The sequence below is a fragment of the Pithys albifrons genome, chromosome 3, assembly GCF_047495875.1.
Source record: "Pithys albifrons albifrons isolate INPA30051 chromosome 3, PitAlb_v1, whole genome shotgun sequence".
In the NCBI taxonomy this organism is placed as follows: Eukaryota; Metazoa; Chordata; class Aves; order Passeriformes; family Thamnophilidae; genus Pithys; species Pithys albifrons.
The window spans coordinates 66,567,558-66,628,505 of record NC_092460.1 but is presented as its reverse complement, the minus strand read 5'-3'; the positions used below and the strand labels follow the sequence as shown (position 1 = coordinate 66,628,505).

General features: G+C 42.9%; 1 long non-coding RNA gene across 1 annotated transcript; it reads right to left on the bottom strand.

Annotated features, from left to right (window-relative positions):
- Window positions 1-15,610: 15,610 nt before the first annotated feature.
- LOC139669479 (uncharacterized) lies at window positions 15,611-31,431 on the bottom strand. Its single transcript, XR_011697267.1, has 3 exons — window positions 31,379-31,431; window positions 18,458-18,668; window positions 15,611-15,716 (listed from the first exon to the last, which is right to left on the bottom strand). It is a non-coding gene; the product is annotated as an uncharacterized lncRNA (long non-coding RNA).
- Window positions 31,432-60,948: the final 29,517 nt, after the last annotated feature.

Genomic DNA, 60,948 nt, shown 5'->3' with positions numbered 1-60,948 from the left:
AGGAGTGTTGGTTAGGGTCTTTTAATGAAAAAACACAAACCAACAGAATGACAAATATTGGACCCAGGTGTCATGGAAAACAATGCAGACACGGCTGTGAAGTGACTCCTCCTCACTGCCTGCTCCTAGCCATGGTACAGAGCAGGTTTTGCTACTTCCCATACAGTTTTATTATTAGCTTCCCAGTTCTTGAAGGAGCTTATTCCTCCTCAGTCAGGGATATCTTGAAAAAGAAGGTCTCCTCCCAAAAAGGACTAGTTTGGTGAGTTGAAGTATATTGTGGTTTTCTAACAGCCAGCTCTTCTTGCACTTTTGCACTGTTTCTGTAAGCTCAACAAGCCTGTGCTCCTCAGCAGCTTCATCCATGATGCCCAGAGCAGCCAGTATGCCCATCAGCCTCCTGTTTTTCTTTGCAGCCTCCTATTTAGTTCAGCACTGTTCGTTCATACACAGCCAGCATTGCACTGCCCCTGCAGAGAGATGCCTTCTCTCGGTAGGATCTGAATTCATCATTCTTGTACTGACTCAGCCTCTTTGAGCCCAGAACCCTGTTGCTAAACCCTGGTATTACTTTGCAATGTTGCCAGCAAAAGTACATGGCATCTTGGCTTTTGTGGCAAATCAACAGTTTTCTTACCTGACAGGATGTGCCTCTGATCCACCTTGTTTTTCTGAGTTTCACCTAAATCAAGTGTTTCATTCCCTCAGTGGTTTCTCCTGCCATGTACAACGCAGGGAGCAATCTGTCTCTTTGAAAAACAGCTTCAGAATGAAACTGAAACAAAATCAGCTGAAATAGGTTTTGAAGATGATGCAGTTTAAGAATTATTTTATTCTCGTGCTTATGGAAGCATCTTTGTGTGGTTGCTGGTGGTCTAAATGTAATAAAACTCAGTGCTAATCTGTCTAAATATTATAGCTGAAAAACCACTGAAGGAAACTGCAGCTTGGGTACAAGTTTTATAGTTAGGTGTGTACCTAAGGAAAAAAGCAAAGGAAAAATAGCTCTTGTGTATACATTTCAGAACCAAAGTTACAAATACAGTCTTAAGCTGTCCTACTACCTGGATCAGCTAATGCTCCATTTGTTTAAGATGTCAAGTTGTGCTTTGCAGAAACAGCCTGGGTTTAAGACATCAAAATTATAATGACTTTACTAAGATGGTGACAGGTTTTTTGTATGAACAGCTTGTCAAGGATGACTCTTACAGTGCTGAGTAAAATACCAACTGAAACTTTATCTTAGTTAAAATAAAAATAAAGGCAGTTTAACAAAACTGTGTTTATCTCATTCATAGAGTGATACTCTAAATATCATCCCTTTGTCAGAAGTTGATGAAGGTAAGGGATACCCCCACTGTGTCCCAACATGCCTTAACTGGAAAGGACCAGCTGGAACATCTTGAAACTTGAAGAATTTCAAAAAGGAAAAGATATCTCTTTTTAAATATGTACTAGTTAATGGCTCAGTACTTATCTTGGACCAATTCTGTGTTTATTACCTTATGTGTGCTGTTCTAGAACCAAAGCACATATGACATTCTCAGCAGAGAATGTCATAAAACTGATGTCCTTGAGTGCTCTCAGCTATCAAGAAGTGAATCAGTAATTTTTTTTTCATGCAAGCAGGCAATGACAATCTTTTTTGAGGCTTCAAATGTATTCTCTCTTTGTAAAGGTCCAGTATGTTATGACAAATACTGGAATATGGCCAAATTGTCAATGTAAAAAAAAGCTCTGTCTAGCTGACAAAGCAAAAGCTCTCTCACTAAGTTCATATAATGTTAGAAGTCAATTGGAAGAAAATCTTTGAGGTTTAATTTTTTTTTTCTCATGACTGAAATTCATTTTGAAATAATTCAATGCTACAGGTTAAACTGGTACAGTAGAATGCATTTCAGCTAGGAGCTGAATGGGACAAACACAAGGGCTGATTTGGTTACATATTTACAGGCTCTCAGCTTCTTTCCATCAGGAACATCACTGTTGTTCTAATGGATGGGAAAAGTGGCTGTTTCATGGTTATCCTTGCTGGCAGGGTCTGCATCTCCAGCTGCAGAAATAAGTTTACTTCATTAACAGCAAAGAGGTTAGAGTGCATCATTCTGGACAAAATGAACCTTTATTTGCAGTTTTTACAGTACTGCTGCCTGAACTGTAGTTTCCTGGGGGTTAACACTAACCTTGAAATTTCAGATCCAGTTCCTTGCTGATATCTATTATTGTGAGCAACCAAGAGCATAAGTCTGCTCTGAGCTGCCTTGTGCATAATGCTATTGATTTCTCTAGGTAGGAAAAAAATCATCAGGTTTTTTATAATTTTCTAGTTCAATAATTAGTATGTCTATTTTGTTTTAACTGTGATGTATCTTAAACAAGTTACATCTCAGTGTGGCTACAGAGGCCATGAATACTAAAGATGTGTATTAATGGGTAACAAAAGGAGGTAGCACCCTCCATAATTGTCATGTCAGTTACTTTTGAGAATAATATCTTCATATTTTCTCATACTTTCTAAATCATTAGCTTTAGCCTTAGGGGACTTATAGGAACTGCACAAGTTAAAGAGATAAGTATTGTTCTCTTTTCTGTCCCTGCAGAGGTTATCTGGCTCAGCTCTTACGATCTGGGCAGCTTTATCAACTGTACAACCGACTTGCCTATAGAGATTATCTTTCCAGAGCAAGGAAGCATCCTGAATTTGGGAACGAGTTACTGTCAGAAGAGAGGCAGCTGAAGGAGAAACAATGAGATTGTGTGAAGTTGCTGTGGAGCCTCACATAATTGCTTTTAAGGCCTTTAATAAATATGTGTGTATGGTTGTGGTTAATAAATTTATATGAATGTCTGGCGGGGAGCTGTGAGGCAGGACATTCCCTGACCCATCCACATTACAGGCTAGCCATGAAACACCAGCAAAGAAATTACCCCTTACCGGAGTATAAAATCCTTTGGGAATGGAACATCAAAAATGACTCTTTGCGGAGGCCCAAAAAAGGGCTCTACAAGCTGATCTTGGGCATAGCAGATTATTGTCTTTAGAGCATTTCCTAACAAGTTCCTTAATCTGTCAGGTGGTCTGGCCCCAGCTTTGGAGGTCTGTGTAATCTGTGATGTTAATGAAAACTCTGTTAGTGTAAGCCATTTCAGAAATGCTGATCATTAATAAGGAAAGCTTGTTTTGTCTTTGTTTGTTTTTTCCTATTTTACCTTTTTCTTTCTGTATTGTTGCAAGTTTTCTGATGCAAAGCAAGGATTATTGAAGGAAACCCTCTGCCCAAAGCAGAGTCAGCTAGAGCAGGTTGCTTATGGCTGTATCCAGTAGAGTTCTCGAAGACACCAAAGGTAGGACCTCACAACATCTCTGGGCAATTTGTTCCAGTGCTTGACCACCCTCATTAAAAAAGCAAAAAAGCCTAAACCTTTTTATTTCAGCTATACTTCAACTTATATCTATTGTCCCTTGTCACTGTATATCACTGAGAAGAGCCTGACCTTGTCGTCTTTATTCACCCCATCCTCCATTTTAGTATCTATGCACCGGGATGAGATCCCTCATAGAGCTTCCTTTTCTCCATGTGGAACATCTGCAGCTCTCTTACCTTCAGCTTCCATATGTCAGGTGCTCCAAGGCCATAATCATTGTCATGGCTCTTCACTGGACCTGCTCCATTATGTCTGCGTGTCTGTTGCACTGGGGAGCCCAGGACTGGCCCAGCACTCCAGGTGTGTCTCACCAGGCTGAGCAGAGAGCAAAGATCATCTCCCTGACCAGCTGGTGGGGATCTATCTAATGCAGCTCAGGAAGGGCTGCAAGGGCACAGTGCTGCCTCCTGGTTATCTTGGTGTCCACCGGTACCATCAGGCACATTTCTGACAATGTTTCTCTTTATGTGATAAGGAGCAAAAATTGGCTTCCCTGTCCAGAATTAAATTCAGATGCAAGTAATGGAAAAACAAAAAAAATCATTTTCTATGAAAAAAATCAAAGATTATATTTTTTCTTTAGTGTAATGGCAATACTGATTAGTAGAGCAACTGCTGGAATTTTCTGGCTAAGTTTCTCTCTGCTATTGCAAAATCACTTCAGAGTCCTATTGTTTTAAAATCCAGAGAGCTGCTTGATAGGAATTTATCAAAGTGCACACGTAAGTGAATAATGAATGCTGGACTCAGTCTCTTACTCAGATGTCACTGACAAGAGGTATCATAAAATCTGCCATTTTGGGGTCCTCCTGCTGATATAAGGTCAGCTTTTAAAGAAAAAAGTACTGAGTTTTAGTTCCTTGTCAAAAAAACCCCATCCATAAGGAGATAAAAAATTATTTTAAAATAATTAATGTTGAGTGGTACAAGAGGAAATATGAGAACTGTAGCCCTTTTCTACCTATGCCCAAGTGAGCAAGGAGAATGTTTACTACCCAGGTGTGGCCACTAGTAAAAGAAAGGCCAAGTATTTTTCCCAGTATTGCCAATGACTGACATATCATTGTCATGAGGTCACTTACCACATTTAATTATGTGACTCTTATTTTTTTATTGATGCTGTCTAGCACAGATAGCATCAGGTTAGCAGTAAGGCAACAAGAATTGCCCTGTGACGTTTTTTAATTGTGAGAGGGATGAGGGACCAGCAAATGCTTATTATTAATTTTCTTGGGGGGTTTCAAATGAACAGAAAGGCCATCTCTGTCACCTTCACAGAAATGCTTTTCTTTCTGCCAAGCTGATGGCTGTTTGCTGTGGGAGCAAGTGGTCTCTGATCCTTCTGCAAATGTTCCTGTGGCTCTCCGGGTTAACAGGATGCTGAGCTTTGGCGGCAGTAGAGCTATTTGACAGTCACTGATTTGGGGTGTAGGCAACCATTACATTTTTCTTGCATCAGGGAGGAAGAGCAGCACTGAGGCTGTGGCTTAGAAGGGGTACAGGAAGGCATCAGTGGAGACTTTATCTTAAATTTCTGTTCCCATGAGTGTTTTGGTGCTGTGTAGTGTGTGAGTTTCTCTGATGTCTCTTTAAAGCACACAGTTTTAAGCCAGTTCTTTGACCTGGGACTTTACAGGACATGCAACAAATTTTGCAATTACTTTATTTTACAATAATTTTGAAGAAGTATGAAGAAATTTTGTGTGCTTAAGCCAGCACATGTCCTCCAGCTGCTCTGGAGAACAACTTTGTCACCTGAACCCGTGAATGTTTCTGTGCACTCATTCTGAGCTCACTTGCAGTACATGACTACTAGTTATCATCTCCTTTTGGCCTTTTTGAAGAAAAACTGGACAAGAAATTCTCTTAGAATTGACTTAGAATTTAGTGCTGTAGTGTTTGTTCTTTCACCTTCATTGCATGGCTGGGGATAAGTCTCCTACAGGCCTGTGCTTCCTGCTGAACTGCTATTATCCTAATGCTTTCTCATTTATGGGCATTTCCAGAAAGTTCAGTGGTTCAATAGGGATATTCACCAGAGAAGCAGCAAGTAACACAGTCTGTGTGCTTTCAGACACTTGGGCATGGAGGTGTTCCAAAGCGCTTCCTGAACAGTGGGCACCTGCCTCTAATATGGCAGTTTCAGAGAGGAGCAGTAATGCCAACATCACCTTTCCTTGGCCTGGGAGCTGCAGTGGTAAGTAATGCATTACAAGCAGCCTCAGACCCTGCTCTCACACTGGGCACTGTTTCATTTCCCATGTTCATGCATGGAGCAAACTGAGAACCTGTTTGTCAGTCTCCTATGGGCTTGGTCATCACTGCGACACTCTTAACATGTAGCAGACAAGTGGAAGAGAAGTGTTTTAAAGCAGCAAAAACACAAAATAGTTCTCAAGGCTTGGACACAGAGATCTGAAACTCATCATTTTGATGTTTTCAGAATAAACACATGGACAGAAACCTGTTTGCCCATAACCCCTGGTGCTTCCACCCATCCCTAGCATTAAAAAGTCCAATCTTTTTTCCATTTTCCATGAAAAAGGGAGTGTACTTTCCATTTTGATACAGGCATTTTTCTTCAGTGACTACCCAAAATGTTTCTCCCTTCTAAACAACATGTAGTCATTAACAGTTCATATTTTAACATGCTATCTGAGTGCAAATATGCAAAGTTTCCTTAAAAGCTGACTCGCAAATGTTAACACAAGGATGAATGAACAGTTGATGAATAAGTCCTTCAAAAGCAAGCTGTTTTAGAAACACTCCATGAATTTTTCCCATTACCACATTTAAAAAAGATATAAAATAATTATTGGAAGTCACTGAGTGCTCATAACTCTGCTTTCTGAATGTGGACTAATGGAGTAAAGTGATAATTATTTAGCTGCTATTGCATTTTAACTGAATCATGCCATGAGTATTGTATGGCCTTTGAATTAATATTTTCTGCAGGCAGATAAAATCTGCCTGGTGGTCTCAGGTAACAGCCCTATCAGTAAACCAGAGCACTGGGGAAAGGAAGGAAGAAAGAAACAGTGCTGAAGATAACAGATGTTTCTGTGCTATTGGAACATCCCTCAATGCACTTCAGAGGAGTCTGGTTTCAGGTCCTGTCATAGTCAGAGAGACCAAAGAGTGACTGTCCCCAGGGACACTCATACAGAGCTGGTGAATATGTTGCTGGACCTAAAGGAGTAGGAAAGGATGGCTTGCCTTTCACCATCTCAGAGCCTCTCAGGCCTCCTGCCGCCCCCATGGCATGTCTACCAGACCACTGGTGTGAGCTGGGACACCTCAGGGCATTCCCAGCACCCCTTCCTGGTCATACATGGGCAACTGCTATGGAACTTCTCCTACAAAGCTGAGGTCATGGTTGCTTCACCTCACAGTCTTTGCCAAAGAACTTTCTTTTTAGGTGGTGACATACTTGTAAGGACAATTTTAATGAATTTCAATTTGCTTTTGAATTCTATTTCTTTACTTTTAAAAAATTGAGCTAGTGTTAGTGTAGCAGCATATCCCACTCAGAAGATGGATAAAGGCAATTGTGCCTACCTCAGAGGTGCCAGAGAGCAAAGGTAAGATTGGTGCAGCCAAAACCATCCTCCCAAACCTGCTTTCTGCAAGGCATGTCTCCAGTGACAGGTAAGAGGGACCAAAAAAAACCCCAAACAACAAAAACCCAACAAACTCCACACACAAAAAAATGAAATGATAGATGATTGACTGCAGCCACATTAAACTTCATTTCAGTGATATGGTGAGAACTCAATCTTTGGGTTATTTAGTACGTATTGAACCTAACAGCATCTCTGTGGCATATTCTTGATCACTTGCTGAAGTGCTGAAATATCACCAAGCAGAGTTACACTGATGTGCCAGCTGCCTTCCCCACCCAGGGACAGCAGAAATCTTCATGGAAATTCCCAGTTCCAAAACTGCTTTGCTCAGAGATGCTTTAACCTCTAAGCCCATCTCACCACTCAGGTAATTTTCTCACTTCCATGAGTTGAACTCAGATCTGGACCAGACACAGAATCACTGAGACTCTACATGAATTATACCACAGAGTATACTGTAAGGAGATGTTCATATATTCCAGCTGTATAGTCTTTGAATATAAAATAATGCTTATCTGTTTAAAAATGTTGAAATAATTCTATTTATCCATATGAGCTCTGGAGTGATAATGAGAAGTATTAAAATGTCATTAAAGTGCTAAAATCACAGCAGTCAAATGGAGCCTTCATTGAAAGGTGTGTCATAGCATCTTACCCCATGTAGCAACTTTAGAAGTAACTGAAGAGTCATCCAGAGTTCCTCCAAACCCAAAGAAAGATATGACTGAAAACACAGGAGCTTGTAAATGGGCTGAATGCACAGCTGAGTTCATGCCATTGTGGCTCCAATGACTCAATGCACTTTATAAAGTCAGTCTGTTAGAGCAGTCCCTACATTTAGAAGAACAATTGTAAAGACCATAATACTCCAATGAAATCACTGCAGTACTTGACTAATTCTAATTAACAGTAGTTCTTAGCATTACTGTAGTGATGTAAAGCATAATTTTCAGCATTTCCATTTGTAGAGTTTTACATACCTCATGCCACATACTGCTGTGATCTCTGCTATACCTTGGTTAGGAGAATCAGAGAATTAGATGATCATAGAATCGTTTAGGCTGGAAAAGGCCTCTAAGACCTCCATTCCAACTGTTAATCTACCACTTCTCTGGGCAGCCTGTCCCAGTGCTTGATCACCCTTTCAGTGAAGAAATTTTTCCTAATATCCAATTAAACCTGTCCTGGTGCAATGGGAGGCTATTTCCCCTTAAAGAATTTGCAAACGTGATAACAAACCAGGTCTGAAAACAGGATGTTTGAAAAGTTGTAAATCTTTTTATTTGTTTGTTCTTTTTGTAGCTGTAACTGAAAGAATTTTTAATCTGGTTTCATTAAAGATTTTATAGCAAGCCAAGTGTATTGGAAGGCCCATGTCCTGCAGTGGTAAACTGGTTAGCTTACTGTGCATTTGCCCAGAGCAGCTGCAACCCTGTACAGCTGATTCCTTCAGAAGCACTGATGCACCGGGAACATGTGCATTTCAAGAGCTGAGATCTGTTGCCTCAGCTTGTCAATGGAAAGAGTTTTATGAATCAATATCATTCTGAATTTTAAGAGCACTTTGATGGAGCACCTAGTTTTTTATTGTTGTAAAAAAAATTGATTTCTACAATTATAATGCTACTTTTTTCCAGCATTAGGTGGAAAAATTTAAGGGGAGAAAGGAGAATTTTGCAAAGGAAGGTTGGTAACATTTGAAAAGAAAGGTCACTGAGAATTAAAGGTCAGGAAACCCATGATATCTTCTAACAAAGACTCTGAATGGTCATTTTGTGGTCATGTTTTGCTGCTGTACAACAACACAGCTGAAGTATCTTGGCAAAGGTTTTCTCAGCTCTATCCTCAGCACTGTGTGAGGCTACTGCCTACTGACAATTTTATAGAGGCTTTACTCAGGCAGTGGCCCAACCTGCTGAGGAGCACTGCCTTGGGCCATGTATAAGAAACATAGCTTGCCACTGGTGATTTAAAGAGCCCAGTGGGGCCATCCTCACGGCTTGTTTGTGTGTGGGCCACTTGTGTGGCCTGAGCACTTGGAAAGTTTCACAAGCACTAATTGCTGAATCCACTTGCCTGAAGCTCCCCACACAAGCCAGAGGCTCTTATATGGCTGCTTTGCTGCCAACTGGACTGTTCTGAGCTCTTTTCCACCTGTCATCAAGTCTAAACTGGCACAGGACTGGTCTTGGAGTGACTGTGGACCTGACCATTCTTCCTTTGAAGTAATGATGCTTTTTACTACTGACTTCAGACAGCTGGGAGTGAAGCCCTGTTCTGATTTGCATTTAATCAAGTGTATTTTTCTCCTTTCCTTTTTCAGACTTGCTTTGCAGCTTGTTTTTCCTTTTTTTTTTTTTGTGGATATTAAAAATATGCAATAAAAGGGAACTGTTAGTGTTCAGCTCTCTAAAAATCAGAGCTTTGTTGTTCCCTTGAAGCCATTTCTGAACTTTCTCTTCCTGACAGTGCCAGTAGATTTTCCAGAGCAAATAATCACAAAATGTCAGCATTGCTAAATGGGGATAATAAATTTTCAAATAGTTCCATAACATGATTTTATCAGACACTAAAAAGGTCAAGCATGAACTGTAAATAAATTCCCATCTCCCAGCTATATGCCTCTTTAGCTAGAGAATAAATTATCATTAAGATAAGCAGTCAAACTGTTATTATCCTGTTTTATAATGGCCCTATATTTTGTTAGTTAGATAGTTGGGCTCTCCCACAAAAATTAGATGGCCCAATTAGACTGAAAACTCCTCTTTTGTGGAAAGGAGTGTGAAGAAAACAAATTTTAGAAAGAATTTTGGATCAAATGTAGACTATGTAGTTAGTTATCCCCTTGCTGTGATTTTCTGGAGCTCTCTGGAACCAGATGAAGAAAAAGCCTAAGCAAATGGGTGAAAAGCAAGGCAGACTCTTCTGCTTTCTCGTTGGTGTCATGATGAACATGCACTTTGGTTTCTTCTTTGGAAGACTTCTGGATTTGTACATATGGCCCTGTCAGTGTCAGTACAGGAACTAGAGGGAGGATGCATGATTTGTCTTTTATGCCCAGGAAGAGGCATGGCAGAGAGATGCCCACATTCCACCTCCTTCCTGACACTGAAGGGTCCCACCATGTCTGCAGGTCAATTCCAGTACAGAATTTGCTTTGGGTACAGACATGACCCGGCTTTCAGTTAAACTTCCTGTGTCCTCTCAGCACTTGCAAGAGCAAATCACCTAGAAGATCACAGAGATGAGCAGACCAACACATATTCAAAAGCTGTATTGAAACTGAGTAGGATTTCCCCTGTGTAGCAGCAATTTAAACAGCTCTGCACTTCACCATCTCAGAACTGGGACCAGTGAGAGCACTTTTCCAAAGGCAGAATTCTTGTGAAATGGAAAAAAAAATAAAAAAAAATAAAAAAATAAAAAAAGAGATGAAGGCTGCAAACTTAAGAGGCAGCTGGTCTTTGATGTAAATATATTTGCTTTGGTGGAGTAGAAAGCTGAGATACAGGAATGAAAGCTTTCTGAAACATTCATGTGGGACACAGAAAGAAGACAAGAAAACTGATAGAGCAGAGTTTCTCATAACTGTTGACTTAATGAGAAGAAAAAATAGTTTGTCAACATTTTTATTGGCCAGAATAACTCATTATTTGATTAATCAATTAATCACCATGTTAACATGGGATGAAGTACCCTATGCTGATCCAAGATAGGAAGGTGATGGTTTGATGCTGCTGGAGCTGATTTTGTCCAGAAGCGCTGGGTGATATTCGCACAAGAGACATCTCAATGGATCAGCCAATGTGTCTCCATGTAAGGGCCAAGGCTTGGCTGCACAGGGGCACTCTGCCTTTGCTAATTTGTTTGACCTGGGCTTTGTGCCAAGCTATGCCCCAGAGCCAGAGTTGTTCCTCTCCCAGAGTGCCTGGTTCAGTCACATGAGCTCCTGCTTGGCTGGTGACCACCAGGTCTGGGGAGTGGACCAGTAAGTCTAAGCGCCTGCCCAGCCCTGCTGAGCCAGCGGCAACATAGAAGCCCATCTAAGGTGGTTTTCCTACCGCTTGTTTGGAAACTAGCTGTAATTTTAATAGCTTATTCCTCTGAGCCAGGCCAGACTGCCTCTGACACCTTGCAGAAACCTGTCTTGGAATAATTATGCAGTGTCCTGTTGACTCAGCCTTTCCATCAGGTGTGTTTGGATGTGAACACCAGCCCTGCTGTTTGGCAGGAATGGGAGCTTGGCTCACACCCTACCCAAATGCTGCAGCTGGCAAATCACTGCTCATAAATTGTTTTTCCCAAGACAACCACCTCCCTCTGTAAGGAAGATTTATTTGTGGAAAATGTTTCAAAGTGATTATATAGCATCTGATATAAATTGCCCACACAGATTAACTGGACAGTTGGATGATCACTTAATGCTGGCTGCTTTCCATCCTATTGTTTTGGAGGTATCAGGTAATGGATGGCTCATATGCTCTACTACTTATATAAATAATTTAGTTTACATCCAAGAAAATATGACTTGTCCATGAAGCACTGAATTACTGTGCTGTGTGGCTCAGAGATTCCTCTAAACCATTTCAGTCAAGTGTAATAAATTAGGACACAGTGAAGAAATTTATTTTCTTTACCATTGCTGTTATTTGGTTCAGCTACTGCAAATATCTGTGTGAAATTCTATTGCCTGTACAAATATCACAATACAAATTTTAGAGTAAGATCAGAAACAATAGAGGTACTGCTGTAGGAAGGCTCCATGGGATATTTGCTTAAATAATTTCAATAAACAGAAATTTCATACTGTTTTTGTTCAGTTCATCAAAATTTGATGGTTTTAAGCTATGAGTAAAATCAAAATGCCCTAAAGAGAGACTTTTCCCTAAAAGAGAGTACTGAAAACACCTCCCAAAGCCTGATGACATTTAAAGTCAATGTTGAAATTCTGCTGAGTTACAAAACAGCATGATTTTTTGCCCAGATGTTTCTGTTCTTTGCTGGAGCATGTGGTTACACTTCTGAAAGCAGTTGAATTACTATTGCAAAGAAGTTGCCGCCCATTGGGATGCTTAGTTTGCCTTAACTGTGGGTTTTTTGGATGTATTTGATGATGTGACTGTAACTGGAGAGTCTTTATGTTAACAACTTGTCAAGAAAAGTTGACTTCCCTCAGCGTTTTCTACTGTTCACTTTTCCTTTCATTAAGAACCCTTTTTGTATGGGTCCAGCAATTAAGAAAACTCTTCATTATAATTAATGGATCAAATTATCCATGTTTCTATTCCAGACTGTTTTGTTAAAATGCATAACCTTTATTTTTATGAGCAGTACATCAACAAGTCATAGCCATTCCTTATTCTAAAACACCTTAACCACCCCCAGAGCTATGCTATTTAATTCCTCTGTGTACCTACAGCATATAGTAGAGGGGCTGTTGTACCCATAAATGAATTGCATTATCCATGGGAGATGTTAAAAAGGTAATGAAAAGTTAATGTGGTATTTGCTTCTTTTTCATATACTCATTAAAATGATTTGTAACTGTGATGTTTATCTAAACCCACAATTAGAATATTAGATTAAGTGTTTACTTTTGATGTGGTACATGTAATTTTGTAGGAAGCCAGAATACCATTTCATCCCGGTGCATAGGGAATTGAGAGAACAACTTAAGTTGTTTCTCAGTTAATTACTGTTCTCATTTGCTTCACCTCCTCTCTGAAAATGTCTCGTGATTAGAAGGGCCTGCTATGGTATTGCACTGGTATCTACCATTTTACAAAGTTGAGTTGGTGGTGTTTCCATAGGAAATGAAATCTACTGATTGGTTCAAGTGCAGACCAGGTCAAATGATGGCAGGTCTCTGCTCCCATGGGGACTGGTTGTGGCTGGTGTGAAATGAGCCGATGGATGCAGCTCATGCCCTCAACAGGGAGGTGTCTGCCCCATAGAGGGCAAGCCAGTACAGACTGGGAACCTACTAATACCCCACAGACCTCCTGCTCACAGGACAGCTGGACACATGGGCACTGCTGAGCAGTGGTGTTTCCAGTGGAAGAAAATTGCCTGTTTTCCAAGTCTGAAAGCTTCTTTCCAAGTTTGGGACCCCATGTGCCTGTTCAGCAAGCTGGTGAGTCACGGGTAAGACTGGGCAGTGGTGCATGGGACGTTGGGTCATAGGTCTTAGGGGACACTGTGGCACTGCTATCACACATGTGAGACAAGCAGATGTGCAGTGAGACATACATCTCATGCGTGAGACTTGCATGTGGAGGAAGGCCATGGACCTGGCAGCAGTCCTGGCATTTGAGGGAGAGTGGATGCCTCTCTCCTCTTCCATGTCATCCTTGAGGCTCTGGAGGCAGGGCCTCACCCTCTTGCCAGGCACAGCTGTGGACACACAGGGACTTTAAGGGAACTAATAGCATGGAAGATCCTAGTTTTGGGATCTGGCCCAAGCTGCCTCCTCAGCTTTGCAGTAGGTCATGGTGTGGATAAAAAAATCACCCTCTCTGCAGGGTGTGTGGCCATGTGTCTGAGTGGTAGAAGGTAGAGGTGTGTCCTGGCTGCAGGACATGTTCCTCCCTAGAGTGGGAGATGAACATTGCCCCACTTCAGATGCCCTGCAGGGATTCTCCTGGGTTGCTTTGGGTTGCCTTGCACAAGGTCAAGGTACATGGAGCTCAGTGAGTCTGCCCGTGACCTGCTGTACTGGTACTGCTGTGGCCCATAAGAGATTGGGCATGTTCCTCTCAAATGACACTGTAGCCCAAATGTGGGAGACCCAGAGGACAGGCAAAGTCCCTATCTCCATCTCTAGCCATGAGAGAGCTTTTGCAGCAGGGAAAACACATCATGGAGATATTTCTCCCTTACTTTGAAAGGATGTTCAACATGCAGATGATACTTGTCATGTTTAATGATGAGGGAGAGCTCAGACCCAGGCCTCTCCCTCGTGTTTTGGCTGCTTTGGCTTGATTAAAGGGAAAGAGCCTGGTCTTCAGTGGGGCAACCTCTTCTTCCCCTTGTAGAAATCAAAAAGTGCTGGGAGCTCTTCCTTGTCGAAAGTTCATTGGAAAGCTGCAAAGAGAAGGGTATGGGGAGATCTCTGTCTCTTTGCTCTGTTGTCCTGCATCACTGAGGGATTTGCCAGTTTGGCCATGTGGGTGGTGGCAGGTGAGAGTGCCTGCCCAATGTGTTGGGGCAGACAGGATGAGAAGCAGCCACAGGCAACTCACTGAGGATCTGGGGGCCAGCAAATGGTGTAAACCAAGCACTGGACCTTATGATCTTGTAGCTGAAACATCTCCTGAGAGGGACACCCTGCCACACTGCCCTGTGGTCCATGACCTCTTGCAGCTTTTTGTTATGACTCATATCAAAGCATTCACGAGGCCAGGGGCAGCTCTCTGCATCTCTACAGCACTCCCCCACCATCCTTGTGGTAAGCAAAGCTCCTGGGACATGTTGCTGGTCTCTGCTGTGCCAGGCAATTCCCAGTGCTCACCAAGACATTGCTGCTGGAGTGGCACTAGGATGGGGCTGAGAGAGTACAAGGGAAAAAGAAGCAAAACCAACTCAAGGGTAGGAGAGTTTTAATTTTACAGTCCATGGGACATAGGCTATCAGCTGTTCTCCAAAGACCACTTTTCTCTTGAAACCCTGGGGTGACTCCAGCAGATTGTGGAAGGGGCTATTGTCTTCCTCTGTGGGATCCTTTCCCCCTCCTTGCTGTCTCTGTGCCTGCAGACTCCAGGGACCAAGGCAAAGTCTTACCCTGTACCGTTCCCTGGCATAGGTTCACAGTTCTCTGGCACAGAGCATAGAGGAAGACCCAACCCCCCTCCTTAGGATGTTTTAGGGAAGGCTGAAGATGTGTTTCTGAAGTGGGAAGCTTGCTCTGTTGGGCTAACCAAGGATGCATTCCATGTCTGTTGGGGATTGAGAGGTTTGGAGACATCTCTTTATCCTTCCTGCCAGCCCAGCTCTTTGGCACAGGACAAGCCACAGTTGTTCCTTCCATCAGCTTTAAGGAACTCTCACACACAGGGGAGTGTTTTACACAAATCTTGCATAATTTGGTGTTATCTGCTCCCATGTGCAGGAGGAAGAGAAAGTACTGTGTGGTTCCTTGGGAAAGCAAAAGCTGAATTCACAGAGAAAAAGAAACCCTAAAAAATAATAGACTAATATATAGAGGCCACAAGGATTTCTAACAGCCAGCAGGACCTGCAGGCAGCCCTTGCAACAGCTGCCCAGGGCTGCTGTCATGGGCCTCCACACCAGTGGAGCTCAGAATCCCCAGCATCTTCTTCAACTCTCCTGGCTCCCAGTCATGAGGACAAAGGTGATGGCGCGCACATGAGACCAAATCCCACTAAAGTCTTGGTACGTAGAAGTAGAAATAGCTCCTAATCAGGCAGCAGCTGTGCCCTGTTTCTGGGTGGGTTTCAGTCATCTCCTTGTACTGTCCTGCCCTCTGCATAGGTACAGAAATGGTCAAAACCTGTGGCTTCTTGCTCAGGGAAAACAAAAGAAGATGCAAAGAGGGTGTGTAATTTCCAGCACATCTTCCACCCACACAGCCCCAGAACCAGAGACTACCTTTGGTTGGTGTGGGAAGCCGTGCAACAAACAGGATCTTCCATGGGTGGGCTGGAATTCCTACAAACCGCAAGACAAAAATAAAAATAGCTGACTGTCCTGAATGGTGTTTCTCAAGCCAGTAATCCAGCCCCAATATTGGTAAAAAGCCTATTCTGTGTATGACAATAGGAGCAGCTGGGCATGCACCCGTTGTCAAAGCAGAGTGTGGGAGGCAGTTCCTGCCCTGTAGACTGTGCAATAGCAAGCTATACACAGGTCTGGGGAGATGCAGCCAAGAGAAGTGGATCATAGGTCAAGGTTATTTCCCCAGCTTTTTCTGGGAAGGTGAAGGTAGACAAAGAGCTGTGCTGTGTGGCAAGAAAACTGAGAAAGATGAAGAGGAGCAAGATGGAGGCTAGGAACAAAGTAGAGCTGAGATGAAGAGGTGCTGAAGAAAGGATGGAACTAATTCTGGACTGAAGAACTGAAGCAAATTCTTCACCAGCTAGGGAGATTCTACTTGACTTTCACGTCCTGGTTTTTAAATGATTATTTGAGGACTGTGAGTGGCACCAGTGATGTTCACCCACGTGGCTAAGGTACAAAACCACCTCTGACTTAATGTTGGGAGTTTTACCTTGGCAGAGATGAGGTGTAATAAGCCTTCATTCTCACAAGCCTTTAGCTAACTGCTTCTGTTTAGCTTCTAACTTAGAATCAACTAAGATCAAACATATTGTCAGCAGCCTTTCCAAAGCAGAGAGTAGCACAAAGATAGCACCAGTGCCCCTTGCATGTGGGGAAGAGCAGCATGGCTTCCCAGGGTGGGTTCAACCACAGTAATAGGTTATGATCTTCACCCATACTACATGGAAGCCCAGTAGGCCTGCCCAGTTTTGTGTCAGCATTTTCTTTATAAACTCCTTATTTTTATTTCTTGACTGACAAAGTGCCAAGTGCATGTGCTGTCACCTCTAAGCTGAACAGAAGGATGTGAGAAACAGTGTTTTTCTGCTTCTATTAAGAGAAGTGTTGGCTGAGTTTAAAAAAAGTGGATTAGATGCTGAAGTTCGTGTCACTGAAGGTATTTTCAAATGTCTGACATCTAATTCCTTTTTTCATACAGGAAAAACTGAGTTTGAAAGTTTGAAGGTGACCAATCTCAGGGGCATGAGCTGGGCCACACTGAGAACAAAACAGTCATCAGAGCTTTCTGTTTCCACGGGTTTGCCCCTTTTGTCTGTGCACTGATTCTTCATTGCATGACTGTAATTTCATGCTGCTTCCATTGCATGAAGATGTGCTCAGGTAGGCACAACCTGCTCTTCCTTCCTTCCTTCACTAATGTTCTCCTGAATACCCCAGGCACAGAGTAGCCTGAAGTAAGGGCTCATCTGCTTGTTCCCATCTCCCATCAACACAGACCAGAGTACAGCCAAGCTGGAGGATGCTTAATGTAGACTTTACCTCACTTCATTGTCTCTAAATAGAGTAGATTGGACCAGGGTGCAACCCTGCTGTGTATTTTCCTTGTACCACGGACCAAAATAGTGCTGATTCTCAGCAAAGTGTGTTCCTACCCCATCCCATTCTCTGACTGGGTATCCTGGCACTAGGCTTGGTCTCTAGTTTGCATCTGCCTCTTGTCTTCCTCATCAGAGTAAATGCCACAGCATCATCTGTGTATCCTCCTCCAAGGGCTTCATGAAGATTTGGGGCTGCTATCAGATCTTAATTCCCCATCTTATTTGACCAAAGGTGGGGGTTTTTTTTGTTTTGCTGAATATTGTTACTATGCAACATAACAGTAAGCAGCTGGGTGTGATGTTGGATTCAGTTTGTTGCAATAGCTTTAACTGTGATAAAAAACATGTGCTTAATATTAGTTTTAGACGTGTGTATGTTAAGAGGTCATAAAGTTTTAATCTAAATACAGCTTTGTATAAACACACACCTCTTAAGCACCTTAATACTGAGATCAGTATGTTTCTCCAGGTTCAAGCTTGCTTACACAATGGAAAAATCCTAGTTAAATGCAGAAATAAAGAAGTTCTTTAATATTCCCTTGCTGATTTTGTTTTTCTTCATGGAACACCTTTCTGGTAAGAAAACTGCTGTGGTGATTGATGAGTGAGGTGGGTCACTGTGATGAGCTGCTGGGAGGTAGTGATCACTCTGGTTCAGGCTGAGGCTTGCAGCTGGCCCCATCCATCCATCCATCCATCCATCCATCCATCCATCCATCCATCCATCCATCCATCCATCCAGGGACAACTCCATACCGGAGCTCATATTCCACTTCTGAGAAATCCTCTTTAATTTTATCTCTTTGCCTTGTCTCTTGCAAGGAACATGATGGGTATTTCATGTCCCTATCCAGTCTTTTCATCTATCCCTGCCACTTTTCATGTGTGTGTGTGCAGGTCTGCAAGGACACACAAGTTTGCTAACCCACACTTGAGCTTTTGTTTGGCAATTGCACTCCTTCGAGTCAAGCAGCACCCTCATATTTTTCTAGCACCAACAATCTTGTTGACCTTTCTTGAAACTTTGAACTTATGCTCAAGTTTCATTAGTCCTAATGAACCAAGGCTTTGCACTTGGGGTTCAAAGATCCTGTGCTAGCAGGTGTGTAAGAATACAGAGACAGCTTGTATCTGAAGGGTTGGCTTGAGAGGCAGCCCACAGCAATCTCCTCTTATTTTCTCTGCCCTTTTATAGCAATCAAACCTCCAAGAATGACATTGGAGGAATGAAAGTATTGTCTTGGTTTATTTTCAAAAAAGCAATTGATTTTAAAAACTGTTGTTAATCATTACCTTTTAAACAGTGACTTCATTAATACTCGACTCTCAAGATAGGTAGTTTGCAATCTGGAATTGTGCTAATTTCTAGCTGACATCTGACTTTTCTGCAAATCTGTTGCTTGTTTCTCAGGACCATTCTGCTCTCTTCTGTGAGAATCAAAGGCAGCTGCTCTTATTGTTGCAGGGTTTTTGTCACTGACTGGAGGAAATGTTCTCAGCAATCCTGTTGGAGGCAGCAAACAACAAAGAAATGGCTAAACTACAGTGATGCTGTTTATCTAAAAGGAAAGTGCACTTTAGTCACAGCAAAGCTATTTGTAAAATGCATGCAAATGCTCAAGGACATTCCTCAAGGTCTGGGGCAGCAGGAAGGTGACCCAGCACAGGAGATCACAAGGTTTTAACCCGTGCTGTATTCACTGCCTGCCCAGCTCCGGCTGTATTCACTGTTCAAGGTGCAGCTCCTGTGTAATGGTTTTTGTCATTCTTACTTCTACATCTGCTTACACGAGTACTCAGAGATCTTAATGAAATCATTCCCTTTGTTTCAGAAGGAGCTTGGCTTTTCATAGTATCCCATGCTGCTACCTCATGCCTGAGGGCAGGCATTTCGATTTGTCACTCATCATGAATGCAGAAAGAGTATGTCTATGCCACTAAGGGGACACTGCTCACACTTAAAATCTTAGATGCTTCCCTAGCATAGCTCAGTTCCCTCAGGTACAGGTGTCCATGAAGTTGTGCTGGCAGAGACAGCAACTCTCATTTCACACTCCTATCTTCAGCGTTTGAATGGTCTCTTGGGATCACACAGGGATGGTGGAGGAAAAGAAAGATTACCAGGGGAATACTGTAGTCTGAACTGCAGAGGAGAATGAAAGAAGACAACATGTCAGACAGATAATTGTCACAAAATTATATGTATTTTGGGGTGAAGTTCACAGAACTCAGTGGTTTTTACTCACTGCGGGATTCCAGTAAGAGGCAGTCAGGTACACAACACTCACCAGAGATAGTTTTGACCTCTGCCGATGGAATCAGTTATTTTTTCCTCAAAGGTCTGGATGGAGGCTCCATCACCAGGAGGGCCTTCATAGAATCTCATACATGGGGCAAAACCCCAATGTTGCTGGTGATGATGCAGTATTTATGAGCACTGTGAGGACATTCCAAGTGATGCATAGCAATACTTTTCACTGGAGACCACGAGACCATATTCATCCCTTCTAACATTCCTTCATCCCAGCAGTTGTCCACTGGGAAATGAAGAGGAGAAGAAATACTCTAATCCTGATGAGCCATTTCTTTCTAGGCAACAGCCACAGAATAAGAGGTAAGTGAAGGCAGGATGTGAACCATTGCTGATCTCTTTCCTTTTCCTGGATGCTAGGAGCAAAATCTTTGTGTCTTTATTTCCTTCTCTTTCCTTGGTCTTGCCTGCTCACTGGGGACAGGTTTTAACCACTTTCTGTTTGCCACCAGCTTCTCATTTCCCTGATAGCTGAGCACCCGGTGCTGCTGGCACTGGCAGCTGCAGGACTAAGTGAAAAGGCACTGCAGTCAGGCTTCTGGTCTCCATTGCAGCCCTATATGCATAATGGTTTCTTTCAAATCCACATTTAAATATACTAATTCAAACAAAATTAATGCCAGAAGAAGAGATCCTGGACATGGTGCACTGAACTGAGTCACCAAAACTCAACTGAGAGATCCCCAAGCAACCCAATCTCAGCTGTCCCTGCTCTGAGTAAAAAGTCAGATCTGAAGACCTCTGCAGGGTCCTTTCAAGCCTAAGTTTTCCTATGAGGCTTTGATCATCCCTCTATGGCTCAGTCCAAGTAGCACCACCAAACTTGCACAGACTCAGGCTTTGGTGGCAAACAGTACAGAAGACTTCAGAAGTGACCTCAAAATTGCATTTGAACGTGATAACTAATGCAGTACTAGAAAACTGTGGGATAAGATGCACTTTAACAAAGATCTGCCACAGGTGTTTATGACCAGAATCACTTCAGGTCTAAAGCTAAAGCACCAGGCTCCTTCTCTGACTCTTGCTTCTGCTCCTTCTGGTTTTTTTTCTAACATCATTATCCAGGATAATTATAATTCTCATAAACAGCACAGGGTTCTTCTATTCCTAGGCCCTTTTAATTAGTCAAAGAAAATGTCAAGTACACCATGTATCCTGATGGTCCTGGCCTGTCAGGTTTCAGCACAGCTCTTTTATGACTGAGAGCCCTTTCCTACAGATCTTTATGGAGGTGGGAGGGCAGTGTATTTGGAGAATGGGCCTGGCTCAGTGATCTGGCCGTCAGAGCCAGGAATAAGGACAGATCTGCTGATTCAGTGTCGTATAAGCATAGCTGATCTCATTGCAATGAAAATAGGTCACTAATCACACATGGCCAGCATCCAAAAACTAGCCAGGAAAATTGAATATCTGCTGTCTGAAAACTCTGTTTTACTTGAATGCACAAAAAGAAAGCAGTGTGCTTTAATTTGTTTAAAATCACTACCAGATTATGTGACCAGGAGATGAAGACAGTGATTTCCCTTCATTGTTATTTTTTCAGGCAAGCAACTCATTTATTGCTCCAGCCCATCCTTTGCTTTCATTCCCACACATTAAAATAGCCTGTAGTTCACACTTCTGCTTTTAACCTCAGTTACAGCAAGCAGATCTGATTTCTAAGGAAAAAATTAGCATAAGCCTGTATGTTGATGACACTGATTTTTTTTTATAGGCTTCTGTCTAGTGAAAAAAATAAGCTAGTATTGCCAAAATTAGATCTTTCTAAATAAATATAACACCATGGCTCCTTCTTGGGTGTTTTTAATAAGACAAAGCCATTATTTTCTTTTTAGATAATTCTGAGTTTTCTTTTTAAGCTGGTTGCCCATCCTGACATTCTGAATAATTTAATGGGAGAGCACTTAACTTGCAGCAGGGCTGAGAGTTGCTGATGTGGAATAAGCGTACCCTGATGTTACACAATGTGCATGGTGGGAGGGAACAGCCAATCAATATAAATGAATTCCTTTTTCCATTGAAAAAATGCTGTCTCTCTCAGGCAGCAACTTTATAGAGATAAGATTTACTCAAATTTTAGATCTGTCTCTGTCTAACTGAGAGCAGCTCAGACACATTTCCTATGCTGAACATCATCACCTGGCAAGCAGAAGTGATCTTCACTTTCACCTGTGAACTGAGTGATGATGTGCCTATGTGAAAAAAGGTTATTGAAATGTGACTAATTGTTAGAACAGTCAGAGTGGGTGGTAAGAAATAATTACTTGTTCAGTTGAACTGAAGACCCAAAAGAGGCTATTTAAAAAAATTGCACATGCAAGTTTATAGAAACCTTTTTAGTACATGTGCTCTTTAATGTTCTCAAGTTTTGTTAAAAGAAAGGTGATACCTGAGAGCAGGTAATGCAAGAACAGAGACTAGCTCACAGAAGCACTGGAATTGCCTCTGTATTATGCTACAGGCAGTATTTGTAAGGTCATCTTTTGATCTCCTGCCACTGGAGCTGGTTCTTCTCATGTGCTCTGGAGAAGAATTACTCCTCTCTCCACATTTCTGCTCCCTGCTCCATCTCTTATGTGCTGCCCAAGGTTCAGGTTCTTGCCTAAGAGAAAGCCACATCATACTTACTTCCCAGGGAAGTGTTTCCCAACCAGACAGGTCCCATGCTTGGCCACACTACCCAACAAAATGATTCGCAGCAGTGCCCATGAGGGAAAAATGGAGAGTAGAGGAAAATGGCTTGTCTTCCCAGCAGCTCAGATTTTAGTAGTTTAAGTTCTTCTGCCTGTTGCCCCATAACCAGTGATCTCTTTTTGCAAGTTAACAGGGAAAAGTTAGTGTAGCACACACAGCCACATCAGATTACGAGACATGGTCCTTTTAACCTGAGGAGATTTGTAGCAACTGAAGCAGTAAGGCCAGCCCTGGCAGTGTTGTCTCCGCTGCAAAAGTCACAGTCACTGTTATGCATCAGTGACATTTCTGTGCAGTACTTACACTGAAGCTAACATGGGAGCAGACTGTATCATCACCAGACAGAGCTTAGCTTTTATTTGCAAAGAAGAGGTTTTGTGACTCTGAGAATCTCTCTGATGGTAGAGGATCCCTCTAGTCCCTTAAGGCTGATTAAGCTAGCAGAGATCAAAAGCAGTTTTTGATGGATGTTGTATGCCCAACTTGCCCTTACTGGAATCTCACACTGACAACAACTGATTTCTTACATGCTACACAACTGCATATGTAACTTCATGAGAAACATTCATCAAGCGTGTAATACAAGCAGATTTTGAACTCACAGATTTAATAATGTGCTGTGGATGGAAATCATAGAATAAGTCACAATGAGACAAAGCACTGAACAATTCAGATGAAGAATTGGAATTGGTTCTGAAGTTGGTTTCAAATGTCCTGATCTGTCAGGTTACATTCTGGAGTTAGAGCCTTACCTGACACAAATTAAACTTTTTTGCCTCCCATCATCTGAAGCCTAACATAGAGTAACATGTAATACCTGTAACCTTTCCTCAGGACTGAACATGCTGAAGCAATTGAGGTATCTTCAGCAAAGGAAAGTTTACAGTCCCTCAGAAGGGTCTGCAGGCCCTCTAGAAGCAGGGCAGTGTGGCCTTGGGTGAATCAATGTGTATTGTCTTTGGCATGTGCATATATAAGGACATATTAAGCCTCCTGTTTATTTTCTTAGTCAGGCAAGCTTTAAGAGGGAGCAGCAGAGAGAGGAACACCAGAAATGTTCAAGCCTGGTTTAAGGTAGGAATAAGTTGCCTTTAGGAAAAGTCTCCTGAGCAACTGAAGAAAGTTAAAGAAGGCAGCTGGAAAGAGCAAGCTTCAAGTAAAATAACCCCAGTGGCTATCCTGTGGGGCATGTCAGAGCAAACCTCAAATGACACCATGTAAATAAAGCTCCAGTGCTGACTGCCAAATATATGTACATCAAAAGTCAAGCCCTTGTCCGTGGACTCACATAACACAGTCTCAGTGAAGTTTATCTTTTCTGCTCTCTTTAACCCAAAACAAAGTTATTGCACAAGACTCTGAACCAATTCCAACATATTCCATGTGCTGGGTTGTCAGCCAGTTACTGGCAGCTCTCACTAAATTTTCTTCTTCTCTCCAGCATGCACATGCCTCTGCACAAGCACATTCAAAAGCATTTACAATTTCAACTTAAATCCACAAATCCAAGGAAATTGTAAGTTAAGCTTATGGTCCATAACAGTTGTCTTATGACATGAACTGATTAAAGGCGATTCATTCTTTTATGATCCTTTGATGAAGGAACTTCTATTTGGAGAGAAATGTACTGGATTTCATGCTTTGAGCATCTCATCTGTGTTCTTAATGTTGCCTTAAGAGAAAGCACCTTGTTTTCTTATCCTAAATAAAAAAACAAATGCTCTGCCTGACACTGTATCAGCATGTGGTTCTGTAATTCCTGTTCTCCCAGGACCTTGAAATGCTTAAATTCTGTCTTGACACTGTTTCCATGCTTGTGAGGTAGGTAAAGGTTGTTATTCACCTGTCAGCATGGGGCAAGGCCACTCCAGAGAGTACCCTGTCCAAAACCATGAGCAGTTAGTGGCTGTGCCAGAAAGGGGACTGGGCTCCTACTCTGTTTTCAGAGTTAGACCTTGTACCTGAGAGTCAAAATAGGTAATTTATAAATTGGCTGTGGAAACATTGCAGTTTATCTTGTGACAGGTATTTGGGGCTTTCAAAAAGGGTTAGGAGGATTGAGTCTGGTACTAGAATGCATCTCAGGGATTTTTCTACAGTTTCTCTTGTAGCCTTGAACAAGATAGTTTGCTGTCTAAAAGACATAAGTTATCATAAGTGTGTATCAGAACATAAATAGTACTTTTCACTGTTATGGGGCCCAGTCCAACAGATCCTGGAAAGATTTCCTCTGATGTAACATGATGTCAGCTGGGCTGGCAGGGACAAATTTATGAGCAGTTCCCAGATGCTGGGAGCTGTGATGCTGGGATGTTTATCTGTGTACAGAGAGGAAAACACCTAGCTACTTTTTTTTTTTATGATATTTCTCAGCCTCCAAGCAGATGGCAGTTTCTTTCTGACACAGCTTTCTGCTTCAGACTGCCAAAAAATGCACTTCATTGTGAGCCTGCAGTTTTGCGTAGAACACCCCTATTTTCATAAAGGACAAAGAATTGGATCAAACTTACTGACTTGCTTTGTTTACATACATACTGCTTTCTGTTGCAGGAGAACCAACCAAAGATATGAACTGGTAGTAAAATGTTTAGTCTTATCAAAACAAGTAGCTTTTCCCTTGAGGTATTAGAAAAATGTTTAAGTGAAAACATTTGTTGTGCTGTCTTTTCACATTTCTAACTGGGTTTCACCACCTCCCATTCTCATCAGTGGGAGATGGGCAACTAAAACATTGTGAGGGCTCCTCATGCTCCTGGCTTGTGGACGGGGATACTGCCTTACAGCAGGCAGCTATACCAGCTGTGCTGTGCCACATTCTTCTCTGCTCTGGGTAACTTGTCAACAGCAATGACTACTGCATCAGGCATTGTCCCGCTCTGCTCTCCACGGGGGCAGCCTCACCTTGAATATTGTGGGCAGTTTTGGACACCGCAGTATAAGAAAGGTCTTAAGCTATTAGAAAGTGTCCAAAGAAGGGCAGCAAAGATGGTGAAGGGCCTTGAGGGGAAGCTGTATGAGGAGGGGTTGAAGTCACTTGGTCTGTTCAGCCTGGAGAACAGGAGACTGAGGACAGACCTCATTGCAGTTACAACTTCCTTGTGAGAGAAAGAGGAGGGACCTGGGACCAAACAGTGATCTCTTCTCTGTGGTGCCCAGTGATAGGATCCAAGCAAATGACTTGAAGTTGTGTCAGGGCAGGTTTAGGTTGGATGACAGAAAAAGGTTCTTCACCCAGAGAGGGGTTGGGCACTGGAAGAGGCTCCCTAGGTAAGCGGTCACAGCACCAAACCTCTCTGAGTTCAAGAAGCATTTGCATGATACTCTCAGGCACATGGTGTGGTTCTTGGGGAGTGCCCTGTGCAGGGCTAAGAGTTGGACTTGATGATCCTTGTGGGTCCCTTCCAATTCAACATCTCTGATTCTGTGATTCTGTACTCTAAGCAGCAACTGCAAACATAGGGTAATTTTACTGAAAAGTTGACCCTTGGATTGAATCTGGTACAGTCATTTGTGTTTTTCACCTTCAAGGCAAACAGTTTTAAAGGTATAAGGTTTTTTGGTAGGTTTGGGGTTTTTTTCAAATTAAAAAATAAAGGAGAAAAGCAGCAATCAATTCATTTGTAGGTGCTTTAAGCATTTCTCAAAAGCTCAGATTTTGGGGTGTTTATTTGCATTCTTGCTGCCAGGAATGTGGGAACATAATTGGTGCTGGTGAACTCTAATTCCTGTGCCATGACTGACACATCTGAAGGTTTTCAGGCAGGTTTTCCTCTACTTCCTTCTCCCCTAGAAGCTAACACTGCTAAAAAGAGATGCTGAAGAGCTGACACCAAAATGACAAATGGATATGTAATCTCACACCACTCAGGAGTGGAGGACAGACGCGGCCCTGCTAGGAAAACCAGTCGAGTGGTGCAAGCCCAGCTCTGCCTTGCTGGATATCTGCAGGATGATGATCCATCTGGCCAAGAATAGCAACACTCAAATTCTTTTGACTGAGGCTTCCGTGCTTTCATAACTGCTCACGAAAGGTCATTTTTAGCAAAATGTAATTTGACTATGGTTGGTCCAAAAGCAGGAGGGTTGATGCTGGGGACTCAAAGTGACACTTGTATTGATAGTGCTGGTAGTCATTAAGGGTATATCAGCCTGTGAGCAGCAAGCAATTTCTGCCTCTGCAGATTTCATCCCCTGCTGCCCACTCTCCTCCCCTGGGCAGGGGACTTGGGCTCTCTAGCCTGTCACACTTCATTGACTGACCAGTCTTGCTAAAGTGACTGCAGGGTGGTTTTGCACATTCCTGAAGGCACCATGCAGCAGTTCCTCCAGTCTGTGTCACTGGAGACATAGCTCAAATCTGATCTGGGATTGTCAGGGAGTTGTTGTTGGCAGCAGCAGCCAAAGGCAGAGGTCTTGCCCCAAACCCAGGAGAGGGTGTTTCAAAAAGAAAAGCACAATGATGTTCCTAGGTACCTTTGACAGATAGCTGAGACCAGAGAAGAACCATTCCTATGAGCATGGGCATAAACTATAGGAATAATTCAAATAAACAATACAATTCAAATTTTCTGAACTTTCCAAGCTTCACTCTTCACTGTATTTACTAAATTATACTGTAGTAGTTCATTTAAATCATGGGTTAGTCCAGATGGCCACTGCCAAAAGCGTAGCATTTTCATGTTGAATTTACAGGGGGAAATACATGACATTTATTGTTTGTTTGTTTGTTTTGAAAGTGACCTGTTTTTCTGTCTAAACTTTGTGCTGTGGTTGGGGGAAATGATTATGATGGTTGAACTGAGAAATTGCTGTAAAAGTTAAGTGTCTGTTTGTGGAGGGGTGGTGGAGATTACACACATCCTGAAAGGCACAGACAATTTAACAGTGCACACTTCTAGCTAGGATGACAAAGACTTTCGCTGTGCTATCCTATCTGAGAGGATTAAGTGTCTTGCTGTAAATCCTTTTAACATTGCTTGCAGCTTAATATGCAATTATTTCTGTTATGTGCAGTGAAACAACTACCATGGACATTTTATCCTTCACAAAAAGCTATCCGGTGGCCTAGAGATTGCAGTAATTTACAGAGAAATTGGAGTTCAGATGTTTGCTTCAGACCAGGAAGGGTGTGAGACTTGAACCTGGCCACCTATTACTTCTGTCCACATTGCCATTGTCTGCTACTGGATGTGAAGTCCATTGCTGTCTCCTTTTTTCAGCTCTGGGACTTCAGTCCAAGAAAGCATTCATGACCAAAGATCCTCAACAGTGTTAAGTATCTAGCTGCTCAGAAGGCATTTCATGTTGTTTGCTTTTAGGTGATTGACTCTTGGAGTCTCCCCAGGTGCTGTAAGGAGAAGCAGGGACTTTGTGGAATGTGCCAGCAGTGAGCATGGAAATTAGTTCTCATCCTCTCCTTGGAGCCTAACTGCAAAAGCCATCTGTGAAGACTTTGCTTAGAAACTCTCTGAAATGAATGCCAGGATATGTCTTCACTTCAGCAGGAGTCATGACCCATATTTATTCACAAAAGCTTCACAAAAGTTTGGATTGCAGGGCCTCAAAGGCTAAAATCTGTTGCTGATGCTTGATAAAGAAGGAAAGTTGAGGCCTCCGCAGGGATGCAAAGAGGGGAGCTTTGCTAGCAAAACTAGCAAATTGATCAATACAAAAAAAGCTGGTGATTACATTTGCCACATGTAAAGGAAGCAGCCATAGGGGTTGTGGGACTGAGCACTTGTACAGAACAATGTTTAGCTCAATGGATGGACAGGGAAGGCCAATTCTTGGGTTTGCCATTGCTTTGACCAGTGCCTTTCAATATAGTTCACCCCAAGGCTGAATCCCAGATGCCCAGGCCAGGTCAAGAGCCTGTGTGCAGGTGTTACAGGGAGCAGAGAGGAGAGGGCCCCACAGCAGCTCCCATGGAGACTTGGCATGGGCAGCCACAGCCTCAGAAGACAAAAATTCAAGAGAACCATAGTAGAATTTTGTGCAAGACATTGCCCCTAGAAACCCTTATGTGGTTCTCATGCTTACAAAGCCACATCACTAAGACCTCTGTGTGGCCATAAATGCTATTTGTGCTCCACGGTGGCAGTAAATGTTTGCTTTTGGCTTGGATTAACGTGACTGAGGCACACAGAGGAAATTACCAAGAAAATAACAAGTTAACAAGTGACAAGAAAAGAGTGCTTAAGCAATACAGCAAAACCGATCAATTGTGAACCAAAATGTCATGATGAAGGTGCAGCACAAGCAGAGGGACTGGGCCAATGGGGTAGATTTGCTAAGTACCTCATTTATTTGGTAATTGACCTTCTAACCATACAGAGGCAGGTTGAAATACCATCACAGTTTTTCTCCCTTTTCCTACATTTTTTATCCCATATGATCTAGAAATAGATATGACAGCAGTTTTTTCAAATGATCATTTCACAATAAAAACTTGATCTGGGCACTTAATTATTTGCTGAAACACCCACAAGCATTTAATTTTTACTGTCTGCAGCTACTTGAGTGCATGCTGATAAACTAGAAAGCCTGTATTTTGTCACCTTAAGTTTCCATAGATTTTTTAGTCTGTCACCTGAATTTTCTCAGGCTTGCTTTGTGCCTAAAAATAACTGATTCCCTTTAAAGCTAGAATAAAATCTCTTCAGCTAGGTTTTATTTAAGGAGATGGGTTCTTGCCCAGAAATATTTTAAATATTTGAAAATGTACCATTTTAAGATCAAGTGGTGAATGAGCTTTTTAACTTGGTGGTGAAATGCCCAGGGGACTAAGCTGCCATAGACATTGTAGATACTGGAGGAAGCAGTCCTCAGAGGTCCCTTGGACTGCTAACCTTTTCCATAGTCCACCTAAGCACTCTTAGGCAAGAACCATTCCATGTCCCTGTTGATGTGAAGCAGAGGCAATGAGGAGGATATAATTCAAATAGCAGTGAACTGAGACGATGAGCAAAACTGGAAGCTGGTGCTGTTGCTGCCTCAGTGCAGGCAGCACTGGGAGGGGGTAAGCTGGAGGTTTAAAATTAGGCATTTTCTTAAAAAGGTACCCAGACCGACTTCATGACCTCAGATGTCACCAATTTGGGATTTTTAGCACAGAGAAGCTGGCTTCCTTCCATGTCTACTTGACATGAATGAAAAACACTGAATGAGGATCTTGGAAAGAAGAGCTGCCAGTGTGTAAGAGCCAGAAGGGGCTGGTTTTCCCCATTTTCACATTTTTAGCATCACGAGAAAAGGTGGTTTGGGGCATTCTTGAGTGCACATCTCCCAAGGCAGCCAGATCCTCTGTGTATGTGGAGGCACAGTGTTTCATCTTACCTCTCTTCCTCACCAAGAGGTAACTCACAAGTGCAGCAACTCAGATGAATTGTGGGGTGGAGATGGGATGAAAAATGACAGAAATGTCAGAATTTTTAAATTCTCTTCCATACCAGGTCTTATAGGCAATATAGTTCCCTTCTTCCACAACAGCATCCCATTGGTGACCTGGTCACTCAAAGCAGCGTTCATCAAATTTCAGCACTCATTACATGATTAAGCACCAGTTTTGTTTCTGCCTATGGATTTTGTTCCCCAGCCATACCATTGCAACTGGGATCAATGCAGGCGCCTGCGCTGACATCCTGGGGTTAAAAACAGATGTGACCCTTCCTGGCTAAGGCAGTTTATGCAGGGGGTGTTTTGCTAGGAAGCCCTTGGTCTGACAGGCCACAAATTCATTAATATACAAGTTATATTATTCGAGTTCATTTTTGCTGAGTTCATTTTATCAAGTTTTACCACTTATTGAATGAAATTCAATTGTTATTGAATTTCATTTTTTTTCCCCAGGCACTGGAAAACAAAGGCAAATTCCATGAGGAGGAGGGAATTTAGAGATGGTTTGAAATTGTTATTCTTCAAATGTGTTGTCATGTGGTACCTTTACCTTAGGTGTCCTTTTTCACTAGTTTAGTAATCTAAGCAAATGCAATGATAAAAACCAAACCCTCTTTGTATTTTGTATTTCCATCTAAAATTACCTCTAAGTTTTCTTGTCAAAAGCCACAATTTAAATGCACTGTTCAAGAATGGGGGAAAAAAACCCCTCTGCATGCAAGAGGAAAGCAGACTAATCAAAAGCAATAAAAGAGAAACATATTCTTAAATTTTTTTTGCAAAGGTGTTACTGACTGTTGACTTTAGAGATGCTTCCTGGGATTTTCAAATTTTAAAAAATTCAAAGCCATAATAAAATGTAACTTTGAGGCCTCTTTTAACCTTTAAATTTTTAATTATTTGTTGTTGATTGGATAAAATAATCCAAAATAAAGTTTTTTCAATGACAGTTTTGATTTTTCTTTGGTCTGAAAACATTTGAAAATGTCAGATTGAAATGTTACAGTCTGATATGTTTCCACAGTGAGCTTAACTCAATACTTTGTTTTCCTTTGCTTTTCAGTAGAAATGTACTCAGAATTGGCATTTTCAGGCATTGTGGTTATAAGGAAGGCATGAAAACATCATCAGAAGGTATTTGCCCATCTTTTTCCTATTCATTTGAGCAATACAGCTATTACTGCAAGAACTGACACCATCAGAACTTGCAGGCAGGTTCTGTGTTTGTACTGGCCTCCTATTGCTCGTGATTTCCCAGGCTTCCCAGATGATTTATGGCCTGGCTAGGGGAGCACAGAAAGTCAAGGCTGTCAGCGTTGTTAAAAGCAACATAAAAGTCATAGTATCAGTGAGTCACATATCTTAACTCCTACCTGTTGATTTAGAGCTTGTTTCCTTATCGGGGGCCGGGAGACACCTGGGCTATTCTCCACTAGGGAAAAAGCCAGGTTTGAGTAGAAGAGAGAAACTGAGTACAGCTCAACTATTGCCATAGCAGGAAGTTACTTGGTTATTTGGAGTTTGAAAGTAAATATACTTTTAAAAGGGGGAAAGCAGAGCTGATCTTGATACTCAAATTAAAAAAAAAAGAAAAAAAAAGTTCAGACTTTTTACTGCCTATATGGGCCAAAAAACCAAACAGAAGGGTAGAAGGGCTAAGGTTCCAGGCTGCATTAAGTAATTGTGTTTGTGGAGCAATAGGTGAACTTCTGCTGAAATCACTTTTCAAGGAAAAAAATAATGCCCTGTCAGGTTTATTTTTCTGGTCGGTCACTCTAGCACAGAAAGTATAAAGCCTGAGAAGTGAGCCTTACCTTGAACACCTGAAGCAGCTCTCAGCAGCAAGTGGAGTGAAACTGAAGCACTGCCAAGGCTGTGTGGTGCCTCACAGCTGCCCAGAGGAAGGAGAGGGCTGGTACAGGTATTGTTGAGACATCACTAAACCATGACAACAAATGGTGCTGTTGTGAACTGACTGCTGTAAAGTGTTCTGGGAAAGGAGTCTCTGTGAAAGCTGTACTGACATTGGAGTCTTTTCACCAAAACAGGCTAAATCTCTGTTTCATGTGAATTACAGACATGACAAAACCCAAGCCCACCAGCCTGATCACCCAGAGCTGCCGGGGATCAGAATGGCTCCTCTGTACCTGGACAAAAATAGAGAGGTTGCAATGGTGAGACCTGCCAGTGCTCTGCCAGTCAGAGAAAAAAGAAAAATTGCAAGTTTTTAAATATTATTGCACTGCCTTGTGCATGGGAGTCCTCTTGCCCAGCCTGAAGCTGAGCAAGCATGGGGCCAAACAAACTGCGCAGCTCCTGCTGTGCCTGGGTCTGGCGTCCTTGATCTGCATGCCCCAGCCAGGCAAGAAACACTGTCTACCTCTTTCAACCTGGATTTCAAGTCAGGAGAACCCAGCATTAGGCAGTTGTAGAAAAATAACTTGGTTTTGAGAGAAATGGTGCACATTGATGGCAGCTTGCTTGGGCTCAGGCAAGCAGCATGTAGCCACATGCTATGACTTATTTTAACTTCTGATGGGCAGCAGCACTCAGAGGTGGTTTTGTTTTCTTATTTTGCCTTTCATGAATGTATTTCAAACAGTGAACCCCATGCCCGCTGTTACTGACAGCACAAGGCGTTGCAGAGCATGGACGGTGTTTAGCACCTCTCAGCAGCCTGTGGGGCCACCAGAGGTACATGCCATGGTCCCTGGCTTACCATATGTTAGAAACCAATTAGTTCTTGTAGATAAGTGTACCAAGGCAGTGTGGGATTAGTCAGCAAAGAAGAAAAGACACCACAAATGCACAGCATTATGTTGATTTGTTTTGTCTTCTGGAAGGAGGACAGCTGGACAGCTGATTTCACAGGAAGTTTGCACATTGCTATTCATGGCCACAGTTGAATAGACAAAAAATATTTAGATACTATATTTTTTTCTCTCATTTACTAGTTCGACTTGGCAGTTGTAATTGTCATGTAAAAGACAAGTTCTTATTTCATGTTAAAGTGGTGTATCTCCATCACAATAAAGGGAGCACAGCTGATCTGCAGCTCAGAGAGATCTGGTTCTCCCATGGGGAGGCCCACACTACAGAGCAAGTGGTGCTGGGAACCCAGATTGTCAAACTGAGCTCTTTCTAGGGCTGAGACCAAAGCAGTACAGAGCACTCTGGCCCTGATCTGATGGATTAGCATTTGATGGATGAAATCTCTACTATACAACTTGTGACACCCTCTGCTGAACAAACAAATTAAATACTAGATGAAAAGTATTGAGACACCATTCTTTGGCAACGCCTGTATACTAAAATGACACCACAGAGGCTATCTAGCTGTCTGCTGCTAGGTCATCTTGTTTATGAAATAACTCAGGGAAAAAAGTAAAGGAAGAGATCAATGCAATTCCAGAGCTAGTGACTAATACACGCGTAATTCTGTGGTCTCATAGGAGATCTGCTTGTAGTTAGTCTAAAATTTGGCAGTAGGTAAAAAGAAAAATACAGAATCTGTAGAAAATGCCCAAACTGTGAGGTAAATCTGTCTTCTGATTACTAGCAGGACTGCAAATGTTAACACACTCGTTGCTTATATATTATATCCCTGGTGAAGCACTTCTGATATTAGCAATAAGGTACTCCTTTTTCCTTCAGGCCAGGTTCCCCCAGTTTCAGGTTTCTTATTTTCTTGCAGATGTACTTAGCTGAAGGCTTTGGAAATTTTCATATGGCATTCAAAAATCCTTCTTTTTATTATTTTGGATACTCTTGCTGTGTATTATGACCTTGGTCCAAGAAATCTTGTTTTATTGCAGTCTATCCTGAACAGTATTTCGCCATCAGCTGAGGCATTTAAGTAATGAGTAAATTAATACTTCATCCATCCTGCCTTATATACTTGTCAGTTTGTGCTTTCAACATTATCATCCAAGCCTGCTGCTATTAAAAAGACCCCACACTGAATCCTCTGGAGCTTCACTAATACTTTCCTTCTAATCTGGAAAGGCTAATCTTGTTTCTCGTGCTGGGTCAAAGACAGCTTCTGCTCTCAAAAGTCAAGAAGCCAACTTAGCACACCGTTGGCTTTGAACTGCTGGACTGGAAATGAGTGACCGCTCTTCTGGGCAGGAAGCCTGACAAATAATTTTCTTTTTAGTCAGAACTTTCCCCAGGTTTTTAAAGTAGTTCACCCTACATATATGCTATCCTCTCACCCTGACCTCAGTATTTACCAAATGTTTATGAAATGCTTGCTCAACCTTGAGTTTCTCTAATTTAGCATCCATTTTTTATTATTCTGGAGTTGCATGTTACACAGATCATGGCATCCTGAATCACTCTTCTTCTACACCTGCATTATGGATACAAAAAGGGACTTTGTAGCTTGTAGTCTTCCAGACAAAAACCCAGGGACAGCAGTATTAAACATGTAGAGAAATCCGTGATTCATTCAAACCACAAAAATATGGTCTGACTTTAACAGGGAAATAAATGTTTATTCACTTTCTGTGCTGCGAAGAGACTCCTTGAGCATGGTGGCTTTGAACTACAGTAGCCCTGGACACCTTTCTGCAATTTTGATTCCTTAATAATTACAGTTATGGATTAGTGATCTCAAAATTGCCATTTGATTTAGCACTGGGTCCCTGGTATCTTTTTCAAAATCCTAGCCAAATTATGGTCTGTATGTTCCTTATACTCTTGCAGCATCTCAGATTTACTGTCAAAGTTTGGGCCCTGTTGTGCTCAGCATCACTTAAAAGGGGAGCAAGAAGTAGGTGTCTGCCCTGAGTTGTCCACAGTTAATCCTAAAATAAATCTGGTTCTAGATATTGTGAGACACCTCTGACTCGGTTTTTGATGAAAAACTGTTTCTTTTTCATTCAGGCAGCACTCTGAAAACATGCACATTTCTAGACAATTCTCACCGTATATGAATTGTAGGGTATATTTGATAAGTAATATGCTTTAGCAATGCAGAGGAAATAACACGCTGATTTAGTCACTCTAGAAATGGAATGAGCAGCATCTAGTAATTCTTCCATGTCCAGATATTCCAGTTATTCCAAAAGCCTATACTTGATTTCACTTCACAGCTCTCCTGGGTATTACTCTCTTTCATTAAAATGGCATTTTGCCCATATGCTGTTGTGTATATAAGAAAGTGTGACAGCTGGATATGGACAAATGAGAGAGGATGCTCTCACAACTGTATGTAGGCTGTTTTCTGTAAAAGAGTGTTCTATTTCATCAGTTGCGGGAAGAAAGCAAAGTTGTGACAAACTGGAGAAATGTGAATATGGGTTTTGAATGTGAAGTGCCTCCTCTCCAGATCTTTTCCTGCTGATACCTGAGCTCGGCTGGAGTCTAGGGCAGGACCCTCCTGCTACCACATCTGGTCCACATCCTGTCAGTCCCAGTCTTGCACCCTTCCCAGAACTGAATTGCTGTATAGATGAGGGACGACCTGAGTCAGGATCTTCTATTGTATTTTGACTTTTCATACAGATTCTCATGTTTCTTATTGGTAGCTTTTTTTGTCCTGAGTCACAGCCGAAACAAACACAGACACAAAAGTATGGTGGAAGGCACCAGGTCAACAACACTGGAGCAGTACCTATGTACAGCTTTGATTTATGAAATACAGTGGACAAGTTGACACTAGACCTTTCCTTTTCCTGAGAATCAGGAGAGGATTGCAGGCTCTCCAGTGCCCATGTGGCACCTCTCTCTCATGCAGCTTTCCCAAACAATAATCCTAGTAGCTAAACATGTCACGATGCTTTTGAAGACTTGTGTTTCACTCAGTGTTGCTTGAATCTTGGTCCATCATTGAGTGCTTTGGCAGGGGTTTCCTCCTCCACAGTCTGGTTATCACTACCAGGAGCCAAGAGATGTCCCAGGTGAGTCACCTGGCTGGTCCAATGCTGTGTGTCTGGGCTCACACTGCTGAAGTGGCACTAATTATCCTTCTGGCATGATGCAAGGAGGTATTATGCTCTAAGTAGAGGGCTAAGCACTGATTACATTGCAGGAATGATTACAGAAGCCCTCTCAGATATCCACCTACCCACAGGTATATTCACCTGCTGCTGCTGTATGTACCTGTGGTGCATCAGCAATGCGTAATGAGCTACTTAGGGTGTGTGGGAGCCTCCCAGGGCTACTGTCAACAAATAAAGGCCAAATAGAGCCCCACCTTTTCTTGTGGGTCTTCCTTCTTGGCTCTATTCATCTAGGTACAGAGTCCTTACTGAAATGCTCTGTAAGGTCTCCAGATCTTTGCCAGGATCTGGTATTGCAATGAGTTAAGTCACATCAACATGGGAGATACTTCATACAGCGCTGCAGGACTATATCACACTATGGGTCTTCCCCCAGGCTCTGCTCTCCTTGTCCCTCTCAGGGAAGCCAGCAAGCTGCCAGGCTGCCTGAGAAAGCTTTTGCTTTCCTTAGTCGTTTCCTTTGGACCAGAATTTCTTGGCACTTCCCCCCATTCCTGCCCAGCCATAACTGGGGAGGCCATAAATGCAAACAGGTTTATTTTGCAAGTATTTCATTATTATGAAGCATTTGATTGAAGCCATGTTAAAAATACATCCCCAGTGCTGGGATCTCCTTGCTCTCTGTTGTTAACAACATATTTTTAAATGAAACATTCCAGGGCTGGGTTTTTTTTTTTGTTGGTGGTGTGATCGCCTTGTTTCAGTTACTTAAGTAGGAAAATATTTCCCTTGGAAGGAATCCAAGCCCACAGAAGTCAGGCAGAGTCTTTCTGTTGACTTTAAAAGCACTATGGACTAGGTTGCTGTAAACCCCTAAAATGAATACATCAATAAAGTCCAAAGTTTAATGAGGCAAATATGGCAGGACCTGTGATAGTGAGCATTCCTGATGTTAGTCACCTTAGCAGCTCAGAAAGACATCTATCTGGACAGTGAGCATTTATGAAGTTAATTGATGGCTGGATATTTATAGCCTGGCAATGATCTTTATAAGGATACAGGCATCAAGCATGAGTTTTCCCATGGGGAAGGGAGAGGGGGATGGAGCGGAAGCAGTGTTGATAGAAGTGGTGGGAATTTGACATTGCTTTTCCCTCACTGCTAGCTTTGGTCTCCCTCTCCCCAGTTTCACTACCCTAAATATTTGGTGTTTCTGCATAAAGCCACAGAAAGGCACTGCTCTGATTATATGTCTTTTTGTGTCCTGCATCCCAGCCCCTTCAGCCTTCTTCCACCCAGTGACCTTGCAGCTGGGACCACTCTGCCACTGGGGAGGGAATTCAGCCCCTGAGAAGCCTGGGGCTGTGCTGGGAGAAAGGTAAGATTTGGCAGAGGCTACTGCACCTTGGGTCACTTGGCTGAACTGTTCCTGCAGTTGCTGCTTCTCCTGTCCCATGCAAAATGAGGATTTCAATTGCACAAGCAAATTTTGCTGAGTGCTGGGAGGCAGCCCTGGAACAGAACTGGGCTGGCAGTGGTGGGCAGAGTGGGATGCCACCAGCACTCACTTGCTGCCACCAAAGTTGCCATGCCCATGGGCTTTCCTTGCCTGGCTGTGGAAAAGGCTGGGATCCCAGTATCTCCTACAGCTGCTAATGAAGGGATGCTATGCCTGAATTAATGATAGACACATTATGGCTTCCACTTTTGAAAGGGTTTGTGCCCAGGCAGTACTGTACAGACACAATTTGGAGCCTGGTATCCTTCACTCACTGATGCTAATTAGAAAGGCAGTTCCAGCCCCGAACAACCACACACTACTAATGCAAAGAAAAGCAGAAGGCTTGTCAGACACAGCCCACTTCCAAATAACATTTTGGTAGTTGTATTTTTCCTAAAGCTCAGTCTTACTGGAGACAGTAGAAAAGCAAGAGAGTTATTCTGAAGGAAGACCAGCTGTTAGCTCTGATGAACACAGGTTGTTGGGATTGTCTTTGATCCAGTACTGGAAACCAGTCACAGTTAAGATCTCTCCTTAAAAAAACTTATTTGATATTTACATAAAAACACCACATAAAAATAAATGGAATCTAGCCTCTGGAATCATCCTCAGTGTATCTGCCTTGGAGTATACATTTACCTCCTGAGAATTCATACAGTAATTAGACGAATGTGCTTAATTAATCACATTTCCTGTGCTGAAGAGGTTTGATGGAAAACATTTGCTTCCATCACTTTATTAAAGCATTATTGAGTGTTGTGCTCCTCATGTGTTCAGCAGCAGCCTTCTCGCCAATTAATCCTGACAAAATGAAGTTTACCAACAGCAAAGTAAGCCAGTGCTCACAGTCGCTTTGCTGTAGCTTTGTGTACATGCCTTCATGCCTCTAGGTAATTACTGGGTCATTGAAAGCAGAGTCTGTTTAATCTAAAATGAGATGTGCTAAATATAAACCATTTTCAGTACCCGATTGATACTCTTTTAATAAGCTTGGTATCATCTACTGCTGTGGACATGTAATGCATGATTACCTTTATTTATAGTATGTGTTTATTATCAATTTTAAAGTCAAAATATGGTTTGCCAGTGTGGTTATTTTACCTACAAAGGAATTATTGATCATTTAATATTTTTTGCACACACCACTGCTGAATCAATGCCTCTGATTCAAAATCAGAGATCTAAAGATGGGATCTTAAACTGTTCCAGAGGTGCTTATCATTTGGCCTTGGCTAAGGCATTACTGAGGCTCCATCTCCTGCCAACAGTTTCTGAGGATCAGGAGGGGACTTGGCAGAAACCCCACTGCAGAGCAGGCATGGGAACAGAGGAGCTGGATGAGGTAGCAGAGCTGGGGAGAGGCCTGGGATCAAACACTGATCTCTTCTCTGTGGTGACCAGTGACAGGAGCCAAGGGAATGGCTTGAAGTTGTGTCAGGGCAGGTTTAGGTTGGATATTAGAAAAAGGTTCTTCACTCAGAGGGTGGTTGGGTGCTGGTACAGGCTCCTTAGGGAAGCGGTCACAGCACCAAGCCTGTCTGAGTTCAAGAAGCACTTGTATGATACTCTCCAGCACATGATGTGACTCCTGGGGTGTCCTGTGCAGGGCCAGGAGTTGGACTTGGTCCTTGAAGGTTCCCTCCAGCTCAGCATATACTGATTCCAGTATCATACTGAGACCATCTTTCTAAAGGCTCTTCCCTTCTGACCACCTAAAATAATAGGCATGGAGACAAATATTAATGCATCCAAAGAAGTTTCCCTATTCTACCAACTGTCCAGTCCCAAGAAGCCAAGAAATAAAGTAGTTGTCATAAGCACTTCTGCTTACATGTCATTAGGAATGGAAATTACTATTTTCATGCAAAAATAAATTGCTTTTGGTGGGCAATCAGATTTTACTCTTTTCTCTCCTCCTTACTGCAAGGAGTTTGTTTTCCAACTCGGGTATTTTTATTGCTGATGCATTCACAAAGTTACTTATTGTGCATAACACAATATCCTTCATATTTGAGTCTGCATTTCCAACAATTACACAGAACTTCTTCAGACATAATTTTTAGTGATTGCAACATTTCTTTCTTTTTTTTTCTTGTCAAAACCAAACCCAACCACTACCACCACCACCAAAACCAACAAAAAACTCCCACAAACAAGCAACCCCTCACTAAACAAACAAAAAACCAAAACCAACCAACCAACCAAAGACACAGCTCACAATGCCTCCAAACAAACCCCAACAAAACAAAAAAACTCCAACAAACACCAAAACACAAATCCAGATTTAGCTGGAAAATATTTCACAACAGTTTGACATTTTGGACAGAGTATTTCTGTGTTCATAGTGCAGTTTCTCCCAAAAGCCCAAGTTGCTGTTGGAAGACAACCTGAACTCAAAGTTTGCAGCCAACCTTAGCAATTATTCCCTTCTATACGCGCTATCTTACTACCCTCTCTTTCACTCATAGACATTCTTCAGCTTTAAAATATTTTCAGAAAGAGGAGATATAGACCAAAGAATGGTTGATTTCCCTAAAAGTTGGAAAAAATCTGAAGAGGGAGCTCTGTGCAACTTTGCCATTGCCTGTCCCCTTCCCTTCTTCTGCACTGTTAATGCTGAAAACCTGCTTGGACTGATTGGTTAATCATGGGGCTGGGCATGCTCTAAACCCTGCAGTGCTCCATAGAAAAATGTCAACCTTTGGGGCGTTTCCGACAAGCCTTGTTCAGGATTTGGGGTTAGAGAGCTACGTGTTGGTGCCATACTCACAGACAACTAAACTAAATGAAAGCACACCTAATTTCCTCTCAATATCCAGTGAACTCCTGGAAGTACCTTAAAAGGCCTTAGAACTACCTTGAATAGACAAATTACCCAAGAAAGAGTTCCCATTCCCTTTAAAGGAATGGGAGCATCTATATGTTTGAGGTACAAACTCAGCCCATAGTTTTGCAAGCAGAGAACTATCTGGCTAAAACCCATCTATCTGTGTAATTCCGGTAACTGGGGAACTCTGTTTAAGCTGTATTAGCCATTTCAGCTCAATTAACTGTTCTTTGAAAAATAAGAAGAATAAATAAAATAAAAAAAATCTGAACAGTTTATTCTGGTTTTTTTTTCCTAAAATTCCCTGCCCACTTCACTTAGCACTCACATTAGGCATCACCCTGGAGCAGTCTGCCATTTGGTACAGAAACAGCATAGAGAAGGCACTGCTTCTGTCTCTGATCAAATGAAGAATCTAGGTGACTCTAGCTGAAGACTCACTCAAAAGTCAGTAATAAACTTTACCTCCACATGAAAAACTCTAGACTCTGACAGGGACAAGACTAGCAAATGCAGTGGCAAATAGTAAAGAGGGAAAGGGAGGTTCATAGGAAGTAAGAAATGGGGAAAACAACAGTGCAAACATCAGCTTGGGAAAGGCTTGTGATCATCTTGGGGGCTGTTACTAAATAAGACAGGAGGAAATCCAGGCTTCTCAAGGTCCTTATGGAAGAGAGCACTAAAGCCTCTGCTCTGAGCTATGCAAGTATTACCTGCTTGCTATACCTGGGGAGTAGGTGTCCCTGTACCTCAAAGTTGCTAACTACATTTAAATTCCTGGTGAGAGTCCCCCATCTGATATCAGCATGGCTGTGCACACACTTGCTTTCTTCTTATCTGTGGACATTCTTTTGCAGAGGTCATGAAAGCTGTCAGAGGGCAGGGCTGCTGCCAGGCACAGAGCATGAGCCTACATCTTGCCTCCCTCTATTTCCCCTGACGATGTGGAGGTGTAGGAGCAGGTCTGCCCTTGCAAACCATTCAAACCTCATCTCCTCCACGCAGACCTGCTAGCAAGGGTGCCAATTAGTGCCAGCAGGAGCTTACTGAGCACTGAGGTAGCCTTGCTGCTGTGCAATTGCTGGGAAACAAAAACAGCGTGTTCCTGCAGGCTTGGGGTTTTTTTTATCTTTTCTTTTAATATTGTATGTTAACTACAATTAAATCTTTCCTGGCACAGCATTTCATTTGAGAGCTCTTTCCCTGTATGACTGTTCTGTATCCCTGTGTGAACTACTTGATGTTTCATTACACAAATGGGCTTCATCTGCAGAAATGGTTCCCTGCTGGGAAAAATCAAATGCTTGAATTATGGGTATTCTGCAGGGGAGAATCTGTCCTCAGACAGTGAGATCGGGGGTCAAGACCTGTTCGCAGCTGCTGGGCTGGAGCAGTTATGCTGAGAGAAGGATTTATTTTTAAAAACCTATTTTAAGAAAAAGGCTTTTGGGTCTAAGGGGGAAAATAATCATTGCTTGAGATGTGCCTGAGCTACAGAAAGCCAAGGCCACTGATTGTGCTGGAACCAGCTGTGGGAAGATCTTGAACAGCAGTCACTGAAATAAGGCATGAGTTTCTCTGCAAGCACTTCCCCAGGTTCATGACCCACTGTTCCTGCCTGTGCTTAAAATCTCAAAAGAACTACCTAGACTGAGAGGATTTTGGGTTGACAGCAAAGAGGGCAGGGACTTTATGGCACAATCCATTCTTTCTCCCTTTCATCAAACAGTATCTTCTTTGTAGGGCACTGCAGGAGTTTTGTGCTTGGCCCAAGCTGAGCAGGACAAACTAATAGCAAGAGAGCCTAGAGGACTGTTAATAAATCTCACCCTGCTTCATACCTTCCATTTCTCTCCTAGCTTTGTGCTATAAGGACTTAAATTATTTTTTAAGCTGGTATGAGATTCACCTAACCAAAGTCAAGTGCTTACTCTGAATCTGGACCTAGGCTACTTACCCAAATGGTCTCTAGGGTTAGAGCAGACATACAGGTGGGTCTTATGTTATTCTAAGGCAGGTCTAATCCAAGTCAGATGAATCGTATCCCAAATGTGCCCACTTCTCCCCTTCCCACTGATTTTAAAGGGGGCCTGGAGCTGTGGGCTCATATGCTGTCTGCCACGTCTCAGTTTTAGTCAGAGGAATCCACATTGGAGTCCTTAGCCTCTGTACCTTATCAGAACATCTGCACTTGATGCTGATGCAACATACATATTTATGCCTGCACTGTGACTGTCCTTGGGATTTTGTGAGTCTCAGGTAGCAGGAACATTATGTACCAAGGTCATGACTTGCTTTCCTGGATAAAATATTAGTCAAGGAAGCAAAATAATGTTAAAACTTTACTTTCCAATATTAAACTGCAGCAAGTCCATAATCCTTCTTCTCCAATACCAATGTAAGCAACGTATTTCTATTAATGCTTAATGCAAAGAGATCTATCCCATCAGCCCAAACAGGCTGGGTGTGTTCGTACACAATGGGGTCATGGAGTGTAAATATTCAGGCACTTGCCTGTGCTCTTCAGCCCTTCAACAAGCACAATAATCATCAGTTCTGTCCCAACCTGCTCAGTTGAGACTGAAAAGGTTTTCCAAGGATTGGATGCTCAGTAAGCACCCTACTCATGGTTTCTTGCTTCTGTACTGCTCAGGCCCTGCTGAGGCACCCATGTGCTCACAGGGATGCTTAGAGCAGACCTGCATGGGAGCAGAGGCAAGCCAAACAAAGTCATACAGAATATGGCAGCCATGTGGGGACACTACATAGGGGTTTGGCCAGACCCGTGCAGGCAGTGGAGGAGCCCATGCTTTCTGTGGGCTGGGACACTATAGGCATCACACCTGAATGGGAGCCCCATCCAGAGGAGTGTTGATGAATCTAACACTGCTTGCTGTCCCATGCTGATGGCCACAACCTTGGGGTAGGGGCAAAACAGCCAGGAGTGGGCAAATGGAAAGTGTGCACGTTTTGTAGTTAGAAAACTCAGGGTTTTCTGCACCTGGGAAGTGGTTTCTCTCAGTGGGACATCCTCTTTTTCTAACAGGTATGGAAAGTCATGGAGTTTTCTGACTGGGCTGGTGGGTCTGATCCATTTTGCACCCTCAAGGGATTTGCCTTTTGGGTATCTCAAAAAATAAACCACTTCATTTTGGTTACATGAAACACACCGCAAGAACAATTCCAAAAAAAATCCTGTAATACTTTCTTTTTCTGGCTCAACTTGAGATGAAAATACAATTGCTTTTTTTTTCTTTTGTTCCCTCTGTGCATCAAGAAGCTGCCTGTTTGTGAAGGACTGCAACATCTCCAGTCCCAAGCCAGTGGAGATGAGTCTCCAGCTCTGCCCATTGCACTGTGACAGCTGTGTGACAGCCATGTTGTGACATCTGGTGTGGCTCTCGCCCCATGCATCCAGCCTGGCCAGACCCCACAGCACAGCCTCTTGGCAGCACTGCCTGGTTAATCATGTTTTTAGCCTTGTTCCCTAAAGAATACAATCTTCTGTGAGGACACTGGTTGTATGGGGTTTCAGCAGTGTGCTTCAGTCCAATCCAATAATACTTTTTTAACCTTCTTGCCGGTTTAAGTCTCGTTTGAGGGTGGGCAGAGGTCTGAGGTTGGAGTTTTAGGTAAGGTGAAAGGATACTGGAGATACTGCTTTTATGCCTCCAGTATTAGCAAGGCCGTGGTATGGGCTGCAGCACTGCATGGCCACCTGGAACACAGCCTCAAGATGCCAAACTTGGGAAAGGATGGACATCTCTGTCATCCCCATCCCTTGTGGGACCATTCATCTAGTAATGCCACCTGGCCTCCAGAGGGCATGGTAGCAAGAAAAGGGAGGAGAAATCATCTTTTGAAAGTTGTGGTTAATATCAGGGACACAGGCCAGGTAGCCCTTGTCCTTGCTTCTCAGCCCCTTCCAGTACTTCCCATCAGTAGAGGGAGAAGGCACCCACCATAGGTTAACAACTAACTGCTATTTCTGTCTTTCTGGCACCTATTTGTCTGCTCCCACATTCCATATATGCAGGCACAAACATCTCCAGACTGAATTTTCCAACAATTTGCCAGCTTATGAAACCAGAACAACCAAAGCTTCTGGAAGACTTGTGAGAAATTGAGGAGGGCGGGTACCCCGTAGCCCCGTGGGGACCTGCAGGCGTGCTGAACAGCCACCAAACCCACCTGCTGCAGGGGCAGGATCTAGTCAGGTGGTGCAGGTACCAGTGGTGCCCTAGGTGCTGCCAGGGCACAAGGTGCCTGGTTCATGGTGCCCTGTGCTGGCTCTCACTCCAGCCATGGAGAGATATCTGTAAGGGAAAAAAATTATTGGGGTTCATGAGGAGGAAAGCAAAGGGATAATTGAAAAGAAATGCTACTAAACTAGATCGCAGTTACATCCCACTGCAAATATGGGATTTTCTGGGCATTATTTGTGCAGCAACATTTCAGCCCTATGAGGATGAAAAGTTAACACATTAACTAGGCCCTATTACCATATTACATGTATAATTTATAAAATTTTAAGATTAGGCTGATTTCTGGTGAATGGCTTTAAAAAAAAAAAAAAACAAAAAACAACAAACCCTACCAACACTTGATTTCATTTAATTTGCCTGTCCTTTGTGTGAAATAAAACAACCTCTCAGTGCAATCTGAACCTTTTCCAAATTTGCTTGTCACCAGCTGAACAAGATATTAGAACACTTAAATAGTTATTTTAAAAATCCTTCAAATTCATAAATAAGCAAAACTTGAAAATACTCCCCCCGTAACGAGAGGTTCCCGTGTAATGAGACCACAACAGGCTCCTTACAGATTTCATGCAGTCATTAGTTGTCTTTCAAACTGCATTTGCAAATAAAGGTGAGAGCCCAAGCAGCTCTGAGAGCGGAAGGCAGCTCTGGGGAGGGAGAAAGCTGTGATAATGGAACGGGAATTAAGAAGAAAAACTTGCAAATTCACCTTATTTATCATTCTTGTTATACTGTCAAACTTAACTTTCCATATGTAGGTATGCAAACCTTTAGAGTCTCAGCATCTCGTTAAAGGGAATATCATACGGACAGAACTACTGCATTGAGCTGTCACGAACGCAACATTCCCCTCCCCCACCCGGAAAACAGTCACCAGCTTGCTTAAAACCCCCGAGATTTTTAAAAGAAACACATCTCACTTTTTCCCCTTGTCATGGGTGATCTGGGGGATTTTTGTTGCGGAACCTGCAAGCCACAGACTTGTCCGGTTTCAGCTGGAATAGGTTGCCCAGAGAGGTGCTAGATGCCCTATCGCTGTGTTGAGGAATACACGCAGTGCAAGTACCTCCGTGTGCAGCTGCAGTGCCAGTTGCAGGCTGATCTCCGGGTGGGAGCCCAAGACAAGAGGTCATAAACTGTCTCCCTTTGCATAAGAAAGGGCACGGGGACCTGCCGCGCAGTCAGGGGACTGGCCACTCAGAGATACAGCAGGAGCCGATGGCTCAGCAGGAAGACCCCAGATTACCGCTTTTAGACTGAAAGGGTATAAGTGCCCAGAGTTTCCTTTGCTCGGGGTCTCTCCCGGAGGCACCCAGCTTGAGCTGTTACTCTGTTGTTCCACTATGATTAAATTAAGGATCGAGAAGTCCTTCTATGGGAAACCTGAGGTTGACCCGTTAAGGACACCTAGTGTGACTGTGTGAGTGTGGTGTATATAGAGAGTCAAGCAGGACACCCATCGGCTCACTTGAACTGCCCGCTGCGAAGAGGCCTCGGTCCCAGCTTAGGTGCTGAGACCGTGACTGCCAGTGTGGTTCTTGGATGGTCAGCCAGGAGAGTTTCCTTAACACCTGGAAACATTCAAAATGAGGCTGCTCCGGGCTCTGATGTAAATGAAGCTATCTGTTCATTGCAGAGGGTTGGACTAGATCGCCTTAAAAGGTCCCTTCCAACCCAAACTATTCTATGATTCTGTAATTCTTTCTAAACTCACCGCTCTGCAACTGGGACATTAAAAGAAATCACCAAGCAACAGATGAAGCTTTATAAGGGCAGGACAGAGTGACTTTTGAGAGTATTAGGGTCTCCATGGCTGAGGTAGAGACTTGTACCCCCTTAATAGGTAGCAGAGGCTGCTCAGCTGCCTCCTCCTCCCCCTGTAGCAAGGTTACCTTAGGAAATCCCCCAGGCTTAGCACTCTGTTAAATTCAATAAGTCATCCACTAGAAAGCCGCACTTGGCAGCTGCGCTTCAGCCCTGCAGCTGCTTTGCCACATGGCTGGAGCTGGCACTGGGTGCCCTTATGCCTAAGCTGGCAGCATCCAGGTGGGCAGCATCTGGGCAGGCAGCATCATTCCGCAAGCACTGCGTGCAGCTGCTCACAGGGGCTTCGCCCATGGGGTTAAGCAGCACACTAGGACAGGCACTGAGCAACTGAGATCTTTCCCATCTTATTCACTTCTATGACTTCACAGCTTTGCTGTCAGGAAATCACGTCGGCTGAGGACCAATCAGCAGGAGTCATAATACATGGCAATTTATCTCCTGTGTTTCTGTCGTTGTGTCCCTGTAAACGTGTGCAGAGCTCCCCACACCCGGAACATATCTGAGGATCAGGCTGCCCACCAGTCATGGCATTTGCAGGTCTTCCTTCATGTATTGAAGGTCCTCACTGGCCAACTGTCCTAGACAATTGCCCTCAATATCCTCCACTGCAGATGAGAACTATTGTTATTGCTATCATGGTAATAGTTACTATGATTGTAACTGTTGACGTTCCTGGTTTGATCCTTGGTCGTTAGGACATGGGACTTGGGACTAAAGCACAGACCTGCTTTAGAAGAGAAAGTGGTTTCTAGAGAGAGAATTAAAAAGGAGACAGCAAGGAAAAAAGCAGGAATCTCAAGACAGAAAGGCCAGGTGAAGCAGAAGCCAGGGAAGGGGAAGAGGAAGCATATACAATGAGGGAATCACCAATCTGGGAGTCCTTTCACGCTGATCTCAGCTAAAGCAGAGGATGTTGTGAATTCCCAAAGTACGGAGAGCAAGAAATCAGATCAGGTCAAATAATTTCTTATTTATTTATAGACTAGCAGACTGATGTTGCCATGTCAGTTAACTAATTTTATTTGGGTTTATTTGAAGCAGTATCTTCATGGCTGCCTTAATTTTGGTTCTAGCATTTTCTGCATCTTTTGTTCATTAGGGTGATGGATGTTTTAGGGAAAGATGTGTCTGACACCTGTGTGGTGCTGCTGGCAGAGCAGAAAGTCAGTCACAAGACTGTGAGCAGTTCACACTTATCCTGACCTTGGACCAGATACAGGGAGTCCAGCCAGCCAGCAGAAGGGAGAATTAGCCCCATGGAAGCCACAAAGATAAAGACAAAACTTCAGCATTTAAACGGCTGTCTGGGCATGTGATACAAATGGCAGAGGACAAAATGAACTAATTGGATGATGTGTAAGTGAACTAATACTTTGTGTGCTCTCATGCCTTGCCTGTGTTTAACAACTGTGTTCTTGTTCTTTCTTGCTGTGTCCATGAACCAGCAGCTTATTTTTAGGATGGGATTTTACATGGTGTTCAGAAAAGGAACTGCGAGCTGGATTGCTGTTGTGGGTGAGGATGTGATGTGGAGCCTGGAGAGGTCACTGCAGGGATCTGGGCCCAGCAGCTGAAGCAAGGACACTTTAACCTGAATGCAGCAACAGCCACCAGCAGAAGGTATCATGAGTTGTGCAGTGGGAGGCACAGATGCCCTTGACCCCACAGTCCAGCCACTTTGTCCCGTGCCCAGACTACCCTTCAGCACCATTCCCAACCTCATGCACTTACTTCCCTGCTCATCCAGCTCAAAACACCAGCTGCTCCCACGCAAGCTGGCAGCCTGTGCACCCACTGTGGCATGATCCTGTGGCTTATCCTGGCTGTGACATCCTGAAGTGATGGTGAAAGGCAAAGAGCAGTTTGCAAAGCACAGTGAACCCCAGCCCAAAAGTCACACAGAGGCAAAGGATGAAATATTTTGGTAAGTGCAGTAGATGGCTTCAATAATGCTTTCAAACAATCTTAGCCATTCCAGATTCCTCCATGGCTGCAAAATGGTTATTACCAGTAGATCGGGAAATGCTTCTGTACATACGTTCAGGCCGTCAGGAGGCACAGATTTCATCACAGAGAGATTCAACTGCTTAGATATTGAGCTGGATAAATACTTCTCACAATCTCAGCAGAAGAAGCCAATTCTATCTGCAAGATGGGTGCTTTGGTACACTGTTTGTTGAACAGCTAATTGCCATTTTAAACCTAATCCTAAGAAATAAGCCACATATTAGAAATAAAGCTGGAATTAGCAGAACATATGGGACCTAATAAACACAATATTCATAGGATTACATGTGAAATATTAAGGTCAGATTCCTTCAGACCTTTTCTGTATCAGCAGTGTTACTGATATTCCTTTTTTCATGTGCAAAAGCCTATTTTTAAAACAGATAGTAGCTGTGATGATAAATCACAGGTAAAGCAGCATGGAAATGCTGAAGTTTTTAAAAGCTGATTGGTGACTTTGAATGTCTTGGTTTAGGTGCTTTTTCCTAATGTCTTGGTTAGAGGGGAAAAAACCCAAAATGTTTACCCACAAGCGGGGGAGGGGGCCTTCTCCACAATAATCACGCCACTCTTTATAAAATTTAAGGAAAAAGGGAATTTAATACAAGAAGGATAACTGTTCTTAACTGCTATATATATATATAAACAGACTAGTGCAAACCGCTTCCCCAACACCACAAGAGAAAGAAAAAAAAACCAACAACAAAAACCCAGCAGGTTTTCCTCCAGGAGGAAAGTTATACTTAAGCAGTGTCAAATGTCACAGACCGGCTGGCTGTGGAGTGAATTCCCAGTAGTTCCCACTCCCTCTCCTGCGAGACAGATGAGTGGTGAGCTCCCAGATGAACTCTGTCTCTTGTCCCAGATGAAGGAAAAAGAAAGCTGAAAGTGGGAAACCACCACGTGTCCTGCAAAAGCAGCTGCACACCTCTCTCTCCTGGGTCACTGCCCCAGCCAGGGCGGGCAGGCCGTGACGGTGCAGGCGATGGTGAGGCTGAAACAGAGGCCGGGATCCCAGATGCAGGAACCAGGAGAAACAGCCACGGCGATGAGAAAAACAGCGTCTCAGCCAGAAGCCCCAGCAGTGCCAGCAGAGCAGCTTCCCTCCTCAGCAGCCACCGCTCCCCAGTTCCGCTGAGCTAAGAATGGAAAGATGTCCCCCAAAACAAAGAGACAAACCTGCCCCCATCCAAGTGATCACCAGTTAACTACTTCTTTTGTTAACTGCTGGCATGGGCAGTTAGTGGCAGGGGAGAGAATTTACATAATAATCCCAAACTACAACACCTAACCTCTCTTAAACACTCAAAATTCATCCTCAGTTATTACTCAAAAAATTACCTCTTGATCTTTGAGAAACAGACCTTGAACTCTATAAAGGAAAATACTGAATGTATTTCTGTATCACATCACCTTCAGAAAGATGGCAGTCCTGAAAAATAGGAAAAAATCTAATTTAAGTTATATTTAAATTAACGCAACATAAAATAACACAACCCCCAAAATTTAGGAGCCCACATTAGGATCTTGGCCAGCCTCAGTCTCCAAGTGCACATACTTTGCTTGCACAGTTGTAAGCTGAAAAGTGCATGGACAAACCAGAAAGCCCCTGTAAAACCAGATAAGCTCCCAGGATGGAAATAACCTTTCTATCAACAGAGAGAGAGAGAGAACCTGCAAGCTCAGTCCCATGAATATCCTCTTAGTGTAGCAGTGATAGAAAAAGCACCTTCTTGAACATGTCAGAGTCCTGACAATACCAATCAGGGCCAGACTGCCTGAGACCTCCAAGATCCACCTTCATGAACACCATCCTGCAACTGTTCAGTTCACAGAACACAAGTTCATGCTATTGTGTGAATGCCCTGTGTCACCTGGCTTGTTCAGGAGGAGCTACCCGGTTCCTTGCCACCCTGCAAGATGCTTCATGTCACAGTGCACTGCTATAAGGAGAAGATGGGACCTGATCCACAGTCCAGGACCCCATGGAAAGACTGGAAGTGCCCTGCCTGGGAGTTGCCTTAGTGCATGGGTTGCTGCAGTTCAGTATTGCAGTGTGATTCAGGTGGAAGTACCTACTATTCATCTTTCCCAGACTGCACATAAATCCAGATGTATAGGAAGGGGAAATGCAAATAACCCTTTGAAGTCCTCTTCCTTCATGGAAACCTACTCCCTGAATGCAGTGGGATATTGACTGATGGTCTGGGTTCCTTTCCAGCGAGAAAGAGAATACTGATCTCTGGGGCTTTCCATAAGAAAGGCAGTACAGCTGGGCCAATATTCTTTTAAAGGTACGTGAGAGTGCCAGGATTGCTGCATATAAAGGATAACTTCTGCAGGCTCCATTGAACATAAAAGAAAACAGTTACAGCGCTCCTTAGGAAGAAAGGGAAAATATTTTGCCATGCATTTTTAATGCAATTCATCATTGTAAAGAGATACACTCAAAGATTAAGGTATTATAATACTTTTCATTTGCCATAGAGAAGGTTGGACCCATTATCAAAAGACAGCTCTACTTGAGAATCTGCCTATCAGATTATTTTCCTAGGTGAGAAGATAACGGGATATATTTTTCCTGGTTACCCTCCTTTCATAAATCCGATCAATGAAATTGCTACTGACTGTGTAGGGTGTTTAAATACAGCCTTGCCCACAGATGTAGAAGCAGATCTCTGGCAGGAGAACCAGTGACAGATTTAATTAGCATTCCAATTCAAGGAAATAAATGGAATTGTCTGTCAAAAAATGGTGTCTCTATCAAGAGACTTTATTGCAATATTTGTGCTTAAGACCAAATAACTTACTGTTGCTGAAAAGTGATGGTGGCAGCTTAATTTCTTCAATTCTTTTATATTACCTAGCAGGTAGATTAAATAAAATAGTGATGTCAGAACATGCTCCTAGGACATGCATGCAATTTATGTGTATGGCAGCGTGTTTGCTCTCACTGTGCATCAATCCTGTGTACCCTGCTCTGACTGATACCAGTTCTCAGATGCATACTGGGGAAAAAAGTCAAATAATTACTTCCTCCTGGAGCAACTTAAACAGGAAAACAAAAACTTTCTTCAGAGCTAATGTTTAGGCATATACAAGAAAGCATATTTGGCCTGACTCCCCCCAAATCCTCTCATCTTCTGCATTAAATGTACCAGCAAGGTTAGTTCAGAGGCTATAGCATTTTGAGTGCTTTTTTGAAAAACATCCTTTGCTGTAAGTGCCAATTCCAGTTTTGGAAGGCTGCAGTGTAGTGGGTGGTTAAAACATCCATCAGGCAGATCCAGTGGCAGTGATGGCTTATTAACTTTGCATATGGTGAGTCTCGGCATCAAGTGACCCATATGTAGATTCAAATGTAGATTTAAATTTCCAGACCTCATTTTGGTCAGCTGGAGCAAGAGAATGGGGACAGCGTGGCTTCTCACACTGACACATCAAGTCCTTGCTCCCAGAATCTTCAGTGGGAGCTGTGCCCAGGTAAGTAAGCAGTTCACAGCAAATACTCTGGAGTACCATACTCAACAAGCTGCTGTGCAGCCCTTATAAGACCTAAAGAAATATCCCCAGCCAGATTTCCCAGAGTGTGGCTCTGACTTTATGGCTGGTGCTGAAGTAACACTGGCAGAGAGGCAAAGAATCACCATGGACAATGACCTTCCAAATAGATAATCCATGTACTCTGCTCTAGTATCAACACTGGTTTGAATTGTTTGAAGGTGGAGTTCTCATCTAAGAAACTGTAAGAAAAATATTGCAATAATAACTACAGCTGTTTGATTAGCTTCCTAGTAATAGATGAATGCATGGATTTGGTATTATGTGTATATAAATACAGAACACATGTAACAAATGCTCCATACATGCTATGAATAATCCACTTATGTAGAGTTAATAGTGCGCACAATAGTATACAAAAAGGGTATTTCAGAGCACTTATGTTTGGGTTTCATTGACACTGTAGGCATGTGGCATAACTATCAAATCTTTCTTCATAGTCAGTTAAGAGAATCAGGCTTTTCTGGGGTCCCTTTCATCTTGCCCTAAAGCAGACCCCAAAAGTAGGGCAGGCAAACTGCACCCCAGAAGTGCCTCTCTTTTCTTTGACTGCAAAGGGAACATAGAGTAACTGCAGTAAAGAGGTCAATGCCTGAGTTAAAGGTTTAAAAATAGAGGTGCTAAATTCCACCCATGTGGTTCAGATAAGAGAGACAGAGCGAAACAGGTCAGAAAATGTTTGATGCGTTCAGTCTGATTGGTTACTTGTTTAATATCACTGAGTCTGATTTTCAGTCACTGCGATTTCACAGTACTGTCAGTAAAGGGATGACTAGGGTCCTAAATATGGAAGACACTTTAATTAGCTATTGATACAGAAGGGCTTAGATCTGAGGAGATCAGGGTTCTTTTGTGTCAGAGTCTGTGCTAAGAAATGATGGGAAACAACACCATTCCCAGCCAGTTTGTAGGCTGAACAATCAGAAACTGGGAAGAGAAGAAATGCAGAGAGAAGTTGCTTGCTCACTACTTTTGAGCGGGAAGTCACTGAAACACTGCACTGGTGAGTGCAGTGAGATGAGGCAGAGGTTTAAAAGAAACACATATTGAAATTTTTCTGCCATCCCTGCCCTACACTCGAAAAGTCTCAGGAAGAACCTGGCCTCTGGGATGCAACTTCTTGCTTAAGACTTCCTGGGGCAAGAGTGGTGTAAGAAGCCTCCTTAACTATGCCAAGAGACATGCTGTGAAAGAGGATGGAGAGATGTGAGCAGCAGCTGTGGCATGAGCAGGGCCTGGCAAGCAGCATGAACGTAAACCCAAATAGAGGAGTGAGGAAGGGTTTCTGGGGCTAAACTAGTGCTATGTGGAACAGATATGACAGTGGGGTGAAACTGCTTACAGAAAACACAAGGACTCAATGAACCTAAAATATGTAACAGGCATAGTGTGATCAGAGCAATGTGAAACAGAAGCAGCTTTGGTAGCAACACTTTGAACTGGGCTGGAGAAAGGTGGAGGGAGGATGTCATGTAGAAATAAAGCAGTGGTACTTGGTGAAGTGAAAGGCTGCCCAGGTACTGGACTGTAAGAAAAGGCTGAAATGAATCCCAAGGAGAGCTACGCTGGAGAAGCACCTTGAACCTGAGAAGATACATACTGAGAGACTTGTTACTGAAGTTTTAAAATTATGTCCTTACTTGCTATGGGTTTTTTAGTTGCAAAGTTTGTGTCTCCTCTCTCAGTTTGTTACAGCTCCCCTACGGGACTGTTACACCGCACCCCACCTTGTATTGTATCTACGCCTCCCAATCTCCTTTGTGTCTCCCGGAGGCTTTTTGTTCCCCAAACGAGTCATCGAGTCATCGAACCAGATGTTGGTTAATGGACCTTAGACCCTGCCCCTTCCCAAGTTTTCACCCAATCCAGCCCCAGATCTGGTATCTTCCCCCTGAGATCTTATAATACCTGGTGGATTGTCCCAGTAAAAGCTCTCTTGCCTGGACTGCCTGGAGTGCCTGGACTCCTGGTCTCTGTCTCCCTTCTCTGCATCCCCTCGGACAAGGGGAAAGCAGAGACCCCTCTCCCTTCCCTCCAACACTGCACACGGGGCATGGTAATGTGGCTCTGAAAGCCAGGAGAAAAGCAAATACATACACACTGGTAGAGAAGCCTCTATCCTTCTGACAGCATTTCCTAATGTCCTAGGAAGGCTTCAGTTCAAAGTTCACGAAAAGCTGGAAGGTGCTTGGCTGTAATGTCATGTGACTGCAGGCTCCATCCTGCTCTCACAGCTGTGCCACTGTCCCTGGCATCCCTGACTTACCCACCAACTCCAGGAGGGACCATGGCTCACACGTGACACCTCAGGGCCACACTTCTGGTGAGCCTGCTGAGTGCGGGTCAAAATCCAGCATCTGCTTAAAAATAAATAGGATAATGTCAGCAGAGGAAGCTCTTGGACACACAAAATGGTATGAGCCCTGTCCAGAGAAAGTGCACAGAAAGACTCTTTGGTAGAGTGGAATATTCAATGTTGGTATCCCACATCCTGAGCCAACAGTGTAATCACTGACATCACAATAAAACAGAGGTATTGACAGGGGTTTTTTTTAATGGGACAAATACTTGGTGTCGCTTTGTGGCTGAAAGGGAAATGAAATACAAGGGATCTGTTGTGAACATGTACTTTTTAATCTTGTTTTGGTGAAAATATAAACTTCAATCCAATTTGTAATTTTTATTCTGATTTTGCCATTCAGTGGTAGAACCAAAACAAAAAACCTCCTATTATTTGCAGGGCCCTAAATTCTACCCTCCATATGCCTCAGAAAAAAAACAGCTTAAGAGCTTGTTTGATCCCTCTCAAATCCGCAACACTTGCTATCTGAATTACGGTCTCCTGATGCATTGGAGATGACTAATTGTCTTTCATTTATTTTGCAATAATGCTTTTACTGTTACATGATGTTGCCATCTGTCCATCTTGAAGATGAGAGTCCCAGAAGATTTTAATCCTTAATGATTACATAGCTTCAGGTGCCTCTCTAAAGGATGAAGACTGGCCTACTTTCCTCCCTGTGGTATGCAGAGTCTTCTCCATCAGGCAGCTTTTGAGTGAAAGACTCACCCTGAATGGCTACATCACACTTCACCTCCTTGGAAAAGAGATTTTGAGAAAGGCAGATTCATTCAGTGAGATGGCCAAATTTAGAATACCTGACAAATTTAGTTTTAGGTCAGCTGCTTTCTTTTTTTCTTTAGTTTCCCCTTCTGCACCTTAAGTCCTTTCCTTAAAAAATTAAACAGATTGATAATAATGCAAATTTTTTCCTTTTCAATTGAGAATTTGATACAATTTCAAAGATGTCTAAGTAAGCTATTTGGGCTTACTAGAAATTTTCCTTCTTTTTTTAAAGTCAAGAGCAACTAGCTTAACTGGAACCATACTCACGAATAATATCCATTCCAACAGAAAGAGCATTTTTCACCAAATGTTACACATGCATATGCACACAGAAAGTCAAGCAAATCCCCAAAGGTGCTGCTTTTATAAGATATATTTCCCTTCCTTCACTTGTGCATGGATGACTGCATTGTGCAATATTTTTGTAACTGGGATAATAATTGTAAATAGCCCTCATCCAAGTGTTTTGTGACCTTTGCATCCAGAACTAGAATAAGTAAGGATGTGGTTTGAAGTGACTGCTGCACACACACTCCTGTTTGTATTTTATAGGCATTGATGCAGACCCTGGGCTCTGACTAAAGCCTAAATATTAAAGCATTTTGGGATGATTGGCTCAGCCTCGCAGTTCTCCAGGTTCAACTGACCTCACTATAGCCAGCACTAGCACTGCCTACCAGGAGAATAAACTCCAATTGGAAAAACAGTGGGAAAGTCCCCTGATGAGGAGATCCAAGGCCATCCACAGAACACCAGTTTAAATCTGGCCTGGGCTGGCAGTGACCAAAAAGCTGGGACCATCTGAACATCTGTTCCTGACTGTGAGGGGGATTGGCTGTGTCAGCCTGGCTGGCTGATGGGCCCCAGGGGGCAGACCGGTGGCACTATTGACTCAGCTGGACCATCTTGCCTTGGCCAGTGCCATTCAAAGCATTCAGGCATGGCAGGCAGAGGGGTGCTCTGTGGCACTACCCCCTGTGCTCTGTCCCTCATCTCGGCCTGGCCAAATTCAGGTTCTGAGAATATATGCGTGAAGTTGGGAGGAAAAAACAGAATAAAGCAACATAAAGAACTCTCCATGAGAAAGATGAGGCAGACAGAGGATAATAGGAAAGTTTTAATATTGCCTAATGACAAATTATCATGGCCCAAGCATTAGTGCTGAAAAAGTGCATTGCTACACTGTCATCTTGGTGAAGGACATGCTGTAATTTATGAAGGCACAGTCAGAACATTCCAATACAGGATTGAAAATGTTAAGTGAATTTGCTGATAAATTCTCGGCTGAGACAAATAGCGTAGAAATGAGAGAACTGGCAAAATTCTGGCAGACTTAAATGATTCGGCTCAACCACAGTCTTTAAAATGGACTTTGCTGAAGTTGTCTGCTTTATAAGTCAGCATACAAATAACCCATATGCTTCTGCCACAGGAGAATGGAAGGTCTGGAAGCAGAAAGCAGCACCTTCTGTGCTGTTGTAATGCTGAACTGCAGCAGCAAAGTCTGGCTGTCTCACCGCTATGGAACACCAGCCCATCACCCTGACCCTGGTGCCAGCAGGGCCATCCATGGCAGTGGGAAGCTGCTGCTGGGCAGAGGAATAGCAACAGAGCTGCCTTAAGCTGTGCCTCGGGGACAAGATCATCAAGCTGCCCTAAATCCATCCCGCTTAAAAACTGTCCTGTAGTAGAGGCCCTGGGGGCAGAGCACACACGTGGGGTGCTCAGAGCAGGTAGCTGGAAGGCTGCTGATTTCTGCTCCAGCATTGCCTCCCTCCAGAGATCTCACTCCTCTGTGCCACAATTCACTCATCTGGGTGTAGAAATGCTTAGCTCCCTCTAAGGGTTACTGGCAGAAGGATTTAATATTTACACAGTGTTGAGGAAAATGTTACAAAACACTTCTTAGTGAGCAGCTGGAATGGCATTCATTTCAGATCTGCTTATGTTCTGTCTTAGCCTTCTGGAGAGTTATAAAACAATTTAATATTACCCATGACACCTGGCAGTGTTAGACCAATTCTGGTTTTATTCAAGGTCGATCACAGAGCTTGCAAGGACCCAGGGTCGAATAGGGCTCCAGGCTCTTCTGAGTTACAGGTTTCAGACAGCTTTTGAGTCACAGCCAGAGAGAAAGATCTAGCTCCAGCTCACAAAATGCCACATTGGGGCAGGACTTTGAGCTGCTTCCAGAGCACAAATTCTAATGTAATTGCTTACATTGCTTTTAGTTCCAACCCATCCTGCTCACCGTTGTACACATCGTTTGGAGGTACAGTATCTGAGAGTTGGCATCCTAAAAAAATTCAATAACACAGCTTCAGATTTAGCAGGGTTAAAGGTTTTGTACTATTCCTTGTGCTTTTAGCCATACTCTTATTAGAGGGACATTTACTTGGTTCCCTGGAGAGACCATGATCAAGTTTTACTCCAAGATACTCAGTAAATGTGACAAGGCTAAACTGAAGGGATTTCACCCAAGAATAAAAACAGATTCAAGCATGGCAGGAGGAAAGAGAGAATGAAGGGGAGAGAACAAATTTACTGCCACAGCTGATCATATATGCTGTCTCAGAGGAGACGCTATGAAAGACGTGGAACATCATTTGCACTAATTAGAAGAACAGCGTCACCCCAATGGACAAATATTTTAGATTTCAACACGTACTCTAGAGGTCATCAGCAGAAGGCTTAAAGAGAGGAATGAATCACGAGTGGAAGCAGCTGTTTGCACTCTGGTTTTCCCTGTAGAAAATATAAATGACACTGATAGACTGAGCACCCTTCAGGGGAGCCTTTCAAAACAATTTAAAAGACATATGGAGAGAAAAGGATGAACTCTTAGACAGTGAACAAGTTCAGAGAGGAGTTTACAGTTACCTGGGAATGTGTAAGGGTCGGAAGGGTTTACTGGTCTTGGGCAGGTACACTTCCAGCAATGGAAAATTAATGTGATCCTTGGAATCTCCTACCTCTCTACAAGTCATTATTTCTGCCTGCTTCTGATCAGAACAGCCTGTTTCAGGATTTCCCTTTGGCATAGCCTGTTCCATGTTTTCAATCTCCCTTCTGTAAAGCACTTCTATCAAGCTTAGTCAACACCACTTCTTACCTAAACGCCAGTCACTAACGCCTCTTTTTGAATGATCTGTTTGGCAATTGATAGGGCTGTACTAGCAAAATGAGCTTCTTCCTCTGAAGAGAGCAACTGCTAATTCAAGAACATTGTCGTCTCTTTAAAGGGAATTCCACCATGCTCCATAGGAATCTTTGTTGTTCTCTGCGGATTACTCTAGCTTCTATTATTTTCTGCTGGAAGACCAATCTGCAAAGACTGTTTTTGAATGGATTACCTGTTTAACAATTTGTTTTCCAGTTGACATTAGTAGGAAAGAAGCTACGTGGCTCTCAGCTGGGATTTCCTGTGGGACACACAGCCACTTCAGCTCTAGAGATTGTTTCTAGCTAATCCTGCAGAGTGGATTTGATTTTACAAAGATTTGCCCAGCAAAATAACGGATAGGTGCAAAAGGCCAAGTTTTTGCCACACACGTTTCTTGGTTATGTTTGTCCCCCACAGTTCCTGCTTCCAGCTAAGCATGTTACTCCATAAAAAGCAGTACACTAAAGTTGGGGGTGGGGATTAAAGCAGTCCACAATGGGTGAGGGGAAATAGATATCAGACTAAACAAATTGCTGAATCAAGTCCCTACAGCTGTCTTGGCTCTGATTCTCACAAGACCCAACTATTGTTCATTAACTCTCTTGGCCCAACGAAACAACTGAAGAAGCTGATGCTGAAGGTGCATAGTGAGAACACTGAGCTCCTACCGAGGGCTTGGTGCAGGGCAGGAGGTGCCTTATCCTGCCAGCAGCACTTACACAGCAGCCAGGGAGAGTTTTACAAAGCAGTGTTTGCCGAATACCGATGGAGGATACTTGAGCATCCAGAGAGGTCAGTATTTATCTGAGAGCATGCTCCCTCCCTCAGGTGTTACAGCACATTGAATCCCTCTATCTTATTCACCTTACCACAAACCCCAGAGAGTTGCCCTAAACGCAGTGTCCTGCATGGCATTGGGCTCCCAGCTACCACAGATTTAGACATGGCATGGGTGAAAGCAAAAAAGCCTGAGAAGTTGAACTGGCTGTAACGAGAAACTGAATTAAGGAAAGAGGACTAGGAAATACTGTCTTGAGTGCCTGTTTTGGTAGTCAGAGTTCCCCCAAATGTGCAAGACACCTTACTCCTCTCACAGAGGAAGCTTTGTTTGTTTCACCAGCACTAGGAGAGACGATATTTGTAAATCACAGAAAACCAAAGAAAATATAACTAGAAGTATGAGGAAGAACCATGCAATTTCTATCAGGTGTTTGTCTCATGGGTTCTTAAAGAGAGCAAAGTATGGCATTTGCATAATCTAGTCCAACACTAAATTATCATTAAGATCAGATAGTTTTCATCTGTATAATGCAATTTCTTTCTCTTGCAGATTAAGAGTATTTCCTTGTCTATTATTTTCTTTTTAATTGTGCATGTGGAGATCAGGTTATTCTTTTTCTCTTTAGCATGATGAACGGAAAATATTCTGTTCTCTAAACAAAAACATTATGAACAGATGTTCTCTGTGTGCCTTTTTACCTCCCACAAATTGTGAAGAAAAATATACCAATTAATACATTTATTTGTAGACACAGGCCTGCTTTGTATAAATGGGGTGGGTCAAGTATATGTTGCCTGCCTCAGCTGACAGCAGCTGAAGAAGCAACAGTAATCTGACTTTTTATCATGTGAAATTAGGTTGTCTGGGCTGGATTAGATCAGATTTGCTCTGATCAATCTCGGCTATTACTAACCAATGTGTTCTTTGAGGTGGTCACAAAGACTCTGCTTGTTCATTTTTTCCAGCTTGACAATTCAGTGGCTTGCTTGCCTCTTTGAGTAGGTGTTAGCCTTGCCCTCTTTCAGTCTCGTGGATGCTCACTGCTCTGCCACAATTCTTTGGGAACAATTGAAAGCAGCTTTAAGGCTCTCTCAGCCAACTCCTTCACTACTCTGGCGTGGATTTCACCCAGCACAGACAATCTGGACACATGTAGTTTATCCAATTACTTTCTAACCTGTCATTTTTCTGTTACAATTTGAGTTGCTGTTCCTTTTTTTCCTCCTGTTCGTGTTCATTCTATCACTCAGTTGAACAAGCAATCTCTTTTGCTTGAATTTTGTCTTCTTCAGCATGCTGCCAAAACATCAGCAGTGTAATCCAACAGTCTAACACCCAGGCCTCTAATCTGAACAGTGGCCAAGTTGTTTGGTGCTGAGACCTGAAATATAACCACGGATCAGTCATTTGAACTATGAGGCTCAAATAGCTATCCTGAAGCTAAACTTAACACTTGAGGTTCCTTGACTTATTGCACACCTACAAAACACTTCAAGAGCTGCAGAGTGCATCTATGTCTAGATGGCGAGTTCAGAGGAGGTCATACCTGACAGTATGGTCCAACAATTAAGCCCATCAAGGTTTGCCATACTTAAGACCTGAGAAAATGGAAATGTATAGCTATCATAACTAATCCTTCTGCTCCTTCCCTGACAATCTGTGTGCACTGTTTCTGCTAATCTTCTCCAAAGCATGGGCTTCCAGCAGAGAAGATACACTGTTTTACTGTCCACAATACACGGCATGCCTGCATCTCCTGCCTCCTGGTTGCGGGTTATCTTTGACACTTGAGTTCTCCAGGCCATAAAGATTCTGGGAATGATTGTTTTATTAGAGTTCTTACCACAATTTCCCTTCATGACTGTACGTTATTGCCTTGCATATGTTTGGCACTTTTAGATTGCTCATACCTGAAAGCAAAAGCAGCCCAAATTGCACCCATATATCACCACTGTCTCTCTCTGTTACAGTGTTCTTCATTATCACTTGCACTGCTTTATCTGACTTGCATGGTAAGAGCACAAGCCTTGCTTATAAACAGGATCCCCTCCTCCCAAAAGAGTACTAAACCCACGTGTGAGAATATATCACTTTCTACCTCCTTCAGGCCTTTTAAATGACCGTGAAGCACAGGAGTATGGCACAGAGGTGGAGTAGGCAGAGAAATGACAAAAGAGAACTGATTGTATGAGTTAACTCTAAGCACAAAGTGTAGCTCCTAATTGTTTGAAAATCTTAAATGCATTGGGAGAAAGGTCACCTGAACTATCCCTGACTCCCATCATCAGATTGTCTTTAATTATTTACAACAGCATACTGGATATAAAAGAGAGAGACTAGCAGCTATCTGGTTTGGGCTCTTGATGTGATGGCTGTAACGAAG